Genomic DNA, 71,374 nt, shown 5'->3' on the forward strand with positions numbered 1-71,374 from the left:
GCTCGATGGTCGATGGAGGTCGAGCCGAGCTCGATAGGTGATGGAGATCGAGCCGAGCTCGATGCCTGATGGAGATCGAGCCGAGCTCGATGGTCGATGGAGATCGAGCCGAGCTCGATAGGTGTTGGAGATCGAGCCGAGCCAGATGTCTGATGGAGATCGAGCCGAGCCCGAGGGTCGATGGAGATCGAGCCGAGCTTGATAGATGATGGAGATCGAGCCGGGCTCGATGGTCGATGGAGGTCGAGCCGAGCTCGATAGGTGATGGAGATCGAGCCGAGCCCGATGGTCGATGGAGATCGAGCCGAGCTCGATAGGTGATGGAGATCGAGCCGGGCTCGATGGTCGATGGAGGTCGAGCCGAGCTCGATAGGTGATGGAGATCGAGCCGAGCTTGATGCCTGATGGAGATCGAGCCGAGCTCGATAGGTGATGGAGATCGAGCCGAGCTCGATGTCTGATAGAGATCGAGCCGAGCTCGATGGTCGATGGAGATCGAGCCGAGCTCGATAGAGATGATCGAGCCGAGCTCGATGGTCGATGGAGATATTGGCGTTCCGAATTTTGCTGCGGTGCCCGGCTTTGCTCGGTTCTATTTGCATCCGAGCAGGGGCGTATATATGAGCTGGGCCGGGTCGCCTGGAAGTATGTAGACACCAGGAGAAATTTAGCAGAGTTAGAACAATTGCAAATGAGATTTACAATTGGTACGGAGGACCCTTCGGGGCATTATTGGTAGTACATCCGAAGGTTTTCGGAGCTCCAACTTCGTGGAATGGGAGTCCCGTCAAGGAATTTTAGTTTATAGGCTCCGGGTCGCTGGACACGCGCGATCCGGTAGGGTCCTTCCCAGTTCGGGGCCAGCTTCCCTTGCTCGGTTGGCTGGGAGGCTTCCGCCTTTCTGAGAATGAGGTCCCCCTCTTTGAAGAATTTGATCTTGACTCTGGCGTTGTAGTACTGCGCCGTCCTTTGCTGGTACTTTGCCATGCGAACTCGGGCGGCTTCTCTTACTTCCTCGACTAAGTCAAGATTATTTCTGAGCTGCGAGGAGCTGGAGCTGGCATCAAAATGTTCTACCCTCGAAGAAGGGAGCCCGATCTCCAGGGGAATGACGGCTTCTGTCCCGTACGTCAAATTGAAGGGAGTTTCACCGGTGGGCACCCGGAATGTGGTCCGATAGGCCCACAGGATGTTGTACAGGTCTTCAACCCACTGTCCTTTGGACTGATCGAGCCTGGCCTTGAGCCCCTGCAAGATGGTTCGATTTGTTACCTCGGTTTCTCCATTTGTTTGTGGATGTGCGACCGAGGTGAAGCGGTGGTCGATGTCAAGTTCGGAGCAGAATTCCCTGAAACGGGCGTTGTCGAACTGACGACCGTTATCTGATATAAGGAATCGGGGGAGCCCGAACCTGCAAATGATCGACTTCCAGACGAAGTCCCGCATCTTTTGCTCGGTGATCCGGGCAAGCAGCTCGGCCTCCACCCACTTCGTAAAATAGTCGATGGGGGAAAGGGCGAGAGGGTTTTCCATTCAGTCCTTTCTGAACTCACTGATTGCACTTTTTGGTAATGGAGCTATGGGCGACATTGAGAGAAAACTCGACTACTTTGAACCTGAAACTAGGGCTGATACGACAAGTGGAATAGCCGAAGAAAGAGCGGCAGAAGGCCTAGTACCACCAGTGCGACAACTATAAACTTCCTTTGTCCGGTCGCCAAAGGGAACGGTCCCAAGATGTCGATTCCCCACTGGGCAAATGGCCAGGGGGAACTGATCGAGGTTAGCAGGGCCGAGGGTCGTCGTTGGATGTTGGCGTTCCTCTGACACCGGTCGCACCTCTGGACGAAGCCCAGGGTATTCTTCTGGAGCGTCGGCCAGTAGTATCCTTGGCGCAGAATCTTGTGCGCCAATGCTCGTCCCCCCATATGGCTTCCACAAATTCCCTCGTGGACTTCGCGCATTGCATATTCCGCCTCGGATGGGCGGAGGCACCTGAGGAGGGGAGAGGTAAAAGACCTCCGATAGAGTTTACCTCCGTACAATGTGTACCGGGCGGCCAAGCGCTTGACCCGGCGAGCCTCGCGTTCGTCGCTGGGGAGGACTTCATCTCGCAAATAGTTGACGAGCTCATCCATCCAGCTCGGCTCAACCTCGATGCAAAGGGCCGGCTCGGGCTCCTCCGTGCTGGGTCTTTGGAGATACTCCAGCGCTGCTGCCTTCGGAAGTTCGCTCATGCGGGAGGACGCCAACTTCGATAGTTGATCTGCTCTGAAGTTCTCCATTCTGGCGATGTGTTGGATGTGGAAGGAGTTCAGAGCCGAGGCGAGATCCCGCACCTTCCGAAAATATTCCTGCATAGTGGGCTCTCTGGCCTCAAAATCACCCAAGATTTGGTTCACGACCAACTGGGAGTCACTGAAGGCCCTTAGGTCCTTCACTCCCAGCTCCTTGGCCAACTTGAGCCCGGCGACAAGTGCTTCGTACTCTGCTGCATTGTTGGAGGTGGGGAATTCGAAGCGCAAGGCCTGCTCGGCGACCACTCCATCTGGACTGGTGAGGACGAGGCCTGCTCCGCTACCCCCCGAGTTTGAAGAGCCATCAACATGCAAGGTCCATGTCGAGCTCGGAATCTGCTCCGCCGGCGCTGGCTCGAGCTCAGGCTCGTCCGGCACGGTGCACTCGACTATGAAGTCGGCGAGTGCCTGTGCCTTGATCGCCGGCCTGGGTCGATACTCGAGGTCGAACTCCCCAAGCTCGATAGCCCACTTGGTGACTTGTCCGGCTCGATCTGATCGCTGCAGGATCTACTTCACCGGTTGGTCGGTCAGCATGACCACCGTGTGAGCTTGAAAATAGGGCCGGAGCCTCCGGGCTGAGACGACCAAGGCGTAGGCGGTCTTCTCCAGCTTGGAGTATCGGGTCTCAGCACCCCTCAAGACCCGGCTTGTATAATATACCGGCTTCTGGAGCTTGCTCTCCTCCCGGACCAGGACCGAGCTCACTGCTACAGGGGAAACAGCTAAGTACAAGTAGAGGAGCTCACCCTGCTGAGGCTTTGTGAGTAGGGGAGGAGAGGCGAGGAGATGCTTGAGCTCCTCAAAGGCTTGCTGACATTGGGCCGACCATAGGAAGTCTTTCGGCTTCTTGAGGGCCGCAAAGAACGGGAGGCAGCGCTCGGCCGATCGGGAGACGAATCTTCCGAGGGCTGCGACCCGGCCCATAAGCCGCTGCACTTCCTTTACTGTCCTTGGCGGCGTCATCTCCTGGAGCGCTCGGATTTTCTCGGGGTTGGCCTCGATTCCCCGCTGAGAGATCACGAAGCCAAGAAACTTGTCCGAGGTGACTCCGAATGCACATTTGGCCGGATTGAGTTTCATTTGGTACCTTCGGAGTATGGAGAATGCTTCGCTGAGGTCAGTCACATGGTCTTGCGCCATTTTGCTCTTTACTAACATGTCGTCTACATAGACCTCCATGTTTCGACCTATTGATCTTTGAAGATTCGACTGACCAGCCTCTGATAAGTCGCACCAGCATTCTTTAAGCCGAAGGGCATCACCTTGTAACAATAGGTGCCCCCATCAGTGATGAAGGCCGTCTTTTCCTCATCCTCCGGCGCCATCCGGATTTGGTTGTATCCGGAAAAGACGTCCATGAATGTCAGCAGCTCGTGTCCCGAGGTGGAGTCCACGAGCCGGTCAATGCTAGGGAGTGGGAAGCTGTCTTTCGGGCAGGCCTTGTTCAGGTCGGTGTAGTCCACGCACATGCGCCATTTTCCGCTGGCCTTTTTGACGAGGACCACGTTGGCGAGCCACTCCGGATAGGATATCTCCCGGATGAAGCCAGCCTCGAGGAGTTTGTCAACCTCCTCAGCTATCGCTCGTTGTCGCTCTGGAGCGGCACTTCGCTTTTTTTGCCGCACGGGCTTGCTGGGGTTCACTTGGAGTCGGTGGACCGCGACCTCCGGATCTATCCCCGGCATGTCTGTTGGCGACCAGGCGAAGACGTCCGCGTTGTCCCGCAGGAAGTTAATGAGGCGATCCCTCTCGCGAGCGTCAAGGCCGGAGCCGACCTGCACGGTTAGCTCGGAAAAATTTTCTTGGAGGGGAACTCGAATGAGCAGCTCACCAGGCTCCACCCGATTCTTCTGCGGGCCGACCCGCGCCTCTAAGGTTTCGGCCAGGAGTTCATCTTTCGTTGTGGTCGACGCCTCGGCCGGCTGCCTTGCCTCATGGGTCGCCATGTAGCACCGTCTGGCTACCATCTGGTCTCCACGAACTTCGCTGACCCCTTGGCTGGTGGGGAACCGCATGAGCAAGTGGCGGGTTGAGACTATGGCTCGAAGAGCGTTGAGTCCTGGTCGCCCGAGAATGGCATTGTAAGCCGAGGGCATGCGCACCACGAGGAAATTCATCTTCACGGTGCTCTCTCGGGGGGCGAGTCCGACCGTGACCAGAAGGTTGACCTCACCTTCTACTGGGACCGAGTCCCCAGTGAAGCCGACCAGCGGGGCGTTCATCCTCCGCAGTTGATTTCCCGTCATTCCCATTCTGGAATAGGCATCAAAATACAAAACGTTCGCCGAGCTTCCATTATCAATCAAAACACGCTTTACATCAAATTTGTTCACAACCATGGAGACGACCACGGCATCGTCATGGGGAGTTTCAACTCCCTTCAGGTCCTCATTTGAGAATGAGATGGCCTCCGAGGCGCACAAGCGTTTTGGGGTGGTTCCCTCTGAAGCTCCTCCAGCCGAGGCCCTGCCTCGGATGGTGTTGATGGTGCCGGCGATGGGCCTGTTGGCATTTGGATCTTCGGACTGTGGGGGATTCTCCACTGGCCTTCCTGCGGGCCGGTTCCGCACGAACCGGTCAAGCACTCCTCGGCGAATGAGTGCTTCAATCTCGTCGCGGAGCTGGAAGCACTCCTCCGTATCATGGCCGTGGTCCCGGTGGAAGCGGCAGTACTTCCGGAGGTTTCGCCAGGCCCCGGGATCCCGCCTCGGGGGCGAGGGTCGGAAGTAGTCCCGGTCCTCGATCTCCATGAGGATCTCGGTCCGGGGAGCAGTGAGGGGAGTGTAATTTTCGTACCTCCCGTTAGGTGTGCGGGGCCGTTGTGGTGGCCTCGGGCGAGAAGGGGATCTCTGCCGAGGCGGTCCTTGCAGCCGGGGTAGGTGCTTCAGGCGAGGCGGGCGCTCGGCTCGGTGCGGGGACGGGCTTCTAGGGCGGCCGCGGTCCTCGCGACGCCTTTTCTGTTTCTTAGAAGTCTGCTCGACCCCGCTCCGCCTAAAAGCCACCGCTTCCTCGGCTTTTGCGTACTTTCGCACCCGAACCAACATCTCCGTGAAGTCAGCGGGAAAATTCTTCTTGATGGAGAAGAGGAATCTATAAGACCGGGCCCCAGTCTTTAGTGCCGACATGGCGATTGACTGGTCGAGCTCCCGGACCTCCCATGTCGCAGCAGTGAAACGGTCCAAGTAGTCCCTGAGAGATTCTCCCTCCTTTTGCTTTATGTCGAGGAGGGAGTCGGAGGTCCACCGCTGGGGTCGGCTGGCAGTAAAGGTGCTGGCAAACTGCCTGCCGAGCTGTTCGAAGGAGGAGACGGTGCTAGGCTTTAGCCCAGTGAACCAGAGCCGGGCCGCTCCTCGGAGGGTCGCTGGAAAGGCTTTACAGAGCAGGGCCTCCGAGGCTCCCTGCAGGGCCATTAAGGCCCGATAGCTTTCCAGGTGGTCGAGAGGGTCGGTCCTGCCGCTGTAGGGCTCCACTTGGGGCATCTTGAACCTTGGCGGGACCGGCTCATCTTCGATTTGCTGGGAGAAGGGGGATCTCGTGGTGAATTCAAAGTCACCATCGCGTCCCATCTTCCTGCCACGGAGCACCTCAATCTGACGCTCCAGGTTCTCGACTTTCTTGTCGAGCTCATCACTTGGAGGGACCGCCGCGGCGGTCCGCCCCGGCGCAAGTTGTCCTGGGACTGACTCGGCTTCTGACGGCTGTGGCCAGTCTCCAGGACCCCTCACCGGGTGTTCCCCCCAGGGGGAGGCCGGAACACGGTGATCTTGGCTTGGGAGAGGCGGTCCACTCGCAGGGAGCGCCGGTTGAACTGGGGCCGGAGGGGGCGGCACCGTCGGGACGCCCCTGGGTTGCAGGCCCTGGATAGCAGCGGCCAAAGCCTGAACCTGCTGCACCAGGGCATCGAACTGCTCCGGCCGAACTTGGGGAGCCGGGTCTTCCGGAGGTGGCGAGTTCTGGACAGAGTGTCCAGGGCTTGGTGGAGGACGTCGGGAGGCATTGGAAGCTCCCTTGCTTCTCAGTTTCATGGTCGCGACTCGGTCCCTTCCTCTAGCGCCAACTGTTGCTGGAAATTGGACCCGGGGGCGACCGTTGGCTGGAAGGGGGAGGCTCCGCTGCCTGAGTGGCGGACGGCGGCTTGTCGGCGAGCTGCGTCTTCCCAGAGGCCTGCAAGAAGCCGGTGGCCGGGCAGTCCGGCGCCGGCCCTCCGATGCTTAAGTCAGCAAGAAGTCTATATGAGGAAGGAGGGGGGAGCGAGAGAGAGATTAGAGCCAGAGGGAGAGAGCCTCCTCCTGTGAGTGGAGAAATCTTCCTTTTATAGAGAGGGCCGGATTACCTGTGACTGTGACAGAGCAGGTCGTACGTTTGCTCAATTGGCCATTAATGCTCGATCATGTAAGTCAATGCTATCATTATACGAAATCAGGCCGGAGCCTTAAGCCATCGAAGAGTCATGCCATCATTTGAAGGCATGCGTATCTGCCGTAAGAGGCTCGGTGTCCGTAGGTGATGGAGGCCATACACTTTAATTGTTGAGTGAATCAGGTGTCTGCGCAACCCATACGCATTAATTGATGGCAAACGCAAGACGTAACCCTTTGATCGTCTGGAGAGGAGATAACTTCAAGCTAAAGGGGGTCTGCTCGGTCGGCCCCCGCTCGGGGGGTCTGCTCGGTCGGCCCCTGCTCGGGGGGTCTGCTCGGTCGGCCCCTGCTCGGGGGGTCTGCTCACTGAACTACGGCGATGTTTTTTTCCCCTAACTTATCTATATTCATTCATAGTGAGAAAGAAGTGAGATCTTACAAATATTTTCTTTTTAAAAAAAAGAAAAATCTCTACAAACATGAAATGAAAAGGGAAATAAAATCAAACAATCTATTCATGGTTCGATTTTGCAATCAATGGGGATTTGATGAAATTGATGATCGATTATAATGTTAAATGTCCAACATCAAATGTTCCATTCTATCTTTGGCTAAACTCGGTGATGCTAGCTCTATATAAGCCATGTATGTATTATATGAGAAAGAGAATATTCTAAATTTTAAAACATTCTTCTACAGATACAATCTCTCAAGTTTTTGGACAACAACATCCTTTGATAATTAATTGAGCATATACTGATCTTTATTATTGATAATCTTAAGAGTTAATCATGAAAGTAATATATTAAACCTCTCTCACATTTATATGTTTTTAAATGGCATCCTTCTGCAAACAAATTAATTGTCTATTTCTATATGTGGAAGGAAAATTTGATCCTTATCTCAACATGTTAAAATCATTTCAACTCGAAGAACCAGAGAAGGGCACATCATGGCGTGTGTATATGATAGCATTAATCTTTTTTTAAAAAAGAAAAGTATAAATCTAATCTTTGTCTCCTTGATTCTTTTTCATGATTCCACTTTTGCAAATTGGCTAATTGGTAAAGTTGGCATGCTACTAATGACTTGGGGTCAAATCCCGCCTTCATCTAATCCTAGTTCAAAGGAAAAGGACCTTTTTTTGTAGCATGAACCATAATTGAAGTATATATTTTAGTTACTAAACCTTTCATCTTCACCATGGATAAATAATATTTATTGGTCTTGTTATTAAGAGAAATTGGAGGAGGATTATCCTAGCTACACACATAAGAAATCAAGAGATCTAACATCTGCCAAGGCCTGATGCATCACCTTACAAGTGAAATCATGGATCCACCAACTTGCAAAGTTGCATGGAATGTTAGTAAGACAATTAGTAGCCTTAGTGCCCTTCCCAAGAATGTGAGAACCATAGAAATTGGTGCAACCGGCCCTCATGTGCTTGAGACTTCTGAGATACCCATGAGCTGAACCATGTTGGCATTTATCCAGCTTATTATAGCGCTTGAATCACCATCAACCCACAATCTGAAAGGGTGGAAAGTTGACAATGCCACAGTGATAGCCTTCACACTGCCTGTAGCTCTCAACTAATGGAACCGAACTAGCTTCAAGTAATTGCTTTAGCCTGACCATCATCCTTTAGGGCTTTGTTAAAATTAACCTTATAAAACCCTGGTTGTAGGAGAATGGCGAGAGCAATGGAGCACCACCAAATAAAGCACCCAGGATGTCGTGGTTGACATGTATGATACTCGAAATATTCTAAGGCAAGAGAGTGAGCAAAGCAGACTAAATGTTGATAGAGAGATATATCTAAACATAAAATAATTTGATATGTACCAAAAAAAAAACAAGTAATTTGATCATATATTTAAACATTTAATCCATGATTTTGGCCATGCACTGCACATGCTTGGTTTTTAGTTTCATGATTTGTTTCCTAACCTACTTTTTTTTGAAGTCAAAACCTTTCTCTTCCGGGATTACAGGAATAGAACACTCAATCTCCTGCCCGCCAAGTGACGAGATAATACCATCCGAGCTAGCACTCGGTAGTTCTCTCACAAGAATGAGTACAAAAGATTCTAAAAAATCTTATGATATATGAATTATGACAAAAATGATAGATTCTAATTCTCTATCAAAAATACTTCATTACAATCATATTTTTAAGATCAATTACATGTATTTTTTTTTTCCTAGCAACGGATCAATCTGGACTTTAAACATGGCATTTTCAGGAAGGTCTCATCTAAATCTTTGTCCTCGCACTAACATGATTTTCACATAAATCACAAATAGTGTAGAGCATCAAACCCCACCACAGAGAGCTTTCTTTAAAGCAAAAGACCTAACCCAGGTCCAAGTGATGTTTGTCGGCGGTGCTGCGATGATATTCTCCTCGCTCAAGAACTCCTTCAATTCAAAATACCAGCAATACTAAGCTACCAGTGAAGTATTTCATTATTGTCAAGCATGACATTCTATCGCCTTCTCAGCAAAAGCATGACATTCTATGGAAGCTCTGCCACATGCTAAGATTAAAGCTTTGCCCATATGGAGAGCAATTGGGCAAAATGGCACCAGATCATTTGGCCAAAACACAGTTTCTTCAGATGCTCTGAGAATGTATTATATATGCTAAGTGGCCAAGATTGATTTACCTTCAACTTTGAACAATATTTTGACCATCATTTATGACCTGCTTCCATATTGTTCCCCATATACATTTCTGGTCATCAAAATTATGCATTGAATATCGTAAAGAATTGCAAAAGAACGAAGGTGAATGAATTTTATAGGACAGGTTAGGCTACTGATCCTCTGAGCCTCTAGTATCACAACCTAATTCGAAGGTTTTAATTGACAATAATTAAATTGCACATCTGATTGATGTCCTTATATAACATACCATGTTACAACTTATGAAACCTTTGTCGCAGCCACACTACTTGATTGCGAGCTTGCAATCCTCAGCAACAGATGTGGTGGGAGGAAAGATGGAATAACCAATGCCAGCACCAGACAGAGGAGACCTGCAATAGCTACCAACCAAGCATCATGTGGAATCCCGAGCATTAATTCATCACACACTGCAAAAAGAAAAGAATATTACAACAAAAATAAAAGCAAGAAATTCCAAGGTGTATAAAATGCAAATTCTCCGCGTTGATCCTCTACAAAAAGAAAAAGAAAAAGAATATTACTACAATTAGCAAGGAGACTTTAAGAGGGGTAATCTTATAAATGAAAGAAAAGTCAAGGTCATTTTTCCCAGATTTAAATGGCTCTCTGTTTGCATTCAGCCAGCAAATACAAAAACATTTTACACTATAAAACATTTGGAAACAGTATCCTAATGGAACTATGCATGTGTGAACCCCCTACTCCACCCCCCCCCCCCACAAAAAAAAAAAGAAGACCACCCATTCCACCAAATAATACCAGTATAGTACATATTTAGTAGGAGTTCAGTATATAAATGATAGAAGAGGGTTGGCCTTGGTGCGACAGTAAGTTTGCTTTACTGTGAGTTGAGTGTCGTGGGTTTAAAACACAGAAACAGCCTTTTTGCATGGGGTAAGGCTATGTATATCTAACCCTTCTCAGGCTCTATAACGGTAAGAGTCTCATGCATTGGCACACCTTTTTTCCTATAAATCATATAGAAACAAGTGATAAATTGTTTTACTGCTTTGATAACACAAAATAACCAATTGAGCCAACAGCATCTTGTGATGACACCTATGATCAGTGTCGCATGCTCTCAGTAGAAATGTACGCACTAGTTTACCTTCTCATTTCTTCCAAAACCACATTATGTTATATCTAGAATTTCATCTGCATCACTTTGGACTTTTTGTTTCCTCTCGCTCAATTAGTACCATTTTCACTTTCTCCTTCGTTAACAAGTTGCATTGAACTCAATCAAGAACACCTTGTTTATTGGAAATTACATATACACCAAGCAGTGAAGGCTAAAGCATCACCGGACAGCACCAGCTTCACCTGTAAGTGATTCGAGAACATCTTTGCTGGAACATCCTGAAAAAATCAAAGGCTTTGTGGAATACCATACCCTTCCCAGCTAAGTTACCAACTAATATGAATTACGAAGCATCTCTGTTTCTTCCAATTATTGTTCACCTAGCTTCATTTATGTGATGGGCCATAAGGATATTTTCAAGTCCAGTTCTTGATTGCCCAATCAATTTAATTTTACTCATAGAACAAGCTTTACAGGGTTCTCAATCAGTGAAGTTATTTGGCCACCGAAGATTGTAAGAAATATGACTTTAGCAACATAACCCTTGGCGAGATTGATTACTAACCTATACGATTCACTTATAAAAGTATCAGCAGCACTCGTGCAGACTCAATTAACTCTAAAGACCACATGAGCTAGTTTGTAACTATTTTAAGTTTTTAACCTTAGGCATGTCTCTTAAGGTTTACATCATGCTGTTCAATCAACCCTAGATGCTGCAGCTTGGTTGTTTTAATAAACTGACATAGCAGATAATGGCAAATTAAAACTTTGTGACTACTATGCAAATTAGTTAGCTCTCCAGTCAAAGCACCTCGGTTTTCCTCCACCATCTAGAAAAAATGAAAGTTTTGCTTCAAATACATGACCTGTTGATTTCTTTAGTTTCATCATTATCTTGGTTCACATCTGTCCTACTTTATCCTTCAAGTCCAGTAAAGCATATTTTGTTCTGTCCCTTTTCACTGAGTATCTCATTAAAGAATTTAAGTGACGATAGTCAGACTAACAAGAATTACTATTAATCTTCCAATTAAGATAAACATTTGGCAGATTGAATATCATAAAGTTTATCAAATTCCAATAATTTGAGAGTCTTCTGGTAGTGCTAAATTGATTTTCATTTTTTTGGTACTAGGTTCTTTCAAGGTACAATTGAGATTTATATCTTTTAATAGCCCTCTCTGTGCTGCCCGTATTTTCAGAGGTTAATCTTCAAATTGATTATCAGTAAACCGAATCTTTCATGTTAAAATGAATTGGGATTCCTTACGGGTATATCCCTTTGTGTTTGCTTCAATTTTACAAAATTATATAATATAAACAAAGAATCATAGTTTCACAATTCAGAACCCTACTGTATATGAAGCCTATTGGATTCAAAAATTAGAAATCCATGAGATAGTATTACTTGTTCAAATTTCTCATGCCACCATTTGGATGTTCGCTTATGTGTAGAAAATACAGCAATCTACACACTCTGTATTCCTTGATGCATATTTAAAAAATATCTTTCAGATTCAACACAACTTTCTTCATCCTACTCTCTACTAGGAAATATAGTTTTTTCATCCATTTGATGGATCCTTTGGTCATAAAGGGATGCAAACACAATTAACAGATAGATAGTGGTTCTCCTGATAACACGATAATAGGTATCTTAAAGATTAATGTTTTTGTGCTCCATAAATCCCTAATCTACTGATCTACCCATGTAATTTTCATCAAAACAATTTGTTCTGATTATTCTACAATATTTATTTTCAGGCCTTAGTCATATTTAGGAGGTAAATCCAATGAAACTTCTTTTGAAATATGGAATTCCAGTGTGGTGGCAACCTTCCAAAAGTTGGTGCCCTCAAGGAATTCAAGGATTTAACACCCATATAAGTTATAGGTCCATTTTTTGTCAAATAGTTGGAAAAATCTGAAGTGTATTATTTAGTCCAGTTTACGTCTCTAAGGTCGGGGATCAGGCATATGTTTGCCTTCAGGTGTACCAGTAATTTCATCTGGAGTACTTTATATATCTTACCCTTCATATTTTATCAACGAATATTGCATCTCTTGATACAAATGTAGTATCGATCCATTTCACATTTCATAAACTGAACTGTTTCAGGCAAGGCCCAACATACACATATACAGATGGTTTTGATTCTTACTTTTGGCTGGTGGAACACCTATCTGGATCAGACTGTCTCTTAAGAATCTTAGGTCGAGTATCCTCTATTCCCAAGCTTTATAATGTGCTCAAATGAAACTAGATAAGCTACTTGCTCACCTTCCTTAATCTTATTGGATGACATGATTTATTATGTCCTGAATGCTTATTTCCCTGTCAGCGACCACATTAGATCGGGATTGGGTGTATAAATAAGACATGGTTTAACAGACAACGGCAACGTCCTTGTAAGGGGTGATGATTATTGATATACATTCCCCTACTAGAATAAAAATGCCATGATATTTCTGCTTAGCAGGTCCTCACACAAGCCTTAATAGATTGGAATTTGTCTAAAGTTTCATTCATACTATGAATTAAGTATTGAACAATTTTTCTTTTGGTGATTATGTACAAATGTAATGAATTGTCGAGAAGTTCCTCTACTTATCATCTTGACAATTGCTATTTTCTTTTATGATTAGTTTAAAAAGAAATGGAGTTTTGATGTTTTGATTTATAAATTCGATTGAGTTTGAATTTTAAGGCCATATCTATTGATCTTCATAATATATTTGTGCTCAACATTCTAGAGACTCATGCCAAACCTCACATTGTTTCTACAATGGAAAAAAAAACAACAAAGAACAATGATAGTTACATTTGACAATAGTGTTCAGCAAACTAGCAAACTATACAATATATATCTCATCCTTCTTGCCAGAAATAAACACACATACACACACATATGCATATATTATTCAAAAAAGAAGTCTGCCTTGATTATTGCAACCACATTGGATAAAATTAACTCGTAACCAAGACCTGCGAAGTTTCTTTCTAAATCTAATACATGATATACTTGGTGAAGAGAGAGAAATCTTTCGGAAATAAATGTAAGCTCCATGCTGCCTTCTTCCAGAACTCATCATGATAAGTTTCAATTATTACTACACCTTTCCCTCTGTGACCTGGTAGGTTGAACATAGAGATGTGAAGATCAATTTAACTTTAGCAACAATATCAACCTCCCTATCAATGTATCAAAATTCTAGGTGAATCACATGGTTAATGATTTCAAATTATTCATTAGGTATGATGGTTCTACTCTCCATAGTCATGTCATTAACCTAAGAGGCATGGATATTGGACGGATTGCTTGACTATTCACCTTCAAGTATATGGCTACATTTCTAGGAAGAAAGTGATCAAGTTTCCCAAAGTTATAGCATGCCGTCCAAGTTATATTGTTCTAAAAATTTTAGCTTGGGTTTAGAAGATTAAAAAAAAAAATCTTCTGTTGAAGGGAGTCAGCTTGGAGTCAAAATTTTCTTCACAATATAACCAAACAATTATTTAGTTATCAGAATGTACGGGTTTGAAAGTTCTACTTATATGCTAAGGGAGGTTGTCGGATCATCAAAAATCACTCTTCTCATAAAGGTATTGCATGCTAATGGTATGTCATGACATGCCACTGCTTAGACACCCTACCAGATTTATGTGCCAAGCACTAGCTGCAACTGGTACATCACAAGTGCTGAACTGGAAAAACAGGAGCATGATACATACCGTGCTGTATCTTACAAGCCTACTGACATTTTAATCCATGATTGAAGTTCCTACAGGGAAGAACTGACTCGTTTATGAGCATTCAGATAGGTATGACTTTAGCAATGATTCTAAGAGTAAAAGATTACTGTTCATGTACTTGTTCAAGCACAAAATCAATTTTCACAATTTACAAATCAAAATGTCCCATCTACAATATGCTTCATTGTTATCCCTTGTTTTCCTGCCCATAATTCCTTTCTAGAGTCAGCAGCACAACCTGAGCCAAAAAGATTAGCTTGGTGCTTAGAGATCCCACATTGACAAAGAAAATTATGTTGCACAAAGTTCCCATGCTGACTCGACACTGTGAACTAGATTTCACCTTCCACTTTTTGAGGGGGATTCTGGTAATAACATATAATTACTTGGAGGGGGTTAGCCAGTAATGCATGTTTTGCAACTAATTTTAAAGGTCTCTTCAAGAAATCCAAAGCTTTTATTCCAACGTCAATGTTATACAATCTTTATAAGAGCTAGAAACATACGAGACAAAGAAAGTGGGTTAAACAACTTTTTCGAATTGTCCAAGATTGTCCTCTGAGATTGTTGCATGAACATTAACATCTGCAGGCATGCAATGTTTTAGAGGAAGCTAGAAAAAACAGTAATAGAAATAATTGACAAATGCATAAAAGGCCTGGTGATCACCGGCCATGGACCTTAGTACTAGGAATGCGCCTTTCAAGTTGAGGTAAAGTGTAACAGGAAGAGCGAACATGGAGAACAGATTCTCCAAGTTCAGACATTCCGACAAAAAGAGGAGGCAAGAAAGCTGAAGAAACAGATCGAGTAGATCTTAAAGTGCTGCCCAGTGTTCAAAAAAACAAAACATTTCATCTTATCTGACAATGGCAAAAAATAAATTTTGCTCCCCCTCAAAAATATTCTCTTTTTTAGCTAGTTAGATAGCTCCAAGAAGACTCAAGAGATCAGTATAACTTTCATTGACAATATCTTCCCCACCTTTTCAAAATCCATATGACAAGAACTACATTGCATAACTCTCCTCTCACCCAAGTTAGCCCGAACACATTTAAGTTTCATAGAAGCTAGAGAACATGCAATCATATGAATAACAAGAATCAAATACAAGTCAGCAATATGCTATATTCCTATTGCCCTGTCCGTTCATTTCAATAATAAGAGCAAAAGAAAGCAAACAAATACACAATGACGCATCCGAAATGCACAAAAACAGGAGCAATCCACCGCTTACCAATATTAAAGACCGCCAGTTCCCTCTCCTTCAAATTTGGCTTCGCCACAAACCCCTCGGCCTCCACAGTCACAATAACATACACCTACACGCAGATCATAAATCCTCCGAGCATTTCACACCAAACCAAACACATCAATCATCCACAAAAACCGAATACCAACCGGCCTATGACCGTCGGCCTTGAAAATTAGCTTCTCGGTGTTGAGCAATCTCCGGTTCTTGCGCAACCAAAGCTCCGATTCACCAGTCTTCAATTGAATAGAAAATCTAGCAGGAATCTATCATTACCAGTTTAGCGCAATGTCAGTGACTTCAGAGTCATGGAAAAATCAGAAGCAAGAACTCGATGGGGCAAAGGATCATACAGAAACCGGGTAAGAAATCTTCACTTCATACCAAGCGGATTCCCTGAGGCCCCGCAGCTCATAAATGCGCTGGCCCATGTGTAAGGGCAGAGGGTCGTTCTTGATCTCATCTCCAACGGTCAATGCCTTTATGTCTGCACCGAAATCGTCAAGGAATGGAGTCAGACACACATACAGACAGAGAGAGAGAGAGAGAGAGAGAGAGAGAGATGAAGGATAAGGAATTAAAGGGTGGGTGGGAAACGGACCCGAGAGGAAGAGGGAGAGATAGAGAGGTGGTGAAGAAGAGGCAGTGGAGGAAGAGGAGAGCGGGCCATGGCGGATAAGCCATTGGGAAGGGCGCCGAGAGAGAGAGAGAGAGAGAGAAGGGTTGGATCCGATTTGTGAGGCCCCACGGCGTTGTGAATCGTGATCGGTGCAACGAAAGTGCTTCGCTGGAATCGCAAAAACTCGAGAATCTGGTCGAAGGTTTTGATAGAAAGGAAGAGAGTGCATTTTTTTTCTTTTTTTTATTTTTTATTTTTTATTAGAGAAAGGGGGTAGAGGTTTGTTTAGCTATTCATATTCTTTTAGAACTAATATTTTTATTTTTTAAAAACATAATTTTATTACTTTAAGAAAAGCTTATTTTAATTTTTTTTAAAGAAAAACATGATTTTTTACTTCAATCACCAACTCTACAATTATCTTCATCACACTTTCACTATAACTATTGCTATATTGTTACCGTCTCGCTGCAACCAGCACCGTCATCATAATTCTTACCCCATTTGCTATACTATTGCCATCACGGTCTTTAGCATATTATTGCTGCCATTCCTCCAAACAATACAACCATTTTCATCACTATTACCATTATTTCGTCAGCCATACTATGCTTATATTTTTAAAATAATTAACTATACCAAATATTTTTATATTTCTAAAAATTAAGAAAATAAAAATAAAATTATTATTTTTTTGGTTATGGAACGAGAAAAAAAATGAAAGTAATAGTAATGAACATCTTAGTTTGTTGTTAATGTCCTAGATATTAGTTTTAGGTAGATGATTTATAAGGACTGCAAAGATCTAATTTTTGATCATCAACTATTAATGTACTGCAGGACGACTAAATTAATGGAGCATGTGCTAATGAATGAGTGCATAGACTGTGGGACATGTACTTGATGGATCTTATTCAATCATCAGTCTTTTTATTATATAGGTAATTAATGGTGAATAGAAAAATTGGGCTTTTCCAAAATAAAAATCAAACTCTAAAATAAATTCACACACACACATATATTTACACACATATACAGGCGTGTGCATTTATATGCGTGCATAATTGCCTAGTCGTGTGTGGCATGATAGCATGGTTACAAGTGGCCATAATTTATAGGGTGAGTTTTATATATACTACCAAACCTCAAGGTCAAACATGTATGAGACAGATTGCATATACTATCCATCTCCATGAAAAGATCCAAGAAAAATTAAACTATCAATCATGTGCGAGGATGCGTTATAATAGTTGATAAGATCATCGTCATTAATTTATACTCCATCATGATCGATGATATACAGCCCAAACATTGGCTTCTATTTTTGGAGGAGCACGGTGTGCAACCACCACCATTTTCATCGAGAAATTGAAATGATACATAAGAGAATACAAATAAATAAGAGAGAGAAGAAAAGAAAAAAATGGGAGAGAAAAGTGCAACCAATATATATATATATTGAATGGAACTAATTATATGTTATATTTGTTCTTTTTGCAAATCAACTTTAATGAGCTGCATATAATTGCAACTTTCTGGGTTTGTTGTTAGCAAAGCATTCTCTCTTGCCATCTCATAAATTAGGATTATCGTAAATTTTCACACAAGTGTGGGGTCTCACCATGCATTTGGATGCACATGAGTTTGGTACCATACAAGACAAATGAAAAAAGGACATAGGAAAAGAGGAGTAAGGTTTTTGCAAAAGAAAAGAGAGGTAAGGTGACTGAATCAGATTTAATTGCATGACACCATCTTGCTTTGTCACAATGAATTTGTTCAATTGGTGGATTAGATAGAGTGAAGGACTCTATTTTGAAATTATAATTTTGGTTCACTCTATCTCTTAGCATGAGAACGTTAACCATAATTCGGCATGAGTACATCACTGCTATAAATTCACTAATGACATATAATTTGCTTGCTCAATTTAGTATAAATTCTCCATCTATTGCACATTCCTTGCTCCCAATAGTTGGCAGTTAAGTGGCACTACCAGGCTATTGTGGTAGATCATATGAAATTACTAATCTATTAGGCTTAGATAATTCGCTAAGTTCTCCTTTATGTCCACCTTAAGCTTCATTTTTTCCTTGGAATACCAAAATGCCAGCACTTGCTGCATTTTAAAAAGGAGGGTCCAAGTGTAGTGGGGTGAAAAGGAGCTATTACTTTTAACGTCTCCTTATTTTTTCTACCAATTCTCCTCCAAAATAATCTATTGTATATAGAAGGCGTCATGTAATTAGTGGTTCTCTTTAGTTTGTAGGATTAATGTGTAGTTGTCGTGAGTTATAAAAGATCTCAAAGACATGCATGAAAAGCTACACATCCGATTGATATAGAAATATAGAAGCTGAAGCAATTAAAATCCTAATAGATGCAATTTTATTAAACGGAGAAAAGGTATCAAAACAGCCAAAATCTTCTATTTTGGTAAAACCTTTAGCTACCAATCTTGTTTTAAACTTATTTATAGAACTATCTATTCTTAATTTCTTTCTAAACATCTATTTACAGCCTATAGGTTTGCACCCTTCATGTAGATCAACAAGAACTCAAGTTCCATTATTCATTAAAAGATTTCATTTCATTATTAATAGCTTTTTTCCAATATATAGAGTCTATTGAATTAATTGCATATCTATAATACTTAGGATCATCTTCTACCAAAGAGATATAAAAATCATTTCCATAATTCTTTTCATTTCTTTGTCTTTTATTTCTTTTGGGTTCTTTTAAATTTGAGGAATTAGTATTTTCACTAATATCCTTTATATTAGAATTGCTACCAAAAAATAGATTAGAAAGATTAAAAGATCTATTAACTTTACTTTTAAGAGGTATAATATTTTCAAAGAAAACAATATCTCTAGAACCTATTACAATATTTATATCAATTCCATTAATTTCTAATTTTATGATCATAATTCAATAAGCAGTAGTATTTTGAGAATATCCTATAAATACCCCATCTATAGTTTAGGATCTAATTTTCTCGTCTTAGTTTTTTGAATTTTAACCTTGGCTAAACGCCCCCATGTTTTAAGATGATTCAAATTAGATTTTCTACTTTTCCACAACTCAAAAGGTGTTAGGTCATAATCTTTATGGAGAATCGTATTAAGGATATAATAAGTAGATAGAAGAGCTTCCCTCCGCAAATTAAAAGATACAGTAGAACTGGTAGTCATAGAATTAACCATATCTTTTGTTTCAGCCACTCCATTAGGCCAGGACTAATAAGGTGAGGTAATTTCATGAACGATACCATTTGTTTTACAAAAACTATTAAGCTCATTTAAGGTATATTCTCCTCCTCTATTTGATCTAAAAATTTTAATTTTTTTATTAAATTGATTTTTAACTTTACTGTTATAAATCATATATTTATTTGAAGCTTCATCTTTTATTCTAATAGAAAATAAAACTATATTTAGAAAATCATTTATAATTTTTGTAAACTATTAGTGATATTAAATCTTTCTTATTTAGTAATTTTGACATGAAGGATCTAGAACCAGCCGTTGTAATCCTAGAAATTAAATTGATAAGATCATCTCAAAGGATTACTATTACACAAGCATATTATATAGAAAAAATGTTAAATAAATTTGATAAGTTTAATTGTAAATCCCACCTTATGATCATAGTGTATAATTGAGTAAAAAATGGGGGTAAACCAATGACACAATTAAAGAGCTCAAAGTCCACTATACTTAGTAAATATACTTGTTCTCCTAATGCACAATAATGGAAAGTACTTGATAGAGTAAGATATTTAAAATAGACTATGTTTTATGGTATTCACTGTATTGGTTATCTAGCTATATCAGAAGAATGTAGTGATGCCAATTGAATTGCCGATTCAAAGAGCTCAAAGTCCACTACTAGATATGTGTTTACACTTGGTGGAACCACTATAGCTTAGAAACGAGCAAAACAAACTTATATATCAAATTCCTCTATGGAATTAGAGATGATTGCACTTGACAGTACCCGACTGCATGCACAATTGCTTAAAAGCTTGTCAACCGTCGCTTATAGAGAAACCAGTTCCTGCGGTATCCATACAATGTGACAATCAAGTGACTTTAGCCCCAAGCAAAAGTACTCTAATAAACCTAAGAGACACATACGTGTGAGACTAAAGATATTATAGTACCTTCAAAAATATGGAGTAATAGCATTGGAGTATATAAGATCTGGTAAGAATATAGCAAATCCACTAACCAAAGGACCCGCGAGAAGGTAAGTTATGGAATTAATGAAGAGAATGGGACTAATGCCCATTAATTGGTCATCCATTAATGGCAACCTAACCTTAATGATTGGAGATCCCAAGAAAAAGGTTCAATAGATACTAAGTTGTTTTAGGATGGTAGAAGAAGCACAATATAATTAGGAGATAATTACTCCATAGTCCTATTCTAGCTAAAGTGCTTTTCAAAGCAACAACAAGGGGAAGAATAGTTATCTTTAATGAGTCCTTGGCTAATTGTGCTGGAGGTTCATCTATTGCAGACACTTGTGAAGTACTTACCTATGAGATTGGGTTAGCTCTAGAGTACTCATAAATCCAAGATATTAGTGCAAGGCCAAAAAGTATTAATCCAAATAGATTTGATAATAACCAATACTATATGTGTGGCACTTGAAATTGCATTAAAAATTATAGTTCAAACTTCTGTTTGCTACGGTCTCTACTGATGATATGGATAAAAGAGAATATGGATAAAAGAGGAAGGAATAAGAAATTTAGTGACCAATATTTTAGAAAATTAAGCTAATTCTAAAAAAATATTTTAATTTATATCAAACCATTAAACATTGGTCAAGATATTTATTATATCGTATAGATAAATGCTTGATACGAAAATAAACCCAGATCTCGGTCGAGATGTTGACCAAGGAGCGAATCTTGTAACAAAGTTTTTCCTTTGCAAACAATGACAGCACTAAAAAGGGGCAAATTTCCATTTAAAAAGAAAAAGGGACATATGACCGTTTGCTTTTAAATCCTGGTGCAAAAAGTAGTGCCATTAGCCTCGGTAGCCATAAAAAGGTTTGAAAGACTTCCAAAAGTTCAAAAGGAGGCTTGATCCGCTGTTTATTCATTCCACCGCCTCCTCATGCACGCATATGAGAAAGGCATTTGACATGGATGATCATCCTTAGGTCAAAGATGGTATAGATGGTCACGATGAGATTACTATATTTGGTTGTATCCTAATAATTTTATGAGAATTTTAAATTGCTCAAACATAGCATGCCACAATAATTTTAGGTCATTAAAAATTAAATTACTTTGAGATAAAAATCATCAGTAATCTAAAATTATTTTTTTTGATCTAAATCTATTTGGATCACTAATCGCCGCAACAATAAAATTTTATGAACTATTGGAAAGAATTCTATCTACATTTTTTTTTGGGTACAACGGTAGCTCACATGCGCCGGATATGGGTACAACCAACAAAATCAGAAAAGAGCAAATAATACAAAGACTGGGGCACAAACGCATGGTCACTCCAGATGAATCCTTATGAGTGGTGGGCCACAAATGAAGCCACCCAGTCGGCTGCGTTGTTTGCCTTCCTGTAGACGTGTGTGGCCCACGAGAGGCCATTCTCGTCTAAAAAGCTGCGAACATCACGTAGCATCAAACTCAAACTCATGTTGAGACACGGCCCCAGATCCACTCTATCACCATGGCCGAGTCTCCCTCAAATACAATGCGGTCCGCACCTAGCAGCCGCCTTGCATAGATGACTCCCTCTCATGCAGCCCTAAGCTCAACACATACGACAGACATGTCAAAAATTCGCTGGCCTCCCGCCGCAATCAGTCTGGTCTCGTGATCCCTAATGATAAAGCCAACACCTCTAGTACAACCTTCCTCATCGACACTGCCGTCAAAATTCACCTGAAGAAAATTAGGAGGTGGGGGCTCCCAAAAGATCTGTACGGTTCTGGACGCTACAGGTAAGAATGGAGAACCCCAGATTTCTCTAACTGTCCCAAAGGATGACGGCATCGCGACACGAGAGATCTCCTCCATATGAAGAATGGCCCTATCCGCAACCGACCTCAGATGTACTATGCTATCTACATTGATTCTTTCCTTAGGACAGCGCAACTCAAAATCCAGAGACGGCGACCCAATGCATCTCACTCATCTCATGCGTGCCATCTATTCCCCTACTAGCTAATTAATCATCTAATTATCTAATCAAATTAATCCATTATAAATACTCAAACAATAGAAGAAGCAAAATAGACTATATCTCAACATCCGTTTCTCCCTGTTCCCTTCAATTTTTTTTTTTTTAATCTTATTACTTAATTAACTAGTATCTATAATCTAACACTTTTGGGCCGTTCTTTGTTCATCTCCATCTAATCTGTCTTGTCTTTATATTTGTCTTAACTCCTCTTTATTGCAGCATGACGGACCTTGCAAGGTGTCACCTGTGGCTCTTTACGTAGACTTCAAACCTGCGAGTCCAATGCCTCCATGGCTCTCGAAAAGGGAGCGTGTATTCTTAGTCGGTGGGTACGTGTCCATGTGAAATAGGTATGCTGTTCGGTGCTGGATAGCAGATGGCGTGATTCAACGGTCGGTGTCGCCTGTGTTCGTGTGCTTTGGTTTTTCCTTCTTCCAAACGCCTTTGTAAGCTCTTCTTCGTTCTTTCCTCCTTTGCCCAATATATTCATTAAAATATATATATATAATTTTTTTAAAAAAAGCCAACCTTAAACGGCTGGCTTTCCTCTTTAGTTCCTCACTCCCCTTCTCCCCTCCTTCCTTATTCGGGGAAAAAATTATTGGGAATTAGGGTTAGGGTTTGGAGATTTTTAGTCTTGTTTCCCTTCGATTTCTCTACTCCAGCTTTGCCGAATTTGACCGGAATCCAGTTAGGGTGAGGGTTTGGGACCGGTTGGGGCTCCGATTTCTTCCACCGATCCCCGATTCTTTTATCCGGGGGGGGGGAAGTAGCGGGAGCCGGGACGATGAGGAGATCGAAGCTGGACGTGATGCTTTCCCTCAGCCGGCAGCGATCACTCCAAGTCCTCCTCGCCCTGGCGCTCCTCTATGTTGCTGTCGTCTTCTTCTTCGAGTTCCCTTTTCTCTCCCGCTGGATCGCCGGCGGGGGCGGGGTCATCGGCGGTGGGGACGCTATGACGCGTGTTCGCCACCTCGACATCGAGGAGGCGACGGAGGAGAGGTCCGCCCCCGCAAGACCATCCAGGGGCTCCTTCCGGCTCCCACAGTCTTCCGGCCCCATCCACCCCCGCCCGCCTGCCGATCGCCGGCGTCACCTTCGGTCCCTCATCGTCTCACGCCTTAACTTCGTGGAATTCAACGCCACTGGTCGCGGCCCTATCTCGGAGCTGCACAAGTCTGCGAGGGACGCGTGGGAGGTCGGGTCGAAGCTGTTGATTGAGCTAAAGTCGGCGCCTTTGTTACCGCCGCCGGCGTCGTCGGAGGGGAATCGGGCGGACGAGAGCTGCCCGCACTCGATCGTACTGACGGGGGCCGAGTTCCAGGAGCGTGGGAGGGTGATGGTGCTCCCCTGCGGGCTGACGCTGGGGTCCCACATCACTCTGGTGGCGAAACCGTATCAGGCCCACCCGGAGTATGACCCCAAGATAACGATTCTGAATGACGGGGATCAACCGATCATGGTGTCGCAGTTCATGATGGAGCTGCAGGGGCTGAAGACGGTGGACGGCGAGGACCCTCCGAGGATCCTCCACTTCAACCCTCGGTTGAAGGGGGACTGGAGCGGGAAGCCGGTGATAGAACAGAATACTTGCTACCGCATGCAATGGGGTGCGGCTCAGCGGTGCGAGGGGTGGAAGTCTAGGGCCGATGAGGAGACTGGTACGTTGGCAAAGCCTTTACTTTTAGCTAAATTTTAGAGTCCAATTACTGAATTCTACTTTATTTTACACACTGAATTATCTAATTGTAGAAAAAAAATCCAAATCTTTGTTCAATACAGGCTTTCATATTTGCTTTTTGAAGAAGGGAGTGATCGTTTTTCTTCAATCAGAGTGCTGATTTTTAAGATTTAAAATTTTCCAGGGTGGCTTGTAATATTTTTCAATTCAAATGTGGGGACTGTCATTTCTAGCAGTAATAACTTTCCTCATCTTGTTGACTGGCCTGAGAAGAAAAATCTGTTCGAATAAAGCCCTGATTTTGTTTTTTTCAAAGATAAACAAATCCCTTTCTCTTGGTGAATTGGGTGTTTTAATTCTGCATCTATCATGGGAAGTCATATATATTTCTATAGAAATACCGGTAACATCTAAGTTGCTTGTCTCGACAGTTGATGGGCTGGTAAAGTGTGAAAAGTGGATTCGCGATGATGATAACCATTCAGAGGAGTCAAAGACAACTTGGTGGTTAAACCGTTTGATTGGTAGGACAAAGAAGGTTTCCATCGACTGGCCATACCCATTTGTAGAAGATAAGTTGTTTGTCCTTACTCTTAGTGCTGGTTTAGAAGGTTATCACGTCAATGTTGATGGGAGGCATGTAACTTCTTTCCCGTACCGCACTGTAAGTTGTGCTTTCAAAATCCCTGGTGTTTGATGTTCTCTGGCTTTGACAAGATGCGTTAGTTGTTATTTTACAGTCTATGCTATTGGACACAGGGCTTTGTTCTTGAAGATGCAACTGGCCTGTCATTGATTGGGGACCTTGACATCCAATCTATATTTGCTGGTTCATTGCCTACATCACATCCTAGTTATGCTCCGCAGAGGCATTTGGAGTGGTTGCCTGAATGGCGGGCCCTTTCACTTTCTGAAGGTCCTGTCGAACTGTTTATTGGCATCCTTTCTGCTGGCAACCATTTTGCAGAGCGTATGGCTGTGAGGAAGTCATGGATGTCTGCCATTAGAAAATCATCAAATGTTGTGGCTCGATTTTTTGTTGCATTGGTAAATTTTAAACCTGTTATTGCAATGCTTCTCACTTTTCTGTTTCTGCTTTACAAACATTAGTTTATTGAAACTTTGTTTCTGACAGAATGGAAGAAGGGAAGTAAATATGGAGTTGAAGAAGGAGGCAGAGTTCTTTGGTGACATTGTTATAGTGCCTTTTATGGATAGCTATGATCTTGTGGTTTTGAAGACCATTGCCATATGTGAGTATGGGGTATGTATTATGTATTAAAATTTTGTTGCTTCAATGACGCTCAATTGCCCACCTCCCCTACAAAAAAAGTCTCTTCCAACTTTTATCTTGCTCATGCAGGTTCGTGCAGTATCTGCAAAGTATATAATGAAGTGCGATGATGACACCTTTGTTAGAGTTGATGCGGTAATGAATGAAGTCAAGAAAATCCCAAGTGGAAGAAGCCTGTATGTGGGAAATATAAATTACTACCACAAGCCCTTGCGAGAAGGGAAGTGGGCCGTGACATATGAGGTATATGTTCCTTACTAGCTGTACTAAATTTCTCCATTGTGTCTATTCTCATTTATCAGTTTACTTGAGAATCCTTTAGACACCCTGATGAGTTTATACAAAAGTTCTGTGTAACTGCTAATATAGAAACAAATAAAATCTCATTCTTGTTTTTCCTGTATCAGGTAATTACTTGTATCTTTGCTTTTGTCTCAGTTATAGATTTTTCAACTATTTTCATGAATGAGTATGCTGATTGAAATGTGCTTCTTTAAGTTTAATGTTTTCCTGTTCTGGTATTTATTTGGGATAGGTGATTATTGAGTAGGCAATAGGTCATGTAGATTTTTTGCCATTATGTGGTTCCTACAATTATTAGCTGCTGGTGTAAGTATCTTGTTATCGATGTCCCTTGTTGTCATGCACTTTTCTTGTTGAAAATAGAACTTTATCAATTTGAAATTCATGAATATGCTTTTCCATTTTCGAAATAATACATGTATGCCTTGAAAAGTCATTGGAGTAGATGTTGGATCAGCACCATTGATTCTTAACCAACAATTTGTTATATATATTCTCTAAAAGTATACATATTGTCTTCTCTTAAGCATTCTTTTCATCAAAGGTATGACAGCCCATCACTACTTGAGTCCTAACTAATAATAGCATTAGGGTTGCTAACGGCATTATATTCAGGTCATCATGATGCACAACTTGATTTAACTAAATGGGTTTGCAACTTTGGTTTGGTTTTTGCATATTAAAGTGCATATTGTCATATCAAGTTGCGAATATATTTGCTAATTACTATGTTATGGAAGATGTGGAATTGGGTATCACCACCATGATGATATAGAAAGTTAGAAACAATGCAAGACCCTGAAAACTAACATGTTGAGATGGGGAAGGGTGTAAATCTATATGCTACTGCACATGTATGAGCAAATTGACTACTCATATAGGATAAATTTGCAACATTAATTTGTACGTCATTAGGCCATAAATTTCTTTATTTGGGCACACAGCATGACAAAAGGCAGCATTGCCAACATGATTAGATTCTCGATTTGGCTCCTGGGCTTACCACTCTGATAAATATTTTCTGGTTATCTGGCTATTGTATCTCTATACTTGTGTGACCATGCTTATGCATTTCATGACTCGTTATCCTTTGACTTGAGTGTTGCTTCATCACATTCTAGAATACAGATATGGGTGTTGGTCACAATGTTTCCAATACTGCATGTTTCACACAATGGTTAAAGCTGCATTTTTAGCTTTTAGTGACATTGGTGTAATTTGTTCTCCATCTGTAACCATTATGTAACAATCAACCCTGTACTACTACTTGGGGTTAACTCTATGGATCCTCATTCTGTAGCTTATAAAAATATGGCGAGATACTGTATTCTAGAAAGATTCTTGTGCTTCCATAAGTCAAAAGGTTAAAAGGCTGAGAGGAGGCTCCAATGATTCACTAATGTGTCATAGATAGAGAAACCAAAACCAAAAATTCAAATATCAAGGATTGGTATGGTATTGATGGTTGCTGGTAGGTACAATCCCAGATGCAGCTCCGTACGTGTTGATATTGCCTTGATACAGCACAATCTGACACTATAGGGGCCTACTTTGCCTAACACGTTTGCCTGCCCCTAACATACTGGCTCATGGCTGGTACAGGGTTGATATGCAGGAGATTTCAGCATGTGGATGAAACAGAATTCAAGAAGTGTCTCTAGATGGATGTTTAAGTCAATTAGGCTCTTCTGGCCATTTATTCATTTGAACTGAAAGTTGAAAGGACAAAGTTAAGTTTCATGTTGATCTCGCCTCTCCATAGCATGTGGGTTATGAAATTTCAGGTCTCTAAAACTTGGGTTCTATTTTTAACTTAATGTTATTTTTTATTTGGAAAGTGAAAAATTATTGCAACGATATTTGCTTATGTCAGCACATAAACTGTTCTTTTTATGATTTTTAACTTGCATTCCTTTTTTCCCTGGACCATGATGTTATATAACTTCTAACCTGATGTGGGATCTAAAAGCTGTTAATACTTTTGACGAAGGAGGTGCAAAAGAAGAAGAGTCTATTAAAATGTGACCCCTGCATAGCATATGTTTTGTGAAGTCTCATTATGCTTATATCTAGAACTTGGTTTGTATTTTTGTTACTTGTTCTTTCAAGATAAAAAAATGTAATTACATTTATGGACTTACCAGCTCGTGCATTTTTCTCTCCTTATGATGTAAAGTTACATCATTTTAGTTTATTTGATTTTTCTCTTGGACCATGATGTTTAACTTTTGAATCCATGCAGCTTGCGTTCAGCTAATTATGATGTACTCATATAGTGTGACATATTTTTGGAATATCTTTCATCAAAATATTCATATTCATCTATCTATAATTGAATTATATTAATGTCTTTATCTAATACTTAGATTTCTCTCACACGTTTGCAGTCTTTTGTGGCAACATCGTCCTACTTGTCAGTCACTGATCAATTTTCCTTGCATTATCATTGCTCCATTTAACAACATGCTGCAGTTTGTTCTAAAACTAATTTGATTCAGCTTGAAGAATGAGTCTGTGTATGGTGTGATTTTTATTAATTTATACTTTTTCTGTTGGAAGCAAAAATGCCAATTCTACCAGTTCCTAGTAATCAGCTAGCTAATTGTACTTGTCCAACATCTCAGTGTTCTAAAAATTTATATATCTTTGTCATCAATGCCACTAGATAAATGCATGTTATTTGTTCCTGAAAGACTTCAGCATCTCCCTTTTCAGGAATGGCCGGAAGAAGATTATCCACCATATGCAAATGGTCCTGGCTATGTCATTTCTTCTGATATCGCAAGCTTTATTGTGTCAGAGTTTGAGAAACAGAGGTTAAGGGTAAGCTTTTTTTATCTTCATGCTTTGGACATTCAGGAGCTGTTAATTTTTGTTAGCCAGGCTTAAGACTGGTTGCAACCAAATCTCATGTGTGTGCATAACGTTTTGCATCTGAGGGATGACCTTTGTGATGCCTATTTGAAATCAAAAGGCAAAGTGTCTCCTGTGTTTTATTGATTTCTTTACTATTTAGTCTATTAAACGTGCCCTCTTGCCTAGGAATATGGGTTTCTGTACTCACTGCACAGCTCTCTCTCTCTCTCTCTCTCTCTCTCTCTCTCTCTTCTTTTAAAGTTTTAGAACCTTTCTGGTTTCAATAATTGGTTTACTTGGTATGCCTTTGAAAAGTAACAAAAGAAGACAGAATTGTGTCCATGAAGAGTGAAATATCTTCCTTTTGGTGTCTTCTTGGTTTCTTTTGCCATATACATAAATTGGCATCAAGTCTAGTTCTCCCAGACTCTTTTAGGGATGTTTTTGCAAATGTTACTACTATACATGACGGTGATTAGGTTTTTTAACAAGAGATTGCATATGATGCAGCTGTTTAAAATGGAAGATGTGAGCATGGGCATGTGGGTCGAGAAGTTCAACACGACAAGACCTGTGGGATATGTCCATGACATTAAGTTTTGTCAATTTGGCTGCATAGATAATTACTACACGGCACACTACCAGTCCCCGCGGCAGATGATGTGTTTGTTGGACAAGTTGCAGACAGGGAAACCTCAGTGCTGCAACATGAGATGATACCGATGGGAGATAGCAGAGTAGAGGCAAAGATTTTGCAGTTCTAACAGCCATTGTACATTTGCTGACGATGATAGACATGGGGCTCGTTCAAGGATGCCTATACAAATTCATTTATTATTTCTTCTTCTTCTTCTTCTTCTTCATCTTTTCTTTCATTTTGGTGGAGGAAGGTTGGTGGGGTGATGGAAGAACTACTCTGCTGCTTCTGTACATGTAAAGAACACAGAACACAGCTCTCGTTACTTCTGATGCCTCTGGTGGTCGTTCCCATGATTACGAACAACCCATCAGGAACAGAAGGGCAGTATGGCATCTCGTCTCAGAATTCTGCAATGTAATTTCTCAGCAGCACAAGCTAGAATGCGATGCTGCAATAACCACATTGGGTTTTGGTCCTCGATTCAATGCATAAGTGGGAATGCAGAATTTTGGAAATTTATGGTCTAATCTGCATTTTTCTCATAAATAAGTCTGCACTTCCCTTTGTATTTCGGAACATCCAGGTCGTTCATGTCATCTGTGACCACCTAATTAGTAGTATCATTTAGCTGCATTAGGATCATTCTAAATGCTCTCCTAGATATCGTAGGCAGGTGAGCTCTCGGTTCTTACACCGAGCACATCAGTTACCTGCACTTTTCGAAGAAATAATTGTATCCTTCAATCCAAATCTGCGGCGCCGAAGTGTAATACCGCACATCTAATACCAATCCATGCAGTATGAAGATGAGATTTTGTGAGCAAGTTCTGAGGTAAATGCCAAGTTAGCATTCTGGAAACCATATCTTTTACCTTCTTCTTTGCTTTCTGTTAAATCACTAACAGAATATGACTTATCTGAAAGCCAAAGTTTTTGTAATCTTTACCCTGTTTGTATGTTGACGGCCAGAGGACGTAGACTTCTGAATTACAGTTTTTTTTTTCTCTCGAATCTGATAACGTCAGAACCTTCCATTGTTTGTCTTCTTGTTTCCTTTTTCTTTTAAAATTTTTACTTGTTCGCATTCTCCTTCCTAGTCGTCTGGATTTACGTGCTATTTCATATTAAATTTCAGTCTATATTCGTAGCTTGTATGTCGTGGTCCTTCCTTCAAACCAAGTTCTCTCACCTTGGGGCCCACACAGCCCACCTTTTGCCCTGCAATGGCGCCGTACCCGTTTTTCACCCAATATTTCTGATCACCTTCTGCTTGTTTTCTCTCTTTTTCTCTGTCTTTTTTGTATTCCTTTTCTTCGTGCAGTATTTGTTGACTTAGATATTCTTATTGTCAACCTACAAATTTATCACGTATGTTATCCTTAAGGTCTCAATCTTCTTGGAGGCTTGTACTTCTTCCTCTTTTTGCATCTTCTAGATTCAATAATTGATAGCAATATTATTCTGCATTATTTTTAATGAAGAATTAATTCTTGGTATGAGGAATAAAGGAAATTATTGTCAGTCTAGAGTGGATTATGTACTCAAAATTTGCTGCAGTAAAAATAACCCCTTTTCCCTTGACTATGATACCCTACCATTGTCGAAGCATGTTAGATGGTGTGGTTCGCATGGTTGGTTGGAGAACAAGCACAAAATAAATGTAGAGAATATACTAGTTTTAATGCTTTAATGGAATTTATGATTATTTGGATTTTATCACAAAAGTCAAATTACTTTCTTACATTTTTAAATATTTATATATTTATTAAAGGTAAAATGGTAATTGAAGAGAATATGGACAATTTTTTCCACAGTTTAATTATATTCTACCATTTTGATGAAATAGACATATATCAGTGCAAGGGTGTGTGTCTCATGGCAGTTTCGAACCCAATTTGTGGGTGCTTGGCAAGAAATTAGGAAGAGATTTCCTACTTTGGGAGATATTCCTCATTTATTTCGCAATCAAACACCATCTTGGGATTTGGTTGGTTGGGATTGGACATAGAGTCAATGGCTAAACTTTGAGTAATTTTATTTCGTGTGGCTAGAATGAACTCTCAAAAAATCTTAATCTAGCAGCATGAATGTTAGCCAGCAAAACATCAGTACTTTTAAATATAGTCAAGTATATTTATTATTTTTGCAAATATTATTTCTCGCCATTTTTGAAGCTACAACAGCAATCTCAAAACTAATTTTGGCCCCCTTCCCCCCCACCCCCCAAAAAAAAAAACAAGGGAGGCCAAACGTAATTTGACATTGCTCAACTTTTCTCCTGAAAAAATGTTAAACGTAATCTGGATTCCGTGCAGACACAATCGCACTTGTTGGTAAAAGGTTTTGCCCAAAAACAATGGTTTTAGACTCCTCAATGGAAGTCAAGAAAAGGACACCGGGCCAGTGTAATACGCTGACAATTTAGAGTTCACATCATTAGTTCTCTCAATCACGGCTGCTACGCTAATCACGAATAGAAAAGAACTTGAACTCTTTGACAAATGCAATATATACTTTAGTTTAAAACTTATAAAGTTAAATGTGTTATAAAACAAGTATATATCTTCTGCCAAAAAGAGGAAAGTGTAACCTCCACTGCAGAGAGACACCATGGAGAGAATAATACTAGCGAAATCTAAAATAAATAAATAAATATAGGAGCAAATTGATGTAGCTTGTGCCTTTTTTTCATTAGCATGATAGCAACATGCGGTACTAGCTGATACCATGATGATAAATAAGTAAATAGTATAAATTAGTTGTTGGTAGATTTGTCTGGATTCACCAAGTATTTTCTTATATATAGAGATATCCGTAATTTCTTTTAATGCCTACCAATTTCTGAAGTGGTATTTAAGTAAAACCCATATATTTATATCACAAGTGTTAAAAAAAAAATTTCAACCGGACAATACCAAAGGAAAATGGAAGAATAGATTTTGAAACAACCCTCTTGTATTCTATCAATTTCTTTTCAATTTACCTAGATGTTATTGAAGAGAAAAGTTTTTACCTAGATGTATGAGGCAAAGTTTTAGACTCTTTGGAATTCTGCATGAAATTGGTGGGAGGACAGTGAGAAATTTTACTTTGCATGGCTAAAATGAACTCCCAAAGAGTCTAATCTAATAGTCATGAAGGCCTATCAGACATCATTCTGGTGGGTTTCTTTGGAAGAACCAAGCAGATATTCCTTACTTTCTTCGCTAACTTTCTTTTTTGATTTTATTGACCGCACTCCCATGTGTGTTGTGTGAGGCACTGGTGCACCAAGAAAAAAAAAAGGGCCCATCAGAAGAACATTAGCATTTTCATCATTTTTGCTAATATTTCTGTCATCATTTGCAGGACTTCTCCACCAAGGTCAAAGCTACCGTTGGCCCTTTCAGTAGGCAAATAAAAATTGTATTCAAGTTGGTGGGTGTCGTCGTAGAATCACGAGAACTTCGAGATCTTATTAGAGGATGGCAACTTTGAATTGGTCTGATGGCTATATGGGCGCGTCCAGTGGCATGTGAACTAAAAAGTTTTGACGTTGGCATTGCTTAACGTAGTTTGGTACCCTTGCATTCATAATTTTCACTTGCGGGTCAAAGGTTTTGCCGAAGTCAGAATGAAAAGGATACTTGGTCCGCGAAGTACATGGACATCCGAAGTACATTTTATCCGAAGTAAATTTAGAGTTAACGTCATTAATTTACATTGCCTAAGGTCGAGGTGATTCTTTTGGGATTAGCTTTCTAGTTTCTAGAACTTTTTATCAAGTAAATGATCTGAAATAGGCTGCAAATTACATCTCATATTTCATACACTTGAAATATCTATATATGAAAGCTGGGCAACCTCAAAAAATATACTGCCAACTTTATATATAACAACTCAGGACCTCACCCAAAATGGCTAATTGGAAGGTATTATTTGAATTACTTGATCCTATATAAGTACTTAAGATCTATCCAGCGAATAACTGATGTGAGACTAAATACACGCCTGCACGGATCCTCACATTATATCTCTTCTCTCATCTCTGTGGTGGGCACCTACAATATTTCCCTCTTTGGATGCATGTTAATTTTGTCCAATGAAAAGCTTGCAATAACTCTATCGATTTGATGCAATATCCAAGAGACTTGATTAACCTTATTCAATACTGAAATAAGATTAAAAAGAGAGCCATTTTTTTTCCACTATAATAATTTGTGTGTTATATAAAAGAGCCATTCACAAAGTGCCCATGCTTTAACAAAGAAAGATTTTTTTTTTTAACCTATACGCAAAATAGAAATATCATTAGTTCTGACTAAGTTTTGGATGATTGAGATCCATATCAGTTTACTCATTACAAGATTAAATATATAGAAAAGGGTCGTATTAATGAAATCTAAAAAAAAAAGTTAAATTTAGAAAACAATATAGTATTTTTTTAAATGATGCATCTGCGAACTTTTTTTGTTAAATATCTACTAATTTCCTAAACCGCTATTTCTACCGATAAACTAATTACATGAACTTGGGAGAATTTTCAAGGAGAGTGCTCACTTAAATTTTTTTCTATCAATTTTTTTTTCCCAGCAGTTATTTTAAAAACAAAAAAAATAACCTTTCTGCCTCTCACGTGCACCACGTGTGACAGATTTTAGTTACGTGCGGCAAAATTGCGGACTTGTCCTACGCGACAAAGGACGTGTTGTGTGTAACGTGGCAGCTGGCGAACTCCGGAGGAATCCAAACATCTCTTTATTTCAATTTTTTAATTTCCAATCAATCAATTCGGACAACGGAATGCTCCCTTCTGCCGCGTTGTATTCCCTATATTAAACTATTAAACTATTAAACTATTCCATATATTCTACTTATTTCCCCGTTATTATTATCGCCCACCACTATGGAAGCTGTCATCGAGCCCGGTCCACCTTTCTCCCAATATCCGGTCTAGCTTTCAAACTTCCAAAGCCAAGTGTACACGGTTTTATGAAATTTTCTTCATTGCTTTATAATTCAACCACCAGCTTTGGAAATAATAAAAAATAATGAACATAAAAGTTTTGGACAAAGATATCTTGCAAACGTTCACAAACACGGATTCGTGTCGAGAGAGGCAGGAATTTATTGGGCATCTGTCGGCGTGGCAGGATTTTATTGGATCGTTCTTGTTGTTTGATGTTGTGTGTTTAGCACTGAATCTCACATGGTTGGTTTCCTTTTCTTCGTTGTCTTGTAAGAATACTAATAATAAGATTCACTTCAAATAAGAATTAAAAAAAAACGATCAATTAAATATTCGAAAAAGGCCGTCCTCAAACGGCTATTTTTTTCGCTTGTTTTTCTTCTCTCCTCCATTACTCTCCCCAGCTCCCTCTCAGCCTTCTCGTCGTCTGCCATTACTCCAAACTTCTAGTTTGGATTCGGATTAGGTTTAGGGCTGGGGTTTTCTTCGTGTTCTTCGGTCGATTCCAAGTTCCGATCTCCCAAATCCGATCAAATCTGGTTAAAAGATTGGATTTAAAAGATCGTTTTTTTTTACTTCCTTCCTTTATGCGCATCGAGAAGATGATCAGGAGAGTTGAGGATGTGGTCTCTTTCAGCCGGCAGAGATTTCTCCGTATCCTCCTCGCCCTGGCTCTTCTGTACCTCGGTTTCCTTCTCTTTTGGGAGCTCCCCTTCGTCGCCCGGCAACCCGGGCCGCCCAGCGGCGCCGCAGGGTTCGTCCCTGGCGACGCCATGGCCCGCCTGCTCCCCCTCGACAGCGAGGAGGAGACCCAGGCGAGGTCCGCCCCCCTCCGCCCCTTCAAGCGCCCTCACCGGCTTCTCTCCCCATCCTCCGGCCCCCGCCGCCGGCGGCGGTCCCCCATCGTCTCCGGCCTAGTCTTCATGAACCCCAACGACACCAACCGCGGAGCCTTCTCGGAGCTCGACAAGGCGGCAAAGGACGCGTGGGAGGTCGGAAGGAGGCTCTTTGAGGAGCTGAAATCTGCTCCACCGTCGGCGGCGGTGCCGGAGGGGAATCGGGCGGAGGAGAGCTGCCCGCATTCGATCATGCTGTCAGGGGCGGAGTTCGAAGAGCGGGGGAGTCTGATGGTGCTCCCCTGCGGCCTGACGCTGGGCTCCCACATCACCGTGGTGGCGAGGCCCCGCCCGGCCCACGCCGAGTATGATCCAAAGATATCAACTTTAAAGGAAGGGGATCGGGCTGTCATGGTGTCGCAGTTCATGATGGAGCTCCAGGGGCTCAAGATCGTCGACGGAGAGGACCCACCGAGAATTCTCCACTTCAACCCCCGGTTGAAGGGAGATTGGAGTGGGAGGCCGGTCATCGAGCAGAACACTTGCTACCGCATGCAGTGGGGATTGGCGCAACGGTGCAACGGAGCAAAATCCAGAGCTGATGAGGAGACTGGTACGCCACAAAGTTCCCCATCTTTTACAAGCAAATTTATGCACCAAATTATCTAACTTTTGAAGCAAAACATTCAAATTTTCGAAAAAAAAGAGAGAATCCTGCTTTGTTGTAAAGCAAAGCAGGGGCTTTGAACTATAATTGGTGTGTGACTATAAATTTTGCAAGTAATAATTTTAAACATATACACATTTTGATTACATGAAGTTGTTTGGATTCTGAGTTTGATGTGTGGAGCTGCCTTCGCAGTTGATGGGATGGTGAAGTGCGAGAAGTGGATCCGTGAGGATGATGATAATCGGTCGGAGGAGTTGAAGACAATGTGGTGGTTGAACCGTTTGATCGGTCGGACCAAGAAAGTTTCTGTCGACTGGCCATATCCATTTGTGGAGGACAAGTTGTTTGTTCTAACTCTTGGTGCTGGTTTGGAAGGTTACCATGTCAATGTCAATGGGAGACATGTGACATCGTTTCCTTATCACACCGTGAGTTACAATTGACGCTTTCTAATTGAGCTTATTTGGCTTCTATGTTATGCAATCTTGGGTTCTTAGCTAATGTTCATGGTCTTGTTTTTCAGGGATTTGTACTTGAAGATGCAACTGGCCTGTCTTTGAATGGGGATCTCGATGTCCAGTCCATATTTGCTGCAGCATTGCCCACATCACATCCTAATTTTGCACCACAAAGGCATCTGGAAATGTCTGCTCAGTGGCAGGCTCCACCACTTCCTGATGAACCCGTCGAACTTTTCATCGGAATCCTTTCGGCAGGCAACCATTTTGCTGAGCGAATGGCTGTAAGGAAGTCATGGATGTCTGCAGTGAGGAAATCATCAAATGTTGTGGCTCGGTTTTTTGTTGCCCTGGTAACTTTTGGAGCTTCTTCAATGTGCTTCGAGTTGTTGCATTTGTAGTGTAGAAGTTCTAACTGATGCAAACATTGCGTGCAGCATGGAAGAAAGGAAGTGAATGTGGAGCTAAAGAAAGAGGCAGAATTCTTTGGGGACATTGTCATAGTGCCTTTTATGGATAACTATGATCTTGTTGTTTTGAAAACTGTTGCCATCTGTGAGTACGGGGTAAGTGAAGCTGCACTCTACTGAACTTTGAAATTCAGTTATTATGGTCAGAGTTTTGTTAAGTTTTTTAGCAGCGAATTATTGTTGAAACCCCTTCTCATGTTTTGTAACACAGGTTCACACAGTTTCTGCCAAGTATATAATGAAGTGCGATGATGATACATTTGTTAGAGTTGATTCAGTGATCAAGGAAGTGAAAAAAATTTCAGGTGATAGAACTCTGTACGTGGGAAACATGAATTACTACCACAGGCCCTTACGTAGCGGGAAATGGGCTGTCACAACTGAGGTATATATTTGCCACTGCTTGTTATTATGTCAAGGATTTGTCTCAAATTACACTTATGAAGTTTACTTTATGGACCTTTGTGAGAAACATATACCAGGTTCTGCATTACCAATAAGTTTATTACATCGACCCCAGTGTCCCTTTAAATTAGAAATATACAAGGTTCTGCATTTCTGATATTTGAAGAGGATATAAAGTCTTGTTCTTGTTGACTCTTTCTATTGGGCCTTCAAGTGACATTCCTTTTCTGCATTTGCCATGGTACCTTTTCCTTTTAATTCATGAATGATCTATGCTGTCTTTGTACTTTAAAATATTAGTATGTCTCATTTTTTAGTGTTATGTGCACTTCTTGGGATGTTAAGGCAAAGATTTGATCATGATTTCTGTTGCAATCTAGGTAAAGTAACCAAATTGTGTAAGGACCTGTCCGAGCGTGTGTTTAGTCCCACATCGGCTATGCATTGGGTAGATCTTGGGTTACTTATATAGGGCTAAGGAAATTAAATAATATCTACTGACTAGCCTTTTTAGGTGAGATCCTGAGTTGTTATAGATTGATCCTACCATTGGAATGTATCTTCTTTGTCATGCTCTTATTTTTTAGTGTTATGTGCACATGTCACTTATTTGGTTTAGGTGTCTTATATGGGCAAAGCTTCTCTATATTTTGTTCATCAAAATTTATGACTTGAACATCCATGCTTCCCAAAACATTAATGCAGCCTGCCTTGATTACTGGTGCAGGCGCTGCTCATTATATTTATTCTTTGGTTATGTAGCCTTTACAAAATGTACATGTTGGCTGGCTGAATGTGTATGCATGCAAAAGAAATGTTAGTCTTCCTCAAAATAGGAGTACTTATTGACTAAAGTAATAGGATTTTTAAGTGCATCTTGTCCGAGATGAGATTTTTATCAATATCTGTTACCCTGTATTGGTATCCATTTTCTACATTTGCTGGCTGTATGAGGTTGAGTTACAGTCAACACAATTAACTATAACATGGTAGTTTAAAAGCATAATAGGTTCCCGTGATTTTGTATTTAAGACCTACTCTTCATATGATAGCATGGATTGAAGGATAAACGATTTGTTATTACGCCATTAAACTGCACGGCATATGCACCTAGTGGTGCATCACAACAGGATAGACTTGTAGCCAACAACTGTGGCATTGGCTTCAGAATACCATTGTACTCATCTACCATTTGTAGGTACTTGTCTGGTTTTATAGATATAAACAACCTGTTGATTAAATCACATTTTAAGAACTCACATATTGTGACATAAATGTTATCTTGTCACCAATATATGATTGCTAGTCTTGCTTGATAGACCTGCATGCCTCACAAATCATAGTCTATTATATGCGTCATCGAGATGATTTGTTTAGATGCAGTGGTCCTTGCTATGGCATATCATGTGATACCTCATCCATGATATCTAGTACTGGGGTTGTTCTTTCTTATTCTTTTCTTTTTCTTCGAAAGTAAGAAACTTAGTTTTGCATGTAATTAAATTGGCGGATCCCTTACTGTTTACTTATGCTTCAAAGTTTTTTTTTTTTTTTTTTTTTTAATCTATGTTGTTTTGCTCTTAGTCTTTGCTGGTTGTTTGATGAATAGCATATAGGTGAAAAAAGCATCTCGTTTATCATCTCTTACTTCAGTTTCTGGAAGCAAGCTAGTTAGCAGTTTGTGGTGACCTTCTAAATGTTCAAGCATCCTTTTTAGTTTTTACTCTTTTCATCGCCACAACATCTAATAACACTGCATATGTGGATGAGCTTGATATATTCACATAACTTATGTTATTCACTGTGTATCATAGGTTTCTTATTGTCAACTTTTTGCAGCAGACTTGTTAGTATGACATCATTTTACTGTTCAGTTTTCATCTACTCTCATAACATGCGATTGTGCTAAAACACGATAATCTGGGATGCCATAGATGAAGTATGCTGATAACACTGTATCAATAGTGCAACCATATACGAATTCCTTTTTTGCTTTTTGAATGATTCGCATTTTCTTTTTCAGGAGTGGCCGGAGGAAGTCTACCCACCATATGCTAATGGTCCTGGCTACGTCGTATCATCTGACATTGCCCGCTTTATCGTGTCTGAATTTGAGAGTCATACAGTGAGGGTAAGATCTGTTGGCTTGTTATTCATTCATTTATCCTTGCTTGGTAGGATAGTTGCCTCAATACATACGAGAACAGCTCATTTGGTGGAACCATCTTGCACATGGAGGGCTTAGCTCAGCTGAATCCATTTGGGATCAGAACTGGCAGTCCCTCTTTCAAGAGATGTTTTCATCTCTTCCATAACTGGCTAGGTTGTATGACGCATCTAAAACTAACACCAAAAGCAGATGAAGATCAAGTCAATGCAGTAAGGGGAAAGATTTTTTCCTATAATGGCCAATTTTTCTAGCAACGTTTTGACATCTTTCAATCTTTTGAACTGCATAAATATTGAGGACTATATAACTTGGCAACAAGGTTTCTGACAAGAGAACTGTGCATATTTTACAGCTATTTAAAATGGAAGATGTGAGCATGGGCATGTGGGTCGAGAAGTTCAACAGCTCAAGACCTGTCACATACCTCCACAATCTCAAGTTCTGCCAGTTTGGCTGCATAGATGATTACTACACTGCCCACTATCAGTCCCCTCGGCAGATGATCTGCCTGTGGGACAAGTTGCAAGCAGGAAAACCTCAGTGCTGCAATATGAGATGATACTGATGGGAACTGGCAGCACAGTGTAGCAAGTTTTTTGCAGTTTTAGTGGCACCTTACATGAGCAGGAAAACCTCAGTGCCGCAATATGGGATGATACTGATGGGAATTGGCAGCACAGCGTAGCAAGTTTTGCAGTTTTAGTGGCACCTTACATGAAATTAAGGCCTTCTTGGAGAATATGAATGGGTTGCCTCTTTAAGTTCATTCTTTAATTCTTTTATCCTAACTATGGGGGAGGCTGTTCAGTTGCTTGTCTGTATGTAAAGTGAACAAACAATAGCTCCTGCTGTGTATTTTGTTGGTGGGGTTGGTGACTATGAACACTCAAGGTTCACGAAAATATGGCAGCTCCCACTTCAAATTCCTTGTGTGCAAGTCCTGCGACAACCCCAATGCTATACTTCTTGTATGATCACATCTTGTCCAGATTCTTGATTGCTTTTTATACATCTTGTAAGGTACAAGATCAATGAGACGTGTTTATGCTTAATGATCACTTATTCCTTTTTGAGTTGTTTTGGAAATGGTTCCATCATGTATGACTGCTTCCATGTAAGAAATTTCTGCTGCACAAAACACTTGATTGCATTTGGGTGTTCGAAATTTTCAACAAATCTCATGCTCAAGCGTGCGGTTTGGCCTTTATGGGGGAAGAGCTGGCTGCAGGGTGTGATCAGATTACAGGCTTAGTTTAAGGTAGGTGTTGTGACCATCACTTCTACAGCCTGGAAAAAATTTTAAACAGGTTTGGCCTAATTGGTGAGCTCTGCACTTAACTGAGACATGGCTGCTTTGAATCTGGTATTCTATGCAAGCTTGGATTGTCAAATATTTTCCTTTGTTTATTAATATTTGCAAAACACTTTTCTCTTTGCACTAAAGTTTGCACCTGAACTGTAAAGCCTACATTACTGTTATTATAATTATTACTATACAAAGGCTTATTTGAACTTCTCTGTCTCCACGTCTAAATGAATTCACAACTCTCAGGACTCAGATATTTCCTTCTTTCTTTTCCTTCCGATCTCGTTTTTTTTTATCTTTCACTTTTCTGCAACTATCCAATATTTAGAACTTCTTTCCTTGCAGGTTCTAGTAATTTTTTGAGTCTCATAATGTTATATTTGTAACTTGTTCTATGTTAAAGGGCTGTGGCCTATGGGGATGCTGAATATATCTCTTGTGCATGTGAGAGTTGCTTTCTAGAGAAAGAGAAGAGAAAGGAAAAAAGGAGAGAGTCAAATGATGTGTTGCTCCTCAAATTTTAGATATTTTCTTACCTATGTTGTATTATGCAAACAAAGTTTTGAATTTTCAAATATTATATGTAATTTCCATTATTTTGTCAATATATTTTTAATTAATTTTAAAATGTTTTTATATTTCTAAAAAGATATTTAAATGGAGCCGTACTTGTTATTTCCTAAATAATCAATTCTTTAGTGTTGGTCTTCTTGGCATTCTTACAAAATAAATCAGGCCTTTACTTTTAATTCCTAAAAGACAATAATATCGTTGAGAAAATAGTGGACATATAATGTGATTTTATAATTTATTGGAGTAAAATTCAGTAATACTTATTAGAAACTGCCTCACTATAAGGGTCTTCACTAGAAAATGGATTATTAGATATCATGAATTCGGCATAGTCTATAAACATGTTGTTATTGATTGCCAAGGAATACTAAAATTTTTATTATTTTTATCTTGCAAACTTTATTTTTATATCTTATTCTCTTTTTTGCCTAATGTGCATTGCATTTGTTGTTTTGATTTTTTGTTTTAATTTATATTTTACCCTGTTTGAATGTTGGGGTTGGTCGTCAGGGGGACCATTTCAATTCCATTATTTTTTAAATGTTCAGGACAATGTAAATCATCTTTTAGGGTGAATCTATTATCCTACAAGATGACGGATAATGAGATCGGTGGTCTCTCATGATCCCTTGAGTTTCTCCCTTCCATTGCTTCTTGTCACCAGCTTGAGTTTGTCCAACAAGCACCTTAATCAGATGTCCAAAGGGCTTTTTTTTTTTTTGTTTGAGAAATATCTTGGGAATTTGTTGACCTCTTGATCCTTTCAGCTTGTTTCTATGGACCTTGCCACCTATCTGATTGATAAGCTGGTTTTCCATCCAAACAGTCTCCTATCAAACTTGATACTCCAAGTAGGGGTGGCAATCGGGCTGAGTCGGATCGAATATGGATCGGGTTAAAAATTTATAAACCTAAACCTGACTTGTTTATTAAATAGGCTAAAAATTTAGATCTGAATCCAGCCTATTTATTAAACAGGTAACATGATTCAACATGCATAATCTGTTTATTAAGCAGGTCAAGCAAGTTAAACGGGCTAAATAGGTTGAGTGGATTTTTACCAGGCTAAATAGAATTAAACGAGTTAAATAGATTAAGCGGGTTGGGTTATACATGATAAAAACAGGTTGAGCACATTTTAAATAGGTTAAATATACCTTAAATGTGTTAAATGGGTCAGATGTTTGAAACTCGAACCCGATCCAAATGTTAAACTGGTTAAACGGGTCGACCTATTTATGACCCGAAGCTATGTAGTCCAAACCCAAATTTGCTTATGGCAGGTTGAACATAGATCGGGTTGATGGATCCGATCACATTTTACCAGCCCTAACTTTAAGCCTTAAAACCATCTTTGATATGAGCGTGACCTGCAATAACCAATCCCCGTCAATCAATTTCTTCCTTTATGGTGTCTCTTCTTCTGAAAATCCTCCTCAACTAACTGCAGATACACCGGCTCCTGATGGGACCAATGTCGTGCAACATGTGATGAGGCTGGGGGTCTGTCTTGAGGCAATATTTTTCCAACTTTATGATGTATAAAAAGTTTGCCCCTGGTCGTTCTTCCATCTCAATATAGGAGTGCAGCATAATTTTGTTTTTCTAAGCCAAGTGCATTTTGAAGACTGCCTTGATTTGTGTTCTTGGCAACTTGACTTCATGCTATCGCTACCTAGCTAGAAGGTAGATGGTGATATGCATGGCTTAGATCATCAATTGGCTGATTCACTTTGATTGCCAAAAAATATTTACCGAGTTCGGATCCACTGCCGTGCAAAAGTTGCACCGCAGAGTCCTATGGTACATAGATAGCCGCCACATCATCCATTTCAAAGATGTAGGGCTCTTATTAATTCTTAGAATATGATGAGACATCATTAGTATGATACATAGTATGTCGTGGTGATGAAGATGAGCTATCCATCTCCGAGATGGATGTTGTTGCAGCCATCTACAGTGGTACAGGATTCTGCAGTGCAAAAGTTGCATGACAGAGGATCCTAATTTATGTTTATCATCCTTCTTTGATGGAATTTGAAATATTTTTCGGCACTTCGTCTCTCCAAACTATCCATCATCTATAGCTATAAGGACGCATTGGTTAGCCAACTATGCTTCTATTTATGATGGACATCAATTTTGATGAGCTGGTTTCAGGGTTGGTCGAGTTCCTAGTTTTTTGATAGCAGCGGACCTAGTTCACCAATAAGATAAATGAAATTAAAAACATCTTTCTCACAAGTATCCATTAAGTTGGCTAGACTCTATCTTCTCTGTATCAAGTTAAACTTCTATTTTGTTAAAAAAAATAAAAGAGTCTAAAAAAGGAGAATGTTTAATAATATATGGAAAGGAACAAAAATCATATAGACTGGGCACTAGAGAATATTTTATAGAATGGGACCCTTGTTTTGCCATATTTTTCTAATGCACATCTTGAAGAGAAAACTCAAAAGTTAAATAAGAATAAGACTCTTGCTACCAACGGAGTCCATCAAACTCATAACTTTAGAAAAAAATAAATAGAAGATGATTAATTGCTTGGTATATATTATTTGGCAATGTAGTGTAAACTAATAAAAATTATATTCTGAAAACTGCATATCAATTTATCTGAAAGTATGTATTAGATCACTACTAGGTGTATATTAGATAAGCTTACAGTATATATCAGAAAGTCAACTTAATTTATGTATATATTAGTATGTATTACCGGCCATGTAGTATGTATTGGTAAATATAATATTCTAAAATCTATGTAATAATTTGTTTGGATATGTGTATTAGGTTGCTAGATAACTAATTTGCTAAGTATGTATTATCTGACCATGTTGTACATCGATTTACCTAAACATGCGTATTAACTTGCTAAATAATTAATTTGCTTGGTGTATATTATTTAACCATATAATTTGTATATATATTTTTTTTGTTCCCTTCCTTCGTTTAGGTCCTCTCAATTGGTTAATGCCACCCACGTCTCTTGTACTATATACTCTATGTGGTGATCCAAACAGTTGATACGATCGCATCACTCTTGATACAAAAGCTAGCTAATTTTGTAGGTGATTTACTTCGTTGAATTTAAGGTCCGAATCGTGCATTTTATTATAGTGCCAAACTCCATGTTGGTGCATCAAAGAACCAACATTTCTCTATCCATCCACATCAACTGTCTAAATAAGCACATTGATTACAAGAAAAGGAGGGATCCTCCCTTTGGAATTAATGAAAGTTCAGTTCAACAACCCATTGAAAAAGCAACATAGGAAGAAAGTCGGGGATGAACGCCAATTGGAGCTACTTTCATGCTAAGGATTCTCGCGACAACAAAAATATTTATCCACTAGACCTAGGCCAAAGCTATGCCTTTAATTTCATCAAAATGGAAGATATTATTTAAATTTTTGGCAATCCAATCATAAATACCACAATTATCCTGTAGACAACCTCAACTAGACTTAGTTCTATAATATCCCCTACTCCATATACTTAGGGTCCACATTTGTAGCGACCTAAGACCTACATAAAGCAATGTCTCTGACTCCACAACGATCAACTTATAGATAGTCTCATATAATCTTCTGCTATAGTATCTCTTAGTTTATATAAACCATAGATGTGGCCTTGTACCTATGTGGGTCTTATTCCAATTCATAAGTGCATGGTCCTATTCAAAGTAGTCAAAGTAATCCACACTAGGCCTAGTAATCTTGTATCATGTATAAGAAGATTAAAAATGGACAAGTCTATACTTCTTACGTTACAAGAATGACTTGCATGTTTTTTTTTTTTTTGCTGAAAAAAAGGGGAAGGGGGGAGGAAGGGACAAGCTCACCCCCACGTAGCAGTCTCCACTGGGCCCCCACCCCCGCAAGAAGAATGTTCGATGCGGGCAGAAATGACCGTGTGTTGGGCACTCCGGCCGATTTTACTCATACCTTCCCCATCCGTGGGCCCGGCTCGGTTATACCTTTGGGCTTCGGCACGAATACCACGTGTGAGTACATCACACATGGTACCACCGAGACTACCAATAGAGCGATACGCCCTTTCAGACCCCGTGTCCGAGCAGGGAGCATTCGGTCTCCAAAATTTAATCGACACCTGTGCGTTTCGAATTCGGAACCACTTGGTTGGAAGTAAGGCCACGCCTCGGTTACTGTTTGGAAAAGGATGGGCATCCATATTAGACTTTGAATTGGGCATTCTTAAAATCCCCATTCCGACTCATGAGGAAGAGAGTATACAAACGATCAACCAATATTCAATGCAATCATGCATCATGATGTCGACAAAGCATGGAAATCATGATTTCAGATCTTTTGGACGTTGATATTCTCAAAAAAAAAACTCAGATTCCATATACCATCAAAATCACTGCAGATTACGGGGATCACAGACCTTGTGTATTCTGTTCATTTAAAAGCATGAGAAGCAATAGTGATGCAAGGTTGGGTGAATAGGTTTCACGAATGGGGAATGGGGTTGGGTGGTTGGTTGGCAGTTGAGATGAGGCAGCCACAAGTTGCACTGCCAATTAAACAGGTTTGGTGCCAACATTGGGGCCCATACCATTACCCAAGAATCAAACAAGAAGTTGATTGGTGCACTTGAGTTTTATCTAGGGTTTTGCTATAGTACACTTTACATGTTAGTGCAACAAATATAAGAAATAAACAAAAAAAGAAAATTACAAGTAAATTTATGTTGGCTGTTCATTTGAAATTGGAAGGCCAAGTTTTATTATCAATTAGTAATAGCAAGTTTCTAGTAGAAGTTCATGTGGCAATTATATATAACCATGTAAGGCATGTTTGGTTGGGCGGAGTTGGCCTCTGGAATGAGGATGGAATTCTATTTCCATTCCAATTCCGAAGGAGAATGGAATGCTTCAATTCTCTAAAATCCAATTCAGACTCTCATCTAGTATTCAAATTCCATTCCGATTTTAGCCACGAACAAAACACGTTGAGGAATATAGCCATTTTGTTTTCTATTCTAATTGATTCCAACTCTGATTCCGGTTCTTCTTCTGGTCGTTAACACGGCGCACCCCTAAGGTATCGAGGATGTCAAAGTTATACAGCTTTCTCAAGATTTGATTTGCCGTCTTTCTCTAATGTGTGATTTGAAAAGGTGCTGCAGGGATCCAGATGATGGCAATGAGGTTTGATTTTCAATAGCAACCATTTATATATTGTACGATTGAGTAGATTGGATATATTGTATATCGATATATCAGTATAATACAAGGTACTGCTTAGTCATGAACTGTGGCACAACACACCTACAATTGCTGCTCAAGAATCACAACTCTCCAATTGAACTTGGAGCTATAAAGTATCCTAGATTTTTCAATATTTTCTCTACCATCTTAAATATTTTTTTTTTTTTAAATTGATATCTCAAATCCTAGTAATTTATCTCAACTTTGTTGTTGGCCAAGATTTTGAAATGTCCCCATATGTTTATCAGTCAGCCTGATCATATGGTTGATAAATCAACAAGAGATGGACAGGCATGCAAAGAGGATGGATTACAACTACCACCAATTATACCATGCAAACAAAATGTAGAAGGATTTTTTTTTTCCTTTTTCTAATTTCATTGAGAAAATGAAGCTATCAAATTAAAACAAGAGTACAGAAGAGGGAGTAGTGTCCAAACATAGGGAAAAAAAGGGAACATTGCAGGCTCCACCAATTTGTTTTCATGAGCAAAACATGCACTAAATACTAGAAATTACATTAATCAAATATCGTAGCAAATAAAGGGGGATTCTCGTAGTTTATTGTGATTACGTACTCAAAAAGCAAAATATTAGATACATGATGTCTATGAGCTGTTGAGATCTCTAGGATCCTATTGACGCAACCTACCTGATTTGCCCAATCCATTAATTGTACACCACGAAAACTAAACTGTGCACAGATTTCTTTACATCATTGTCCAGATTATGGTAATTAGCAACTAACTTTTAACTTCAGCAAATAATGTCACTATTCCATCTGCATCCTCCATGCAGGAATCCAAACTTTGAGTTCCTTCAAACCAAAAATCTGAATCAAATTGGCGACCTACCCAATTAAAGGGGTTAGTTTACCGTCATGTTGATGTTGTGATAAAAGATATGCCTGGTTGGTCCTACACCTATAGCAAAAAGAGCCCTGAAATCTTGAGGAAACCAAAAAAGGGTAGAATTAATTAATTCTCATTTTTTTTTGAAGACAAACATCCACGGCCACATCTCTATCTCCTGTGCAAGACACTTCCTGTAGAAAATCGGACAAACATAAGCAGCTCCCCTGGTGTGTGGGGGGCCAGAAAGGCATTCATTCCAAGCCCCGAGAACACCCAAGCAAAGGATGTCTATAAATTGAACAGCCCTTATATTTTAACTCCCTGAAACAGCAGCAGAAAACAATCCATTGCCGCCGACAGATCAAAAGAATGCAAAACATCCCATGTATTCAGTTCCAACAAACCCACAAGCTCATCTAAATCAGCAAACTACTATGTACCAGGGGACCAAATTCTGCTGCGATTAATTTCGTGTCTCGTTATTTACTCTAATTAAGAGTAGTGCTTCAATTTTAGGTAGTTATTTACTCTAATCAGTCATCAAGTATGGCAGTTCGAGTGGTCCTGCACTTGGTATCTAGTTGTCTATGTGCTACAAGTTGCAGTTGGTTTGGCTATGATTTGCATCTATAGTACTTATAACATGAGAAGAGATGGTGCAGCTATGCTTTCTGGGTCCATGGGTCTTGTTTGTATCTATGTTTATGGGTACGATGCTGCCATCTTGGTCTTATCTAAATCTCGCTCTCTTTATGGGTACAGCAGCTTGTGTCGAGAGCCCTCAATTAGATTCTAAAACATAATTTTTCGTTGTGACGTTGTCTATAATTTATTAGCACCTTAATATCATCAATGGAAAGTGATAAAAAAAAAAAACTACTTAATTTATCCTCTTTCCGTGGGATGAGTTAGCGCTAAAGACTCTCCGCCAATTTAGTCGAAATGGCATTTTTGAAATTTCAGAATGAAAATTAAGAATTTGGGAGGATTATACCATTAAATATTTCCTCTCACTTGACCAGAAACATCCATGCCTCCTCCAATATACATTGTAATGAATACCCAACATTAGTATATACTAACATGGATGAACAAATGTTATTTCTTGCTGTTTCTGCTTTTAAGAGAAACAGAGAGAGTACACAAGACAAAAATAAAAATATATTCCCTGAATCGTATGAATAGTTAAAAATCTTTATCAAACAAGGATCTTAGTCACCCATGCTTCATTCTAGTTGATATAGATTGCACCAAAAGTTGGACAACAATGAAATTCTGAAGGGAGAATCGAGAGCGACAAAAATTGTATGCAATTTGCACTCCCTTGATGTCCTGGCCCACCTTATATTCTGAAGTTTAATTCCCACAAACCAACTCTTGCCAACCTTTTCTCCGTAGCTTTCGGTTTCAGTCAGCAATGAAAAGGCTACAGAGAAGCACCAGCAAGTGTTAATCCAGCGTCCATCACAATATCATGACGAAATGAACGAGTTTGAGCTCCACTACAACATGATAAAAGTATTTGGCGATGATTCCTATAACGAGAGATGGCTCATGCAATGCTACCTTCCTCCTGGGAATAAACCCCACCCACCTCGATTGCTCCAAAGCCCACCTTGGCCTCGTCCATTTCTCAATTCTTATTATAAAACCCGAAGAAAATTGGCCACTTCCAACCGCCAACCAAACGTTCGCTCTCATGCACTTTATTGTATTCTCCTATTCCAATCCCCCTCCAACAGTACATATATTCCAAGTCTAGTGTGTCACACCATTCCAAAGGGATAGAAAAAGTAGTGCAAGTGCTGCAAGAGCCTCCTCCTCTCCGGAAACTAGAGCCGATTCTCCCAAGTCCAAAGCCTTTATCATATCGAAGTCACGACGGTTGAGATGAGCTTTGGGCCTTTTAAGACCATCGACAAGTGCACGTCGATCGGTCGTGACCGGCACACGGTGGTCGCCGACTTGGATGGCACGTTGCTCCGGGGACGCAGCTCCTTCCCCTACTTCGCCCTCGTTGCGTTCGAGATTGGTGGCATCCTAAGGCTCCTCTTCCTGCTCCTCGCCGCCCCTCTCGCAGGCATCTTATATTACTTCGTATCGGAGTCGGCTGGAATCAAGGTGCTCATATTTGCAACGCTCTCTGGGGTGAGAGTTGGCGATATCGAGTCGGTGGCGAGGGCGGTGCTCCCCAAGTTCTACTCCATGGACCTCCACCCTGAGTCATGGCGGGTGTTCTCGGCATGTGGGAAGAGGTGTGTGCTCACTGCGAATCCAAGGATCATGGTGGAGGCCTTCTTGAAGGAGTACTTGGGGGCTGACATGGTGATTGGGACCGAGATCGCCACTTACAAAGGCAGGGCGACGGGCTTCGTTCGCCGCCCCGGGGTTCTTGTTGGCGCTAACAAGGCTGCTGCTCTTCGCAAGGTATTCGGGGAGGCATCGCCGGAGATCGGATTGGGTGATCGGAAAACCGACTTCGCTTTCATGAATCTCTGTCAGGTCTGGGCCTCCATACTTGTTTATTAGGCATGAAAGGAGCTTGAAACTTAGTTGCAAGAAAAGCATGAACTCGTTCCCGTTTAGATATTCGATATCTCTATTTTTATGTCAACATAAAATAAGGGTCGTCGATAGGATAAAGGAAGCACGAAACGCGTGCACCTACATGATTTCACAAGTTTTCATTTCATTCGCATGCTTCATTACGGGAAAAACTAGAGATTTTGAGATTATTTTAAACACAACAGACGAGTTTAAACGTTGCATGCGATGTTGGTTTGTGGAACCAATATCCTTTAGGTTGAAATAATTTGGTGCATGAGTAGAAACCACAGAAGGAGGGAGAACGGAGGCAACGTCACACTTTTGTATTTAGTAATAAACCATTATATATATATATATATATATATATATATATATATATAAACCATTCATATTTTTGTTGTGAACAGCTAAGATCTTCTCTTCTAACCACATAATGACTTGATAAGCTACTTGAAAAACTACTTGTATATCTTTTTAGCTAAAAAAAATATCTTTAAATAAAAGTTCTAATTTGATTAAGCTGTATAAGATCCGAGATATGGAATGGCAATCCTCCCGTCACTTAGAATTTGAATCTTTCACCGGCGCACCTTATGGTCCGACTAAAAATTTCACCTTTCACACATATCTCTCTCTCTCTCTCTCTCTCTCTGTTATGCCCCTATCACTCTTCCCTCTTCCTTTTTCAATGGACCTATCATGTCCCTTCTCTAAGAAAATATAAAATATATAAATAAATCTAACTTATCCTATTAGCTTAAGCTTTTGGGACAAAGAGTGATTTCAATATGTTACCAGAGCCAGTTCTGTTTCTCACACACTCTCTCTCTCTCTCGCAACCTTTCTTTTTATCGTCTTTGTTTCACATGCGATCGGGGCAAATAAGGTCCACTTGTACCTTTTTTTTTTTTAGTGTGTGTGTGTTCGAAATGGTTACCAACTGAATTGATTAACCTGTTAAATATATTATTATATGCTTTATAAACTTAACAGTTGAGGTTTAAATATAGACAATAACTGCTACTAAGAAAAATGTATTGAAACAAAACTCATAATTTTTAATAAGTTGGAAAGTTTTCCTCTGTCGTATGCCATTGAAACAAAACTCATAAGAGAGCTAAAGGAACACAAATTGCAAGCATTTCATCATGAGAAAGATGTGAGAATAATTAATACTCAGTTCTTAATACAACCAGACAACCTAGTACATCACCTATAAATAACATACAATGACGTTCACCTATCAATAGAAGGTGATTGTATAGCGTCATGTGCACATCATACCATCATTGTTTGGCCTGCGGCAGATGAATATCTGAACTGTCTTACCACAATAATAAAAAGGTAAAAAAACATTGCATGGGTTCATGTCCAATTTTAATTGAAACTAGGCTCTCTTCCTAGCTTTTGAGTTTCGCCCATATCTAAATAAATGCCTGCAAATCGTTTGCCGCCATCACCATTTCTATAGGAGGGCTACCTGGTGCCGCACAAGCCGGACAGGGAGGCCGTGGCCCGGGACAAGCTGCCCAAGCCCATCGTCTTCCACGACGGCCGGCTGGTCCAGAAGCCGACGCCGCTCCTCGCCCTTCTCATCATCCTCTGGATGCCCGTCGGCTTCCTCCTCGCCTGCCTCCGCATCGCCGCCGGCGCTCTCCTTCCCATGCGCTTCGTCTACCACGCCTTCCGGGCCCTCGGCGTCCGCGTCATCGTCCGCGGCGTGCCCCCTCCCGCGGCCGAGAAGTCCCTCGCCCGCTCCGGCGTCCTCTTCATCTGCTCCCACCGCACCCTCCTCGACCCCATCTTCCTCTCCACCGCCCTCGGCCGCCCCATCGCCGCCGTCACCTACTCCGTCTCCCGCCTCTCCGAGTTCCTCTCCCCGATAAAGACCGTCCGCCTCACCCGCGACCGTGCCCGCGACGCCGCCATGATCAAGAAGCTCCTCGAGGAGGGGGACCTCGTCGTCTGCCCCGAGGGGACCACGTGCCGGGAGCCGTTCCTGCTCCGCTTCTCGGCGTTGTTCGCCGAGCTCACCGATCAGATCGTGCCGGTGGCGATGGCCAACCGGATGAGCATGTTCCACGGCACGACAGCCAGGGGGTGGAAGGGGATGGACCCCTTTTACTTCTTCATGAACCCGAGTCCGGCGTACGAGGTGACGTTCCTCAACAAGCTGCCGCCGAAGCTGACGTGCAGCGCCGGCAAGTCGAGCCACGAGGTGGCGAATTATACTCAGAGGCTGATAGCTGCGACCTTGTCATACCAGTGCACCAGCTTTACGAGGAAGGATAAGTATAAGGCGCTTGCGGGGAATGATGGAACGGTGGCTGAGAAGCCTAAGTTTGAGAAGGGAAAGGTGATGGGGTGTTAGCATCTTACATCGATGTCTTTTTTTGCTTAGCTATGGAACTGGACATGTTCTAATTGAACAACGATGGAGTCCCAGGTTGTTGAAGCTTAAGGTTAATTTGAACCAATAATTATTAAGAAGCACTTTCTCGTTAGTTAAGCTATGTTAGCATAATTTTAGGGATCACGTAATAATCTGCATCACTCATAATTTTTTTTTTTTTATTAGCGTGATCCTGTATCAATCTATATTATTTTTCTTTGATCTTATTAGAATGATTTTAGAGATCACGTAACAACCTCTATCACCTATAACGTTTTTCTTTGTTAATGTGATCTTATATCAACCTATATATATATATTTTTCTTATAGAGAGTATGTGCATGAGTATATATAACTTTTGAGATGTACTGAATGTAATGAAACAAAGAAATAAAATCACTTTCTGTTGCCTAAAGGTGCAGCCCGGGGGGGGGGGGGGGGGGGGGGGGGGGTGAATTGGGTCTCTTTAAAAAATTAAAGTTAATATGTGTGAAGAGTATGAGTTACGGTTATCTTATAGATTTAGCAGTGGAAATATGATTGCACAAATACGACAATGAATAAAATGAGGAAAGCAATCAGGAATATGCAAAGGAGAGAAAGAGAGAAAAACCACAAGCACAAACACCAAGGTTTATAGTGGTTCGGTGCACTCCCAGCACCTATGTCCACTCCTCAAGCCTTGCTTGAGATTTCACTATAATTCAGCAGATTACAAGTTTTCCTTTGCTGAATATTCCGGATTCAGCAACTTCCAATCGAGGCTTGGAAGAGCCTTTACAAGTTTCAAATCAATGAAACTGTTACAGCAATAATTAATCCAACTAAAAGAATGCTGTAACCAGAAAACTTAAAGCTTCAGAATATAAAGAGTGAAACAATAAAAATGAAGACTGAAGCTGATGAAGAGGTTTGCTGTGGAAGGATGTTCCAATGCTTAACAACTGCTCTTCTCGATGCAGTGAGAAGATTCGATTGATTTCCTCACGTAAGAAGGTTTCAGATGGAATGCCAGTGAGGATGATGAACTGTTAAGCTTTTTCTTCTCTTTTTCTCAGTGGAAACCTTTTGTTTTTAATAGAATCTTTTTTCTTTTCTTCTTGTTTCCATTCTGAGGTTCCCTCTCGTATTTATAGACAAATTCTTCGGCGGAATTTGAATTTCTTTCTTCCCATTCTGATGAGAATCTTTTTCTATTATAGAAGAAGACAAAAGTCGTTCAAAGCTTTCCGTTGTGGTCCCAGCAGTATAAGGGTCGACTCATGTAATTCAGGGTCGACTGATGTTCATTCTGGATCAGCACTTCAAGATGTTAAGAAGGCTTATGCTGTGATATCTTCAAAGGGTCGACTCTTTATCCTTAAAGGTTGGCTCATCTTCATCAGGAGTCGCCTCTTTAAATGCAAGGGTCGACTCATACTATAGTTTTTCGGCTGATGCTGAGACTGAGCAGGGGTCGACTCTTCAAACGCAAGGGTCGATGCTTCAATTTCGAGGGTCGACTCATTTTGAACAAGGGTCGACTCTTCAGATTTTGTCTCAGGCGATAAAAGCTTTTTGTCTAATTTGAATTACACAAGGGTCGACTCATGTTTTGCAAGGGTCGACTCATTAACTGTGCTGCTTGAGTAAAACATACCAGAATCAACTTAAACTTGTCCTTTTTGCTTAGGGGTTGACTCAAGTTTTTCAAACAAAAAATTTTAGACTTCATCTCTGATCTCCATGGATTAGTTAAGATCATTTTCTTTTAGAACATGTCCAATGAGATGTTTGCGAAGAACTTATGATTTTGCAGTGCTTCATTTCTTCTGATTTTTGTTGACTTATAAAACTTCACAATTAAACCAATGTCATTAGTACACAATATCATCTCAAGTGTTTTGTAATCATCAAAATTCACCCTTTAGGGTTGACAATCTCTCCCTTTTTGATGATGACAAAACCATTGAGTTAAAAAGAATTTTGCAATAAATTTTACAGCAATTATAAGAATTTTATAATGAAGTTAAGAGCAAATATGACATTCAGAGATATATGCATAATTTCAACAAGTTAAGGAGAAAAGTCTTCCCCTATCAATTACAAATATTTGATTATGCAGAGTTCTTGTTCTTCTTTTTTTTTTTTTAAATGTTTTTTGATAGTGCAGTATCATCATAATTTAAATCTCCCCTTATATATTATCTTTAGTGTAGAGATTTGTATTCTGAATTCTTTTCACATTTCTTATTTCTCATTTCTCATATTAGAATTCTTTTCATATTTCTCCCCCTTTTTGTCATCAACAAAATGAAGGAAGCTAAAAATAATATCTGATACCAACATGAAGGATTAGTTAAAGGTTTTGATATGTATCAGATGCAATATGTATCAGACCAGTATATAGACCAATAAAGACATATATTTCAAGAAAGGTAATCATTCATTGCATTGGGTAAATGAAGTACATCAGAAGATTACAATTTGTATCAATTGGTATCAGTCAGCATACAAGTGTGCCAAATAAACATGAAACTCAGCGTAGTACAGGTTATATTTTGAAAACATGGGATTCAGTCTAAGCTCAGGTTAGGTTCAGTCTAAGATCAGTCTAGGTTTAAGGTTTTGAAGATGAAGGTCCAGACTGATCTTCCTTTGGCTCTTCCATCAGCTTGTCAATTTTACTGTTTAGTGTAGTGATGGAGCCAGTGAGCTGAATGTGCTCTTTTTTCAATTCTTGTATATAGCCTTGAACAAAATTTCTTTGAATCCTAAGTTACTCTTCAATTGATGCTATTCTTCTTTGCTGATTAGCTGCAAGTTGCCTTAAACCTTGCAGATCAGCTTTCACTTCTTGGGTCATGTTAGTGAGATGATGTACTTTGCTAAAACTGACTCCAAAATTAAGCAGTGCTGTAATGATGTTGTCCCCAATAGCTTTTAGCTGCCATTTCTCAAGTCTAAGTGGAGGATCTGATGGCCTTTGGATTGGAGGAGGTTGACTGACTGGAGGCTCTGTTGGAGGTGCTTGTGTAGGGATTCTTTTACTTTTAAGTGTTGTTGGAGTGTTGACCACTTTCATCTTGAATTCCTTTCCCTTTATGAGTCCATTTGCCCTCAATTTTGACAAATCCCATTCTTTTCAATGATTTGTCATTGTAGACATCAGAAGACAATAGTTTCTTCTTGGTCTCCCCTTCTAGATTTACATTAAAGTAACAGAAGACTTGAGCTAAGACCATACCATAAGGAAGTGTAGCTCCTTTTCTATGTCCTTGAGCTTCCATATATTTGATCATCAAGCAGGGTAGGTTCAGTGGGAGTCCTTATATAATATGGTGCATTACCAGTATATCCCTTTCTAAAACATGATCAAATTTTTCTATCTTCGGAAAGAATATTTTGTTGATCATGTGATGCAGCAAATGCATTTCAGCATTCAGTTGATTGGCACTGATTTCAATCCAATCTCCTGTGACTTCTCTATTCAGAATGGTACTTATCCCTTCATTCCTATTCTCTAGGTGATTTCTATTTTCTCTATCATTTGGAATCCGAAGGGTATCTCTAAGAATCTCTTCAGTAATTAAAATAGGGACATCTTTTACCTTGGACGAGATTTGTCCTTGTCCATACTGGCATTGTTGTAGAACTCTCGTACCAGGTCTGGATAGGTTGGCACATTCAGTGAGCATAAGTGTTCCCAACCCATATCCTTTAGATTTTGGCCTAAAGGGAAATTTTCCTTTTCTAGAAATTCAAAATCCACTCTTCTTTCCGTAGATACATTTCTTATGGAGAGAGATCCTTGTTTCGAAACTGAGGATGGAGGTGACAAAGGGGCCATAACAGGTTGAGGCGGTGGTGTTACTTACCTTTGTGGATTCTCTGCCCGAGCCTTTGTTCTCCTCTCAGTTTGTGGAACGATGTTCTTTCTCTTTGGTCCGGATGTAACTTGCTTTATTCTCACCATTGGAAGATCAATCAGAACCTTGGAAAGATTTTCTTGGATTTTGGAGGTTTTTATTTGAAAGAGAGTTTGAGGACAAAAAGGCGCTCTACGGGGTATGAAACGTTTCAGATTCAACGTTTCAAAGAGAGAGAAAAAGCCTTTTAGAATCCGTTTCGAATAGTTTTCACTTTAGTCGACTCATTCAACTCATGAGTCATCTCCTATAGACTAAGAGTCGACTCTTTTAACTTAAGAGTCGTCTCCTGTAAGTTAGGGGTTGACTCTTTTAACTTAAGAGTTGTCCCTTACTACATGAGTCGACTCCTCAGACTCATGAGTCGTCTCCTCAGACTGTTCAAGAGACAAAATCTTTTTGAATAAGATTTAAAACTCAATTGTAAACCACGGATCAAATCAACTAAAATTCAACCAATAATAGTCAATCAAAATACACAATTTATCATTCATAATCAGTCATCAAAATGGATCACAAATGCATAATTCACCTCTAAATTAACAAAATACTTCTTCATTAAGAGGTTTAGTAAAAATATTTGCAATTTATTTATTAGTATTTATAAATTTTATTTTTATATCCCCATTTTGAGTATGATCTCTTATGAAATGATGTCTGATTTCTATATGTTTAGATCTTAAGTGTTGTATGGGATTTTTAGTCAGATTTATGGCACTAGTGTTGTCACACCTTATAGGAATTTTATTTTGTTTTATGCCATAGTCCTCGAGTTATTGCTTAATTCACAGAATTTGAGCACATCAACTTCCTGCAGCAATATATTCAGCCTCAGCTGTAGATAATGCTACATAATTTTGTTTCTTGCTAAACTAAGAAATTAAGTTTGTTCCAAGAAATTGATAAGTTCCACTTGTACTTTTTCTATCTAATCTACAACCAGCAAAATCAGCATCTGAATATCCAATTAAGTTAATTGTAGATGTCTTAGAATACCATAAGCCTAAGTGTTGTGTTCTTTTTAAGTATCTTAATATCCTTTTAACAACAATTAAGTGTGATTCTTTAGGATTTACTTGATATCTTGCACGCATACAAACACTATGCATTATATCAAGTCTACTTGCTGTAAGATAAAGTAAACATCCAATCATTCCTCTATACAGCTTTGAATCAAGGGATTTACTATGCTCATCTTTTTCTAATTTACAAGAGAGGCTCATAGGAGTACCTATTGATTTTGAATCTTCCATACCAAACTTCTTTAAAATTTTCTTTGCGTACTTGCTTTACCATATGAAGATTCCATCTCTTGTTTGCTTAATTTGGAGTCCAAGGAAGAAGTTGAGTTCATCCATCAAACTCATCTCGAACTTTGTATGAGCTTAGCAAATTCTTCACATAAACTTTCATTAGTAGCACTAAATATAATATCATCAACATATATTTGAACAATTAGAATGTCAGCATTTTTCTTTTTAATAAACAGAGTTTTATCAACATTTCCTCTTGAAAAATTACTCTTTATTAAAAAGTTGCTTAGTCTATCATACCAAGCTCTAGGAGCTTGCTTCAAGCCATAAAGTGCTTTGTTCAATTTAAAGATATGATCTAAAAGTTTATGATTTTCAAATCCAGATGGCTGTTCTACATAAACTTCTTTTGTTACGAACCCATCTAGAAATGCACTTTTGATATCCATTTGAAATAATTTAAAATCCATGAAGCATGCAAATGCAAGTAATAGCCTAATAGCTTCAAGTCTAGCTACAGGTGCAAAAGTTTCATCAAAATCAATTTCTTCTTCTTGATTATATCCTTTTACAACTAATCTAGCCTTATTTCTAATTATAATTCCATCTTCATTTAATTTATTTATGAAAACCTATTTTGTTCCAATTACAGAAATATTTTCAGGCCTTCTAACCAAATTCCAAACATTATTTCTTTCAAATTGATTTAGTTTTTCTTGCATTGCCATTAACCAATTGTTATCATTTTCAGCCTCTTCAAAAGATTTTGGTTAAATTTGAGAAATAAATGCAAGGTGATTACAAACATCTCTAATAGAAGATCTAGTTTTAATGCCTTGAGAAGGATCACCAATTATTAAGTCTCTAGGATGACTATGTGCATACCTCCATTCTTTTGGTAGACTAGTTTTACCTTTAAGCATTTGATCTTCTTCTCCTTAACTATCATCATGCTCTAAATTTTTAGATGCAGAAACATCCTTTAGGGTTAAGTCTTTGACTTGCTTATCGAGTTCTTCTGCATCATCATCAAGATCTACATTTTTTCTTGAAGAAGGGTCATTAGATTCATCAAAGATAACATGTATTGACTCTTCTACGACTAGAGTTCACTTGTTAAATATTGTATATGCTTTGCTTGATGAAGAATATCCAAGAAAAATAGCTTCATCTGATTTTGAATCAAATTTTTCCAAGTTGTCCTTACCATTATTTAGAACAAAACAGATGCAACAAAAAATATGAAAGTATGAAAGATTTGTTTTCTTATTTTTCAAAAGTTCATAAGAAGTTTTATTTAGAATTAACCTAATAGTAACTCTATTAAAAATATGACAAGCTGTATTTATGGCTTCAGCCCAAAAATACTTAGGTAAGTCACTTTCACATAACATTGTTCTAGCCATTTCAGTAAGAGTTCTACTCTTTCTCTCTACAATACTATTTTATTGTGGTATTTTTGGTGCAGAAAAGTAATGATCAATATCATTTTCAGTGTAGAAATTTTCAAAGTCATGATTTTCAAATTCAGTTCTATGATCACTTCTAATCTTGATGGTCTGCAGTCCATGTTTATTTGAAATCTTTTTTATACAGTTTAGTAAAAGCTGAAATTGTTTCACTTTTGTGTGCCAAAAATAAAATCCATATATATCTAGAAAAATCATCCACAATAACAAAGCCATAAAGTTTTCCACCTAGGCTTGCAGTCCTAGTTGGTCCAAATAAGTCCATGTGCAGAAGCTCTATGGGTCTAGTTGTGGAGACAATATTTTTAGATTTGAAAGAAGTTCTAGTCTGTTTTTCTAGTTGACATGCAGAGCAGATTTTATCCTTTTCAAATGATAATTTTGGCAAGCCGAAAACAAGTTCTTTTTGAATAAGTTTGGAAATTAAGTCCATGCTTGCATGAGCTAATTTTTGATGCCATAACCAGCTAGCTTTACTGTTTTTGGTTTTCATAGCTACCAAACAGTCCATGTTTTTTATGAGTATTTGATCTAAGTCAACCAAATACACATTTTGATGTCTATGTCTAGTTAGGAGTGGCAAAATATGATCCGACCCGTCAATCCGATCCGTGTTCGACCCACCATAAATAGGTTGACCCGTTTAACCTGTTTATTAATTGGATCGGATACGGGTTTTAGATCTCTGACCTGTTTAACCCGTGTAACCCATTTAACTGTTGGGCTGATAGATAAGGGCCACAATCCACAAAGCCCAGGGTCGACCCAACTCCCCGCCTCAGCCCATTTTCTTTGCCTCGGCCCAACTCCCCGCTCAGCCCAATCTCAACGCGAGGTCCACCAGCCCTCCACTGTAGCATTGGCTTCACTGCTCCACCCATCCACCGTCCGCGACTTTAGATGGATGATGGATCTTTCAATTGAGACTTCTATGTAGTTAGGGTGAGGAGTAAGGACTTAGGGTTTGTGCGCCGGCGCCGCCCGAGCTCTATTCCCTCCCTCAGCGTCCCTCTCGACTCTCGAGTGTCTCCCCTCTCCTCTCTAGCTCTCCTCCGATGTCCGGACTCTTCGCCTCCCAAGCCCTCTCCTCCGGACCTTCGCCTTCGCCCTCTCCTCCCCCGTGCCGATAACTTCGGCCTCCCCGTCGACGGCGACCATGGCGGCTCGATGGGTCTTGGGATTTTTTTGGCTCCCGTCGCCTTCCCTCTCCCTTTTCCGTTCGAAGTCTTCCATGGTCAGATCCTCTGCTCTACCGAGGTAAGAAAGATCCATCTTTTCTTCTTTCTTCCCTTGATCTTTCCGCTTTTCTTTTCAGTTCTGATACGGATTCATCCCTTCCTGCGTTTATTTCTTCGATTTCTAAGGTTTTTTTTGTCGTTCTTGTTTCTATTGTGTTCTAGGTCATCGGTCGATGCAGGCTTTATAAGCGATTTATTTTGGTATAATATCTGGTTTTATTTTCTAGGTGAAGTTGATGATTTCAGTCATTTTTTTGTTCTTCCGGCATTGGTTCTCCTAGAACCTAGATTTTGATATCTATTTTTTTCCCCCTTTTTTGTGGGCTTTCGACTATAATTTGATGTTAGGGTTTGGGGTTTACTTCATGTGGCAGAATATTTATGATGTATGCGTGATTGCGTGGTTGTGATTTTCAGTCATTTTAGTTAATTGGAATTTGTTGTTTAGCAAAGCATTCCTCTTTTGTTGCAGGAGCTTGTGACCGAGTTTCAGGGCACATCCAAAGAAGGTAATAGATGAGAAAGCCTTTTGTTTTTTTGTCATCTGGATTAAGCAACAGTGTATTGATGCTTTGTTGTTAGTTGTATAATAGAATCAGAACCAGTAAATGTGCCAGGCCAGTGCCTTCTTATCATTATTAATGTTCAGCTGGAAATGGATGAATCTTTATGAGGGTTTTTTTTTATTGCATATCTACAGTCATGTTTATTGCACATATCCACCTTAATATACTTATATTGGTCAGTTCTCAAACATTGTGAACTATGCTGCTGTTGATCTTTTTGTGTCCTTCCAGGCATGCCATGAAAATGTAATAATTATGCAATGCTGACAATTTTATCAGCACGAATTTCAGCACAACATGTCTTTGGTAGTGATGACCTCTAACAAACAAAATTTAGCGTTCTTATTGAAATACAAAACAGAGCCATCATATTTTTCAATAGAAATTTGAATGGAGGACACTCAGATTTAACAGAATCCTAACCATCCATTTTTATTTTTTTCTGAACATCAGTGAGTCAGTTCCTTGTAGAAGTACAGGGTGTTTGATAATATTCTTGCAGTGCTTCATGGAAGAACAGCTTTCACCTCCTTCCTATCTACACCAAACACCTGAAACATAACAAGCTCAGTTTAATCATAATGTACCAATAGTTCTTTGCATAACACACCAATCATTATTCCTCCTAACCTACTACCTCATTCAATTTTCTTTGACAATTATCTGAGAACTGTTGTGTCATTTGAATCGGCTGCTTTTCAAATTATGTTTCCGTTATCTTTTCAAATTATTTTCTTTCTAAAATGGTATTCTGATATAATTTTACATTATATGATATAGATGGATAAACAGTTCGTGAATATAGAGTTAGAGAGTGATGGTGATAGGGCAAATGAATCGACGCCCTTAGGTTATAATACAGTTGTGTGCGACTCCACACATGGAAAACGTAAAAGAAAGTTGACTTCTCTTGTTTATCAATATTTTCATATAAATGAAGCAACTGAAAAATGCAGGTGTATAAAGTGTGGTGCAGAATAATCATTTGGTGGTAAGGCTGGGATCGGAAATCTGAAACGTCATATAGAGAATTGCAGAAAAAACCATGACATAGGACAGATGATCTTATCACAAGCTCAAGGGTCCATATCAGTGTGTTCTACTAAGTTTAATCCTGACAAATTTTGTGAGTTGCTAACACTTGCAATTATTAAGCATGATCTACCATTTCAGTTTGTTGAGTATGAAGGCATTAGATCTTTATTTGCTTATGTTCGTGAGGAGGCCAAGTTAGTATCAAGGAATACTGTATGTTGGGGTATGTGGAGACCTTTAGTGATGAAGAGAATTGAAGGAGAATCAATTCTGAATAGTTCCGTCTGGTGGACTGTCGGAGTCGACTCGAGTTACAGTCGAGTCGACTCGGGAACAGTCGAGTCGACTCGAGGTCTGTCGAGTCGACCCGAGAGGAGAAAGCCGCAAAAACCATGTTTCTGTCTGGACTGTCAGAGTCGACTCGAACTACAGTCGAGTCGACTCGGAGCATCGTCGAGTCGACTCGAGATACAGTGGAGTCGACTCGAGATCGTGCCAGTCATACTGGAAGTTGTCCAGACGTGCCCGAGTCGACTCGAACTAAAGCCGAGTCGACTCGAGCTCGCAGAAATCATACGGATGAGTTTTCTTTTGGTGTTTTGTTGGCGTTTCGACGGCTATGATCATCTGAAGGTCTTGAGACTATATATAGGACTCATGAGAGCCCTAGGGTTATAGCGATTGGCCGTATATTTGAGAGATACTCTTGTTTGTGAGGCTAGGGTTCTAGAGAAGAAGAGGATTGGGATCCTACTTCTTGTGCAAAGGGAATTCTGTGTGAATCTCTTGTAGATCGATCGCTTGTGATCGTTCGGGTGTGTGCTATCTCTGTAATCAGTTCATCCTTATTGAGATTTGGAGCGGTGGAGGACGTAGGCTATTTGTAGCCGAACCTCGTTACATCTTTGTGTTTGCTTTGCTATTTTCTTCCTTCTTCTTCCTTTGATCTTTGATAATCCGTTGCGGTGCTCAAGTGTTTTACCCTACTGATACCACGGGGTAATCTTTTGCCCTTCGTAGGCGGAGCGAAGAGGTGATCCTTGAGTCCGGAGTCGAGGGAGCGAGAGAGTGCTTATCCGTTTGTATCTCTCTTGCTTGTCCGACGTCGGTGGCGGCGCTGGTGTGAGTGGGTTCCGGCGTGGGGTGCCGACAACAATTGGTATCAGAGCTATTGGTTATTCTGCAATGGCGGATGAAGGGAAGTTGCGAATTGAGAAGTTCAATGGCACGAACTTCGGGTTTTGGAAGATGCAAATAGAAGATTACCTTTACCAGAAGGATCTCTATTTACCTCTTGGAGGTAGAGCAAAGAAACCAGAGAAGATGTCCGATGAAGACTGGGAGGTCCTCGATCGGAAGACGCTCGGCACCATCAGATTGTCACTTGCATCCCAAGTGGCATTCAACATCAAAAACGAGAAGACGACGATGGAGTTGATGGCAACATTGTCGCGGATGTACGAGAAACCCTCAGCATCAAACAAGGTATTTCTCATGAAGAGGTTGTTTAATCTTCGTATGAAAAATGGCGGCAGTGTAGCAGAATACCTCAACGAGTTCAATGGACTCACGGCCTAGTTGGAGTCAGTGGAGATTAGTTTTGACGATGAGATTCGGGCATTGCTAATCCTCTCCGGATTGCCTGATAGCTGGGAGGGCCTGGTGATGGCGGTGAGCAACTCTTCGGCAACGGAGAAGTTGATTTTTGATAACGTTGTGGGAGTGCTTCTGAGTGAAGAAGCAAGAAGGAAATCTTCTGGAGCTACGGAGTCGTCTGGAAGTGCACTAAACACCTCTGACCGGGGAAGACAAAAGAAGGACGGTCGATTTCGAAGCGACTCGAAGTCGAGATCCAGCAGGTCTCGAGCACCTCAGAACAAGGGAGCGAAGTGCTGGAACTGCGGGAAGACGGGGCACTTTAGGAGGGATTGCAAATCTCCTAAAGGGAAGCAAGGCGACCACACCGAAGGAGTCAGCAAGGATCTGGCAAATCTTGCTGAAGACGGTGATATGGATGCCCTCGTTCTATCTTTGTCTACCTGTGACGAGTCTTGGGTGATAGACTCGGGCGCGTCTTTCCATGCTACATCCCAACGGAAGCTTCTTGGAGGATATGAGAAGGGAGACTTTGGCAAAGTCTACCTAGGGGATGGAGAGCCTTGCACCATACAAGGAAGGGGAAGCGCGGAAGTGAAGTTGGTTTCTGAATCTTCACTTGAGCTTGAGGACGTACGGCACGTACCTCAACTGCAGAGGAATCTGATTTCTGTAGGACAGTTGGCGAGCCAGGGGTACAAGGCTACTTTCACAGCTGATCAGTGGAAGATATCCAGAGGTTCGTTGACGGTGGCTAGTGGCAAGAAGGTTGGGACACTTTATGTCACCAACGGCACGGAGAACTCTATTGGAGTTGTTGCAGCAGATGTGGACACCAAGTTATGGCATTGTAGACTTGGGCACATGAGTTATCAGGGACTGGAGGTGATGCACCAGTTGGGAAAGCTGCAGGGTCTCAGGAGTGTTGAGATGGACTTCTGTGAGGATTGTGTTCTCGGAAAGCAGAAGCGTGTTTCATTCAACAAAGAAGGTAAACCTCGGAAGCAAGAAAAGCTAGATCTCGTGCACACGGACGTGTGGGGGCCTGCACCAGTTTCTTCCATTGGTGGATCTCAGTACTATGTTACTTTTATTGATGATGCTACCAGGAAGCTTTGGGTGTTCTTCTTGAAGCACAAGTCAGAGGTATTTGGGGTCTTCAGGAGATGGCAGGCGATGGTAGAACTCGAGACAGGAAAGAGGTTGAAATGCCTGAGATCGGACAACGGTGGTGAGTATTGTAGCAGGGAGTTTGAGGACTACTGTGCAGATGCTGGGATCGTCAGGCAAAGGACAGTTCCAGGAACACCACAACAAAATGGAGTTGCTGAAAGGATGAACAGAACAATTAATGAGCGTGCCAGGAGTATGAGGATACATGCTGGATTGCCACAGCAGTTTTGGGCGGAAGCAGTTAACACTGCTGCCTACTTGATCAACAGAGGGCCATCAAAGAAACTTGAATTTGGGATTCCTGAGGAAGCATGGACAGCGAAGAAGATTGATTTGGCGCACTTACGAGTATTCGGTTGTACCAGTTATGTCCATGTTGATTCCAGTCAAAGAAGCAAACTAGACGCCAAATCAAAGAAGTGTATTTTCGTTGGATACGGAGGTCAACAGTTTGGGTACCGGCTTTGGGATCCCGAACACAAGAAGATCATTCGTAGTAATGATGTGGTATTCAATGAGAAAATGCAGCAGAGCACTGAATCAGAAACAAAACCTGTTGAGCCGTGTTTTGTGGATCCTGAAGAGGAGTCTACAAATTCTGGTCAGAAGACTCAGTCAGAGCAAGAACCTGAAGCAATGGCACCCCCTCCACAACTAAGAAGGTCCACTCGTAGTACTCATGGGAAGCCTCCTCAAAGGTATGATGGGACTCTTAGTTATTTGCTGCTCACAGATAATGGCGAACCTGAATGCTTCACGGAGGCATTGGAGGTTGATACCAGGAAGGAGTGGGAGTTGGCCATGGATGATGAGATGAAGTCATTGGAACAGAATCAAACGTGGGATTTGGTGGATCTGCCCAAGGGGAAGAAAGCACTGTCAAACAAATGGGTTTACAGGCTGAAGGAAGAGCAAGGCGGGAAGAAGCGATACAAGGCCAGACTGGTTGTAAAAGGATTTCAGCAGAGAGCAGGTATCGACTTCACAGAGATCTTTTCTCCTGTAGTCAAGATGAGTACTATTCGAGCGGTGCTGAGCATGGTGGCAGTAGAGGATCTTCACTTAGAGCAGCTTGATGTGAAGACGGCCTTTCTCCACGGAGATCTCGATGAGGAGATATATATGCAGCAGCCGGAGGGATACATTGCAGCTGGCACGGGTGACTTAGTCTGCAAACTAAAGAAAAGCCTCTATGGTTTGAAACAGGCACCCAGACAATGGTATCTCAAGTTCGATAGTTACATGCTTGAGATAGGATACAGGAGATGTCAGGAGGATCACTGTTGCTACTTCCGGAACTTCGGTACATCTTACATTATCTTGCTATTGTATGTTGATGACATGTTAGTTGCAGGACCTAGCATGCATGAGATTGCAAAATTGAAGCTGAAGCTGTCAAGAAAATTTGCAATGAAGGATCTAGGAGCAGCAAAACAGATCCTTGGGATGCGGATCAGCAGAGATAGGTCTAAACATATCCTCAGACTATCTCAGGTGGAGTACATCAGCCGAGTACTCAGGAGATTCTGCATGGAGGGTGCCAAACCTGTTGGCACACCGCTGGGTGCCCATTTTAAGCTCTCAAACGGGCAAAGTCCGAAGACGCGGGTGGAGGAGCTCAATATGTCAAAAATCCCGTATGCATCGGCAGTGGGGAGCTTGATGTACGCTATGGTGTGTACGAGACCAGACATTGCTCAAGCAGTGGGAGTTGTGAGTCGCTTCATGAGCTGCCCAGGCTTGGAGCATTGGCGCGCGGTCAAATGGATACTGAGGTATCTGAAAGGCACGGAGCACATGTCATTGTGCTATGGAGGTTCTGAGATCCGGTTACAGGGCTATGTGGACTCAGACATGGCAGGGGACTTGGACGGCAGGAGAAGCACGACAGGGTACTTGTTCACCTTGGGCAGTGGAGCCGTCAGTTGGATTTTCATGTTGCAACCAGTTGTTGCATTGTCGACTACGGAGGCGGAGTATGTGGCAGCCACAGAGCGTGCAAGGAACTAATATGGCTTCAAGGCTTGATGAAGGAGCTTGGGAAGGAACAGAAGGATTGCATGTTATATTCAGACAGTCAAAGTGCAATTCATCTGGCGAAGAATTCAGCTTTTCATTCAAGGACGAAGCATATTGACATACGGTACCACTTCGTGAGGTCATTGCTCGAGCAGGGACTCGTCAAGTTGGAGAAAATTCATACAAGTCAGAATCTTGCAGATATGTTGACGAAGGTCGTCACGGTGGAGAAGCTGAGGAGCTGTTCAGCTTCTGCTGGTCTTCATGCTTGAAGACGTTGAGGAGGCATCGTACCGATTTCACTAGGATGATCCAGTTTCAGTGGGAGCACAGAGGAGAACCAAGTAACAAGAGAATATACCCAAGGTCTCCAAGTGGGAGATTGTTGGGGTATGTGGAGACCTTTAGTGATGAAGAGAATTGAAGGAGAATCAATTCTGAATAGTTCCGTCTGGTGGACTGTCGGAGTCGACTCGAGTTACAGTCGAGTCGACTCGGGAACAGTCGAGTCGACTCGAGGTCTGTCGAGTCGACCCGAGAGGAGAAAGCCGCAAAAATCATGTTTCTGTCTGGACTGTCAGAGTCGACTCGAACTACAGTCGAGTCGACTCGGAGCATCGTCGAGTCGACTCGAGATACAGTGGAGTCGACTCGAGATCGTGCCAGTCATACTGGAAGTTGTCCAGACGTGCCCGAGTCGACTCGAACTAAAGCCGAGTCGACTCGAGCTCGCGGAAATCATACGGATGAGTTTTCTTTTGGTGTTTTGTTGGCGTTTCGACGGTTATGATCATCTGAAGGTCTTGAGACTATATATAGGACTCATGAGAGCCCTAGGTTTATAGCGATTGGCCGTATATTTGAGAGATACTCTTGTTTGTGAGGCTAGGGTTCTAGAGAAGAAGAGGATTGGGATCCTACTTCTTGTGCAAAGGGAATTCTGTGTGAATCTCTTGTAGATCGATCGCTTGTGATCGTTCGGGTGTGTGCTATCTCTGTAATCAATTCATCCTTATTGAGATTTGGAGCGGTGGAGGACGTAGGCTATTTGTAGCCGAACCTCGTTACATCTTTGTGTTTGCTTTGCTATTTTCTTCCTTCTTCTTCCTTTGATCTTTGATAATCCGTTGCGGTGCTCAAGTATTTTACCCTACTGATACCACGGGGTAATCTTTTGCCCTTCGTAGGCGGAGCGAAGAGGTGATCCTTGAGTCCGGAGTCGAGGGAGCGAGAGAGTGCTTATCCGTTTGTATCTCTCTTGCTTGTCCGACGTCGGTGGCGGCGCTGGTGTGAGTGGGTTCCGGCGTGGGGTGCCGACAACACTGTAAAGGCTGATTTGTTGAAATTATATAAAAAGGAGAAGAAAAAATTAGTATTGTGGCTTCATTCAATTCCATCTAGAATAAGTTTAACTTCGGATTTGTGGACCTCCATTACTACCGATAGATATATGTTTAACTGCCCATTTTATTGATGATGAATGGGTGTGAGGATGATAATATTATTTTGATGATTAACACAACCATTGAGGCCATATCAAATTAGAAATGCAAATTAACTCGATACATCATTGATAAATGGCACACCCTTGATACACTCATGATACATTAGGACTATATGGTCAGAACCACTCTCAAGAATTGATAAACGAGATAAAATTTGTAATAGAGAATGGTAGAAAGCTCAAGAATCCATTTTGGCAAAGTTTCACGTTAAAAATACCTAAAAGGGCAATTCGGTAATTTTCACTGTTAAGGGTATGAAACTCTATTGTGCCATGTATCGTAATTTGCTTGGAATATCATATTGTTGTTTCAATGTGCATAACTAACCTTCAATATGCATAACTAACCTTCAAAGTGCAGAAAAACATGGTTAGAGTCGATCCCAATTAGTTTGGAGTCGACCCCGATACATTTGGCACGCCTTGGAACGAAGTGGCACGCCTTTGAAACACTTAGCACAGAGTAGGAGTCGACTCTAGAAGAGATGGAGTCGACCCTAGCACATTTTAGAAACATTCTGGCACATTCTAGCACTTATGGCACGGATGAACAGCACTTGGGTCGACCCAAGTGAAAGTTGAGTCGACCCCATCTTCAAGCTTCAAGAAAACAAGTCTCTGGAATCTCTGAGAGGGTCGACCCCAATGGACCTTGAGTCGACCCCACCTTGAGTCGACCCAACCTTGAGTCGACCCAACCTTGAGTCGACCCAAAAAGAGTTGAGTCGACCCAAGTGAAGGAAGGCTGAAATACAAGGTTCTGTATTTTCTGAGAGGGCCGACCCAAGAAAAGCTTGAGCTGACCCAAGTCTGATGAACAGTGGTTTGGGTCGACCCAAGAAAAGTTTGGGTCGACCCAAGCACGGAAAGAAGCATAACGGCTAGTTGTGCAGAAGTGCTTTTTGGACTCCCAACGGCTATAAACGGCTAGTTTCTTCAATCCAACGGTCAGGAAGGACTATTTGGAGGTTGGAGAAGTATTTAAGAGGGAGTATTCATCAGAGGAAGCAAGCTTTGGAAAATACATCAAGTGCATTCAAGAGAGAACCCTAGCAAGGCAAGCTTCATTCAATTGCTTCATTCAAAGAGCCAAAAGAAAGTGGTTGAGCAGATTCCAAGAGACATTAAGAGCTCCACCAACCCTTGAAGAGTGAAGCAATCTTGACAAAGAAGAGAAGAGCCTTATTAAAGCGATAACTATATTCTAAACTCTTTTTTGTAGCTCATAATTGTTTTATTTGCTCATTTAGGAGCTTTAGTTTCTTGTTATCTATTCTTGTCGTAAAACCAACGGTGTAGGTTGTTGGTAAGCCCGTAAAACCAACGTAGGTTGTTGGTAAGCCCGTAAAACCAACGTAGGTTGTTGGTAAGCCCGTAAAACCAACGTAGGTTGTTGGTAAGCCCGTAAAACCAACGTAGGTTGTTGGTAAGCCCGTAAAACCAACGTAGGTTGTTGGTAAGCCCGTAAAACCAACATAGGTTGTTGGTAAGCCCATAAAACCAACGTAGGTTGTTGGTAAGCCCGTAAAACCAACATAGGTTGTTGGTAAACCCGTAAAACCAACGTAGGTTGTTGGTAAGCCCGTAAAACCAACGTATGTTGTTGGTGAACCCGTAAAACCAATTGTGAAGGTTCATTGGTGAGCCCGTAAAACCAACATAGGTTTTTGGTGATCCCGAAAAACCAAAGTGTAAAGGTTTTTGGATTGTGAGCCCGGAAAACAATCCAACTGTAATCTGCGGGATTATAGTGAATTCCCAAGGGATCGCTTGGGGAGTGGACGTAGGTGCTTAGGAGAGCACCGAACTACTATATTTCTTGTGTGTTTGCATTGTGTTTTGTCTTACTTTACTACAATTACTTACTCATCAATTAACTCGATTAAGGAATCAAAAAGTTAGAAAAACCAATTCACCCCCCCTCTTGGCTTATCACCTTGGGCAACAAGTGGTATCAGTGCAGGTGCTCTATAATTTCTTGCCTTTTTGATTTTGACCTAACCGTCAAAGAACCAAAGATCATGACAACTCAAATAGATAGTTTTCTAGGAGAGGGACAGTTAATTAATCGACCTCTACTATTTAATGGCATAAACTACACACATTGGAAAGCACGCATGCGCATTTTCATTCAAGCACATGACTATGATTTATGGAGTATCATAGTCAACGGGCTACACACAAACACTAATCATGATAAGAAAATGGCTCAGCAAAATGCAAAAGCCATGAATATTCTATATTGTGCATTAGATAATAGTGAACTTAATAGCATATCTTTTTGCATAACTGCTAAGAAAATCTGGAATATGCTTGAAGGTAAATATGAATGCATTTTTAGTGAATCTGAAACTAGCTCTGAAGAAGAAGAGCAGCAAACTGAAATTAAAAATCCTTGCTTTATGGCACATGAAGATAAGGTATGTATTGGAATACAAAGTGATTTCTCATTCCAAGATAAAGTACATGCTGAAACTCAATCTAATTTTACATTTGATGAACTTCATGATGCTTTTTCTGATCTATACTTAGAATATAAGAAGCTTAGTTTAAAGAATAAAAAGCTAAATTAGAAAAATCTATCTCTTGCTGAAAGCTATGATATAATTCAGAAAAATAATAAATTGCTTTCAGAAGACAATGAAAGGTTAACTAAAGAAGTTAACAAATTTAAGCTTATAGTTGAAAAATTTACTATCAGCTCTGAAAAGCTGAACTTAATGATAAATAATCAAAGAGTTGAATTTGAAAAGGATGGATTAGGATATCAATCTTGGTACACACAAAAATTCCTTAATGACATGTGTGTTAAATCCTCCACTATCTATCCTAAAATAGATTCTAATTTATCTGATGAACCTAATAGGCAAAAACAGAAAATTGTAAGTTTATCTACTACTCATGTTAAATATATGTTTGTTAAATTTAACAAGATGATGCAGAAATTCACTCCTTGTAATCCTAAAATCTGCAAGTCTATGGACAAAATAGCTATTAAGAAAATATGGGTTCCAAAAGGAACAATAATAGCTAACCTACAAGGACCCAAAAGAGCTTGGGTTTCTAAGTTGAAAATCTGAATATTTTCTGTAAGTGTGTCTAGCACTCAAGGCTCCAACAAAAGATGTTAATTTAGACATTGGGTGCTCTAGACATATATTAAAGAATGAAACTTAAAATATACTTAAGAAAAGTAATTAAAATGAAAAGAATAATGAAATTAGTAATCCTTGCATCTCATCATTCTCTTTGCCTTAGTATCTGATTAAAATATGAATTGCAGGTATTAATCAATTTTGTGATATAGGTAATATTTTTAAAAAATATAATCAAATCACTTCATTTTATAGTATGCTTTACTTACTGTTGGATAAGTTGCTAAATGATTAATCAATTTATTAAGAATAACTCTATGAATTCTCTATATGCTTGATTGAGAGTTTTTATCCATGGCATTACTTCTATTAATTATAAACATAAGAATGTCTACTTGGTATATTTTTAAATATATGCATTAAGAATACTAAGATTAAAGAGACTAGTTCTGGCATATAAAATCAACTCATACTAGTATGGACTTAATCTCAAAAGACCTTATCATTGGTTCACTTAGATTATTTTTTGCAAGGTCAAAGTTTGCTATGTATGTCATCTAGAAAAACAAACTAGAATCATTTCTAAATATG

General features: G+C 40.6%; 4 protein-coding genes and 1 long non-coding RNA gene across 12 annotated transcripts; 4 read left to right on the plus strand and 1 right to left on the minus strand.

The window, feature by feature from the left end:
• Positions 1–8,752: 8,752 nt before the first annotated feature.
• LOC103697113 lies at positions 8,753–16,328 on the minus strand. 8 transcript variants are annotated; one of them, XR_005507059.1, is made up of 7 exons: positions 16,047–16,328; positions 15,799–15,932; positions 15,595–15,711; positions 15,431–15,515; positions 9,582–9,762; positions 9,334–9,401; positions 8,753–9,085 (listed from the first exon to the last, which is right to left on the minus strand). XR_005507059.1 is itself a non-coding variant. In XM_039116242.1 (6 exons), the coding sequence occupies exons 1-5, from the start codon at positions 16,291–16,293 to the stop codon at positions 9,593–9,595; spliced, it is 753 nt and encodes a 250-aa protein (XP_038972170.1). In that variant the 5' UTR covers positions 16,294–16,328; the 3' UTR covers positions 8,753–9,085; positions 9,582–9,592. The 8 variants fall into 8 exon arrangements, 7 of the variants coding, with proteins under 7 accessions (XP_038972170.1, XP_038972171.1, XP_038972173.1 ...); XM_039116242.1 differs by lacking the exon at positions 9,334–9,401; XM_039116243.1 differs by lacking the exon at positions 8,753–9,085 and having other exon boundaries at positions 9,092–9,401.
• Positions 16,329–22,764: 6,436 nt separating this feature from the next.
• On the plus strand, positions 22,765–29,580 carry LOC103697112 (hydroxyproline O-galactosyltransferase GALT6-like). The gene is made up of 7 exons (XM_008778904.3): positions 22,765–23,952; positions 24,404–24,636; positions 24,732–25,019; positions 25,108–25,236; positions 25,336–25,509; positions 28,285–28,392; positions 28,936–29,580. Exons 1-7 carry the CDS (start codon positions 23,079–23,081, stop codon positions 29,140–29,142), a joined length of 2,013 nt encoding a protein of 670 aa, XP_008777126.2. The 5' UTR covers positions 22,765–23,078; the 3' UTR covers positions 29,143–29,580.
• A 4,828-nt stretch (positions 29,581–34,408) lies between these two features.
• LOC103697111 (hydroxyproline O-galactosyltransferase GALT6-like) lies at positions 34,409–40,108 on the plus strand. The gene is made up of 7 exons (XM_008778902.4): positions 34,409–35,462; positions 35,712–35,947; positions 36,043–36,330; positions 36,415–36,543; positions 36,659–36,832; positions 38,876–38,983; positions 39,375–40,108. The coding sequence occupies exons 1-7, from the start codon at positions 34,601–34,603 to the stop codon at positions 39,579–39,581; spliced, it is 2,004 nt and encodes a 667-aa protein (XP_008777124.2). The 5' UTR covers positions 34,409–34,600; the 3' UTR covers positions 39,582–40,108.
• Positions 40,109–48,693: 8,585 nt separating this feature from the next.
• On the plus strand, positions 48,694–52,345 carry LOC103697110 (glycerol-3-phosphate acyltransferase RAM2-like). Its single transcript, XM_008778900.3, has 2 exons — positions 48,694–49,490; positions 51,007–52,345. The coding sequence occupies exons 1-2, from the start codon at positions 48,879–48,881 to the stop codon at positions 51,904–51,906; spliced, it is 1,512 nt and encodes a 503-aa protein (XP_008777122.2). The 5' UTR covers positions 48,694–48,878; the 3' UTR covers positions 51,907–52,345.
• A 7,220-nt stretch (positions 52,346–59,565) lies between these two features.
• On the plus strand, positions 59,566–60,348 carry LOC120104685. The gene is made up of 2 exons (XR_005507062.1): positions 59,566–59,814; positions 60,268–60,348. It is a non-coding gene; the product is annotated as an uncharacterized LOC120104685 (long non-coding RNA).
• Positions 60,349–71,374: the final 11,026 nt, after the last annotated feature.

Source organism: Phoenix dactylifera, unplaced genomic scaffold (genome assembly GCF_009389715.1).
Source record: "Phoenix dactylifera cultivar Barhee BC4 unplaced genomic scaffold, palm_55x_up_171113_PBpolish2nd_filt_p 000076F, whole genome shotgun sequence".
Classification (NCBI taxonomy): domain Eukaryota; kingdom Viridiplantae; phylum Streptophyta; class Magnoliopsida; order Arecales; family Arecaceae; genus Phoenix; species Phoenix dactylifera.

Bases quoted from the DNA above. Each gene is read 5' to 3' on its own strand.
- LOC103697113 (XM_039116242.1), bottom strand. From the start codon at position 16,293: ATGCACTCTCTTCCTTTCTATCAAAACCTTCGACCAGATTCTCGAGTT. The intron at 15,933-16,046 runs GTCCGTTTCCCA...ATTTCGGTGCAG, and splicing joins TCTCTCCCTCTTCCTCTCGG to ACATAAAGGCATTGACCGTT. The intron at 15,516-15,594 runs GTTGGTATTCGG...ATCTGCGTGTAG, and splicing joins AGGCCGACGGTCATAGGCCG to GTGTATGTTATTGTGACTGT.
- LOC103697112 (XM_008778904.3), top strand. From the start codon at position 23,079: ATGAGGAGATCGAAGCTGGACGTGATGCTTTCCCTCAGCCGGCAGCGA. The intron at 25,510-28,284 runs GTATATGTTCCT...CTCCCTTTTCAG, and splicing joins AGTGGGCCGTGACATATGAG to GAATGGCCGGAAGAAGATTA. The intron at 28,393-28,935 runs GTAAGCTTTTTT...CATATGATGCAG, and splicing joins TTGAGAAACAGAGGTTAAGG to CTGTTTAAAATGGAAGATGT.
- LOC103697111 (XM_008778902.4), top strand. From the start codon at position 34,601: ATGCGCATCGAGAAGATGATCAGGAGAGTTGAGGATGTGGTCTCTTTC. The intron at 35,463-35,711 runs GTACGCCACAAA...CTGCCTTCGCAG, and splicing joins CAGAGCTGATGAGGAGACTG to TTGATGGGATGGTGAAGTGC. The intron at 36,544-36,658 runs GTAAGTGAAGCT...TTTGTAACACAG, and splicing joins TTGCCATCTGTGAGTACGGG to GTTCACACAGTTTCTGCCAA.
- LOC103697110 (XM_008778900.3), top strand. From the start codon at position 48,879: ATGAGCTTTGGGCCTTTTAAGACCATCGACAAGTGCACGTCGATCGGT. The intron at 49,491-51,006 runs GTCTGGGCCTCC...CCATTTCTATAG, and splicing joins CTTTCATGAATCTCTGTCAG to GAGGGCTACCTGGTGCCGCA.